The 69,840-nt window shown below is 39.6% G+C and overlaps 7 protein-coding genes across 8 annotated transcripts; 2 read left to right on the forward strand and 5 right to left on the reverse strand.

Moving 5' to 3' along the window:
• Positions 1-4,476: 4,476 nt before the first annotated feature.
• On the forward strand, positions 4,477-6,982 carry LOC140945813 (uncharacterized). Its single transcript, XM_073394864.1, has 3 exons — positions 4,477-4,830; positions 5,510-5,621; positions 6,351-6,982. The coding sequence occupies exons 1-3, from the start codon at positions 4,504-4,506 to the stop codon at positions 6,746-6,748; spliced, it is 837 nt and encodes a 278-aa protein (XP_073250965.1). The 5' UTR covers positions 4,477-4,503; the 3' UTR covers positions 6,749-6,982.
• Positions 6,983-7,170: 188 nt separating this feature from the next.
• On the reverse strand, positions 7,171-15,630 carry LOC140945814 (dnaJ homolog subfamily C member 27-like). The gene is made up of 7 exons (XM_073394866.1): positions 15,295-15,630; positions 13,397-13,479; positions 12,575-12,644; positions 12,066-12,230; positions 10,039-10,158; positions 9,220-9,386; positions 7,171-8,379 (listed from the first exon to the last, which is right to left on the reverse strand). The coding sequence occupies exons 1-7, from the start codon at positions 15,367-15,369 to the stop codon at positions 8,247-8,249; spliced, it is 813 nt and encodes a 270-aa protein (XP_073250967.1). The 5' UTR covers positions 15,370-15,630; the 3' UTR covers positions 7,171-8,246.
• Positions 15,631-16,582: 952 nt separating this feature from the next.
• On the reverse strand, positions 16,583-18,583 carry LOC140945808 (uncharacterized). The gene has a single exon (XM_073394859.1). The coding sequence runs from the start codon at positions 17,963-17,965 to the stop codon at positions 16,994-16,996; it is 972 nt and encodes a 323-aa protein (XP_073250960.1). The 5' UTR covers positions 17,966-18,583; the 3' UTR covers positions 16,583-16,993.
• An 11-nt stretch (positions 18,584-18,594) lies between these two features.
• Positions 18,595-24,676, reverse strand: LOC140945799 (neuroligin-4, X-linked-like). Its single transcript, XM_073394849.1, has 7 exons — positions 24,066-24,676; positions 22,784-22,963; positions 21,913-22,070; positions 21,178-21,279; positions 20,250-20,706; positions 19,486-19,718; positions 18,595-18,785 (listed from the first exon to the last, which is right to left on the reverse strand). Exons 1-7 carry the CDS (start codon positions 24,659-24,661, stop codon positions 18,637-18,639), a joined length of 1,875 nt encoding a protein of 624 aa, XP_073250950.1. The 5' UTR covers positions 24,662-24,676; the 3' UTR covers positions 18,595-18,636.
• A 1,101-nt stretch (positions 24,677-25,777) lies between these two features.
• On the forward strand, positions 25,778-31,730 carry LOC140945817 (ribitol 5-phosphate transferase FKRP-like). Its single transcript, XM_073394868.1, has 2 exons — positions 25,778-26,035; positions 30,464-31,730. Exons 1-2 carry the CDS (start codon positions 25,783-25,785, stop codon positions 30,940-30,942), a joined length of 732 nt encoding a protein of 243 aa, XP_073250969.1. The 5' UTR covers positions 25,778-25,782; the 3' UTR covers positions 30,943-31,730.
• A 602-nt stretch (positions 31,731-32,332) lies between these two features.
• Positions 32,333-54,009, reverse strand: LOC140945829 (uncharacterized). The gene is made up of 17 exons (XM_073394882.1): positions 53,798-54,009; positions 52,039-52,080; positions 50,838-51,027; positions 49,702-49,810; positions 49,196-49,293; positions 48,286-48,365; positions 46,722-46,830; positions 45,295-45,392; positions 44,467-44,500; positions 42,694-42,734; positions 41,657-41,757; positions 40,789-40,916; positions 39,695-39,850; positions 38,934-39,083; positions 37,490-37,567; positions 35,773-35,865; positions 32,333-33,844 (listed from the first exon to the last, which is right to left on the reverse strand). The coding sequence occupies exons 1-17, from the start codon at positions 53,929-53,931 to the stop codon at positions 33,779-33,781; spliced, it is 1,707 nt and encodes a 568-aa protein (XP_073250983.1). The 5' UTR covers positions 53,932-54,009; the 3' UTR covers positions 32,333-33,778.
• Positions 54,010-58,248: 4,239 nt separating this feature from the next.
• On the reverse strand, positions 58,249-65,811 carry LOC140945804 (hypoxia-inducible factor 1-alpha inhibitor-like). 2 transcript variants are annotated; one of them, XM_073394855.1, is made up of 9 exons: positions 65,660-65,811; positions 64,968-65,149; positions 64,242-64,357; positions 63,779-63,929; positions 62,748-62,921; positions 61,817-61,912; positions 61,042-61,178; positions 59,850-60,267; positions 58,249-59,342 (listed from the first exon to the last, which is right to left on the reverse strand). In XM_073394855.1, exons 1-9 carry the CDS (start codon positions 65,760-65,762, stop codon positions 59,280-59,282), a joined length of 1,440 nt encoding a protein of 479 aa, XP_073250956.1. In that variant the 5' UTR covers positions 65,763-65,811; the 3' UTR covers positions 58,249-59,279. The 2 variants fall into 2 exon arrangements, with proteins under 2 accessions (XP_073250956.1, XP_073250954.1); XM_073394853.1 differs by having other exon boundaries at positions 62,748-62,939; positions 65,660-65,810.
• Between the last annotated feature and the right edge of the window lie 4,029 nt (positions 65,812-69,840).

The raw sequence follows: 69,840 nt of genomic DNA on the forward strand, positions 1-69,840 counted from the left end.
GAAAAGGGGGAAAACTAGTACAAACCGGGTAAGTTAACGCTCGTAGTCATGTAGGAACGCAGGTTCAACGGATTTTAATTTTTCACGCCAATCGGAACTGTTTTGGCGGTTTTAGTTGCCGATAGTTACCCTCAGACGTACAAGCAGCTGCAAGCCATCCGCTCCCTTGTTCGTTTCCTTTGTTCTCTACATTTTAGAATATTTTAGAGCACAACTCCAGTCATTCCTCTGTTTTACACTGCGCAACTCTAATGCGCATCATTCTCTACGATGGCGGCGAACTTTTTAACCTGATGATAACTGTGACGATCCTGGAGCAGAGTGACGTCATTATTACGTCCATCCTTGTCGCTATCTTAAGTTTGGTAAAACTTCAGTTTTATATGCAAGCAGTGCAATATTTTAAAATGAAAAAACATTTCCCGGGTTTTGGTTTCGTTTTACTGACACAAAAAAGTAAAAACACAGTCGCAATTTTGATCCTGCATGCTTTGAGCTCATGAACCCTAACATGACCTTGACATGAAATTGTCAGACCTTGGTATTTGCATGATTTGTACGACAGACTATAGTATGAATTTCAAAGACATCAATAAACAACTATTAAAGGGAAGTGGCATTGGCTAAACATTATATATTGTCAGAAATGAAAGATATTTGCCTGCGGCTTGTTTTAAGATCTAAGAAAACACTCCTACTCATGTATTATACAATGCTGTCATTACAACTGCGCTGAACAACAAAACATTTGTTCTTCTTTTTAGAGTTCAATGCAACATTTACTTGTGGCAATTCAATGGAAATCTTTGGTGATGGTCAAAGCCTCGGAAAGGACAGTAACTGGGGAGACCCCACCACCTACTTAGTACCACGAAACACACGAGTTCTTTCGGTAGCTGGGAAAGACGTGGGAAGAAATTTTGGAATACTCGGCGCCATGAGCAACGGGCTGGTAACTGATGAATCCTGGAAATGCAGCAGCGTTCTGTATCCCGGATGGAATTCCCCGGATTTTGATGACCAGGGCTGGCATTCTGCAAACGTTATTGTAAACCATGGCGACAATCCTTGGAATACAATAAATGGTATCGCAACGGCAGCCAAGTGGATATGGGCTAACAACAAAAGCGACACTGCCTATTGCAGACTGAATCTAAATTAACTTTTAGCCCGTCTTTGTCAGTACACCATGTGCAAACTCGTTCTTCAAAAAATGCATTTAGGCCCCGCCCGTGAGCAAAAAATATCAGTTCTCGAATTCGTTCACGCATCAAAATCACAACGTCAACAACAAACACACCGTTTTCGATTGTTCACAATAACCTGGAACACTAAGGTATCGTGTAGGCAATACATTTTCGTTCCCAGCTATTTTTTAATGTAGCTATTTATTAACGGTGGCGAATACTTTAAATACAAATGCAACCAATACAAAGCGCATGTAATGTAACAACTTCTAATTACGAAAACGAAATGCAAAATATTAAGAATAAAAAATGTTTTAAAAGACAGTTTTACAAGTTGTAAACTTTATACGTAACAAAAGTATCCACATTATGTACAGTTAAAATACATCTATAAAGAAAGATATAGAATCAAAATCATAATAACTACTTCACGAAGCCTAGGCTACTTTCATGTCAAGCCCGTTCCCAAGGCTTTCTGCTACCCGTCCCCGGAGCGACGAGGAGAGACTGAGAGCGAGGTCGCCTCCAGGTCTACTTGTGTTTGGTTCATTTGATTACCTGCGTCTACTTTAATTGGGCAAAGTAATTCACTTTTACACCCAATTAGAAGAAAAACCAAAACAAATTGTAACTTGTTCACAGGTATCTTCCCACGCTTGATCCAGCTTGCGTTTACACCCCTTGTAGCTGCAGATGGTTAAGGTAAGGTATTCACACTGGTGTTGGTTTGGTTTTTTGAAAGTCAGTTAAAATCTGCTTTACACCTCACTCATCCACACCCCTTCTCCTACTCATCGTCTCGTTAAAATACTAACGTGGGTAGCGCGTATACAATGTATGAAAGTAGGGGATGCTCTTTCTCTTCTTCCCTCTCGTCGGTCTCTTCGTTGAGCTACTGTGCTGGTCTTCTCCAAGTATAGGGAGCTTTAGACTCTTTAGACGAGGGCTAAGATGACGAAATTGTCTCAATACTTCGCGGCGCGCGCGAGAACCATGGCCAGTTTGGCGGGGAAAACCGATAGCAGTCGACATTCTATGAATACGGTTTTGATGGCGTAGCGGCCGAAACAAGTTATCAGATGTTAGACGCTTTATCATTTTGCCATCTGGAGAGGGCTAACTTTCTAGAGAAAAAGCTACAACTAAGCTTTACTGTCTGTTTTTTTTTTTTTTTTTGAGAAGACGCGGAAACACTAAGTCAAATCACGTCCTCCTCGTCTTAAAAGACTCCAATATAGAAATCTTAGGAGAAAACTGAGGATGAGTCGGGTGCGACAGTAAAATAAATACATATATGTTCTCAGACACTGCTGGTGTTATCTGTGGGTCTGTAAAAGGGCTGCGCGAGCATTCACCAGTGCTTTGAACCCTTCTTCTGTGCCGGGTGCCAGACTTTTATCAGGGTGTATTAACACAGCTAACCTACGATAAGCACGGTTAATGTCCTCCCTGAAAAGCAAATATAAACCCGCGCTCAGTGCTCTAAAATGTGACCGCACTGTTTATTTGTGGCTGCGTTTAATAGCCTTGCCTGTTCCAATCGTCCCATGCACCATTGCCTATTGTTCGATTATTGCTATTTTACTAGGGATACCCTGCGGGAGACTCTCCAGCGGAGAGAGATGGGAACATAAAGATCAGACCATGGTAAAGTGTCCCTAACAAGAGGTTAAGAAGAATAGAAAATTACTACACCATCACCCCAGAAAGTGGTGGTGTTGGTTGTGTACCAGGATTTGAGTACGCGCCATGTCTGGCCTGTTAAAAAAGGTATGGTCAATTTGCCAATCAGATTCAAGGGAAATACCAAACGAATTCCAGTAACTCGTTGAATCCGGTGGAGACCCAGAACAAGGATACGGGAGCTGAATTTTGTATAAAGATCTCTTACGACAGGAGGTAGCCAAGGAGGTTCGACTGTATCTTATCAATGCAAAGTAATCATGAAATTTGCTCATAAACATCTTTAAAATATTTTTCAAGGGTTTGATGTTAAGGATGCTCGAGGTCTTTCAACTCTACTGTTTTGGCTAATCGTGCAAGCAAGTACATGTACTTGCCTGAAATACATGTAATATTAGTAGTTTTTCCTTACCTGCTCGCCCCAGAAGGTTATCTAAAAAGGGGCTTCTTTCAATTCTACACCTTCCCAATCCTTGCTACACACCTTCACCATGCAAATATTTCGAGATTATTAAACCTTTTTTAAAACCATTGTCTGACTAACGATGTTGTCCGATACTGATCAGTACAGTTTCTAAGGAATCTTTATACAAGCAGGTGCTCTGATCGAAGCTGTTATCACTTATCCAACTTTTATTTACAAAGACTTACGTCAACGTGTTTATTTTACACTGTAAATCACAATTATACTATTATATATAAAGCAATCAATTTCGTACCGTTGATATTACTACACATACTATCGGGGTACTAAATACCAGCCATAATTTATTTGTGCATTATTCAAGCAATTTATGTTAAATAGCTTTCGGCTGTTTTGTTTTGTTTTTGTTTTTTTTTCAAACTGAGATTTTAAGCCTTTTCTCACAAAGGAAGCGTGATCTAAGAATATTTTAAGGCTGTAGCAAAGCTTGTGTCCTGTATCACGACACATCAAGAAGTTGTACTGCTTTAATACTGATTGTGTTTAAATAAAGGATATTCTTTCATTCACGCCAGTAGGTAGTACATATCAACTTTTTTTAAACGCCGAATTTTTACTAGATTCTTGTGTTTTGATAGAGCAAGATTTTCAAAAAATAAGATGCCATATTTATTACCGCTAAAAATCAGTTCCCTTTATCCGGCCTCGGCGTTCGAAACGAAATAATCTCATTATCTTTTCTCCGAGGTTATCAGTTTGGTATTTTGTGAAAAGGTCACAATTCTGACGAAGATTTTTCTCCTTTTTGTTTGTTTTGAAAAATCGAAGTTTACTTTGCCTTACCATAGATTTAATTTGATTAAAAACATTTCGCTCGTTGTTATTTTATTTCATGATAATTATTATTTCGGTTTTGGAGATGGTCGATTTGTATAGGAAAGATCGAAGCAACTCTGCTAGCAGGAAAGTCGACTTGGGGCTGGGGGAGACTAATTAAACTGTATTCTATACAAGCTCACATAAGGTAATACAGCAAGATAAGCGTCTCTGTTTATTTATTAGCACCACTAGGCAAGGAGCGGCGCTAAAGATTGGAGAAATTATAACTTGCCTATCAAGATCTACCAGTTTAATTTATTCGGCAAGTGTCCAAATCGTTCAGAATATTCGTCAGACGAATGTCACGCTAAAAGCTAGAACTATACAAAGATGATTTCATGGTCAATTGGTCTGTGTTGCGTACTAGGTACTGTCGCTTTCGCAGCCGAAGCGGGAAACAATAGATCTGCCTACTTCATAAGTAGGAACAATAAGCGCTTAGAAGGCAAATCAGTCAGGACAATTGATTCGCCCAGCCTCTTGTCATGTAGTCAGACATGTTTGAAGCACTTATGGTGTACCTCTACAAACTTTCAAGAGTCCTCTGGAAAGACTAGTAAAGGAAATTGTGAATTGAACATGCACGAATTCTCTCCATTAAATGACGAGACCCAGCTCACTGATAAAGCAGGCAATACTTTTGCACTGGTGCTCAAGGTAAAACAGAGAAGTTCTCTTAGAAATAGTAGGTAGAATTAATGACCCCGTTTAAATCTCTTTTAATACTGATTTACCGTTTTAAATAGCAAATTCAATTCAAATCAGTAAAGATTTAACAATGTTAACTTTTCTTTTTTGCCTTCTTCCTTTTGCCGTAACGGGCACAATCGTGAAGTGAAATAACTCAAAAGAAAGACAGAATTTTTTCGTCTGAGAACCTTAATATTCAAATAGGAATCTCTCTGGGTGCTTGTCCAGAAAAGACCCAACCAATCAACATCGCCTTTTCTTGAACGACGTTGTCGACAATTTTCTCATTGTGTATTGAATTTGCTGCACAAAAAGGGAACAATATGTGACTCAATTACAGAAGTAGCAGCAACAGACTAGAGTTACGGCAAACGGAAAAACAGAGCAATCAGTCTGTCCGAGTGCTTATTTCAATGTGGCTGTCGACGGCTAACAATCGTGACTTGACGTGATACAACTCACTTTGACTCTGAAGATGACTACCGCAAAGGTTGTCGAAACGTCAGTCACTGTCAACAACAACAGTCCTATTCAGGACTACGTTCACCCGGACGATCACACTCAACCTACTTTTGAAATGACTCCTGGGTTCAAACCTTTCACAGTTTTAATCGTGAAGAGGTAACGTGTTGCTGACATTTTTCAGGGCTGCTTGATGACCAGATGCTATAATGGAGCTTCCTGCTGTTTTGAACAAGGAAGAGAAGCTTTACCTCGCCCCACTAAACTACCGATCAACGGGGAAAACTACCAACCGGGTAAGTTAAAGCTCGTAGTCATGTAGGAATCACAGGTTCAACGGATTTTAATTTTTCACGCCAATCGCAACTGTTTTTGGCTGTTTTAGTTGCCAATAGTTACCCTCAGACGTACAAGCAGCTGCAAGTCATACGCTCCCTTGTTTGTTGCCTTTGTTCTTTATATTTTAGAGCACAACTCCGGTCATTCCTCTGTTTTTCACTGCGCAACTCTAATGCACCTCATTCTCTAAGATGGCGGCGAACTTTTTAACCTGATGATGACTGTGACGTCATCTTGGAGTAGAGTGACGACATTATTACCTCAATCCTTGTTGCTATCTTAAGTTTGGTAAAACTTCAGTTTTATGCAAACAGTGCAATGTTTTAACATGAAAAAAACCTTTCGCGGGTTTTGGTTTCGTTTTACTGACACAACAAAGTAAAAAAAGCAGTCGCAATTTGATCCTGCATGGTTTGAGCTCACGAACCCTAACATGACCTTGACATGAAATTGTCAGACCTTGGTATTTGCATGATTTGTACGACAGACTATAGTATGAATTTCACAGACATCAATAAAGAACTATTGAAGGGAAGTGGCATTGGCTAAACATTATATTAAGTCAGAAATGAAAGATATTTGCCTGCAGCTTGTTTTAAGATAGAAAAAAACACTCCTGCTCATGTATTATACAATGCTGTCATTACAACTGCGCTGAACAACAAAACATTTGTTCTTCTTTTTAGAGTTCAATGCAACATTCACTTGTGACAATTCAATGGAAACGTTTGCTGATGGTCAAAGCCTCGGAACGAACAGTAATTGGGGAAACCCCACCACCTACCTAGTACCAGGAAACACACGAGTTCTTTCGGTAGCCGGGAAAGACGTGGGAAGAAATTTTGGAATACTCGGCACCATGAGCAACGGGCTGGTAACTGATGAATCCTGGAAATGCAGCAGCTTTCTGTATCCCGGATGGAATTCCCCGGATTTTGATGACCAGGGCTGGCATTCTGCAAACGTTATTGTAAACCATGGCTACAATCCTTGGAATACAATAAATGGTATCGCAACGGCAGCCAAGTGGATATGGGCTAACAACAAAAGCAAGACTGCCTATTGCAGACTGAATCTTCAGTAACTTTTAGCCTGTCTTACTCAGTACACCATGAAACTCATTCTTCAAAAATTGCATTTCGGCCCCGCCAATGAGCAAAAAAATCACTTTTCGAATTCGTTCACGCATCAAAATCACAACATCCACAGCAAACACACCGTTTTCGATTGTTCACACTAACCCGGAACACTAAGGCATCGTGCAGGCAATACATTTTCGTTCCCAGCTATTTTTGAATGTAGCTATTTATTAACGGTGGCGAATACTTTAAATACAAATGTAGCCACTGCAAAGCCCATTTAATATAACAACTTATAATTATGAAAACGAAATGCAAAATATAAAGAATAAAAAATGTTTTAAAAGACAGTTTTACAAGTTGTAAACTTTATACGTAACAAAAGTATCCACATAATGTAGCTATTTATTAACGGTGGCGAATACTTTAAATACAAATGCAGCCACTGCAAAGCCCATTTAATATAACAACTTATAATTATGAAAACGAAATGCAAAATATAAAGAATAAAAAATCTTTTAAAATACAGTTTTACAAGTTGTAAACTTTATACGTAACAAAAGTATCCACATTATGTACAGTTAAAATACATCCATAAAGGAAGATGTAGAATCAAAATTATAATAACTACTTTACGAAGGCTACTTTCATTTCAAGCTCGTTCCCAAGGCTCTCTCATACCCGTCCCCGAAACGACGAGGAGAGACTAGGAGCAAGGTCGCCCCCTGGTCTACTTGTGTTTGGTTAATTTGATTACCTGCGTCTACTTTGATTGGGCAAAGTAATTCACTTTTACACCCAATTAGAGGAAAATCAAAACAAATTGTATCTTATTCACAGGTATCTTCCCACGCTTGATCCAGCTTGCGTTTATACCCCTTGTAGCTGCAGATTGTTAACGTAAGGTATTCACACTGGTTTTGGTTTGGTTTTTTGAAAGTCAGTTAAAATCTGCTTTACAGCTCACTCATCCACACCCCTTCTCCTACTCATCGTCTCGTTAAAATACTAACGTGGGTAGCGCGTATACAATGTATGAAAGCAGGGGATGCCCTTTCTCTGCTTCCCTCTCGTCGGTCTCTCCGTTGAGCTACTGTGCAGGTCTTCTCCAAGTATAGGGAGCTTTAGACTCTTTAGACGAGGGCTAAGATGACGAAATTGACTCAATACTTCGTGGCGCGCGTGAGAACCCGGGCCAGTTTGGCGAGGAAAAGCGATAGCAGTCGACATTCTATGAATACGGTTTTGATGTTGTAGCGGCCGAAACAGCTTATCAGATGTTAGACGCTTTATCATTTTGCCATCTGGAGAGGGCTAACTTTCTAGAGAAAAAGCTACAACTAAGCTTTACTGTCTGTTTTTTTGAGAAGACGCGAAAACACTAAGTCAAATCACGTCCTCCTCGTCTTAAAGACTCCAATATAGAAATCTTAGGAGAAAACTGAGGATGAGTCGGGTGCGACAGCAAAATAAATACATATATGTTCTCAGACACTGCTGGTGTTATCTGTGAGTCTGTAAAAGGGCTGCGCGAGCATTCACCAGTGCTTTGAACGCTTCTTCTGTGCCGGGTGCCAGACTTTTATCAGGGTGTATCAACACAGCTAACCTGCGATAAGCACGGTTAATGTCCTCCCTGAAAAGGCAAATGTAAACTCGCGCTCAGTGCTCTAAAATGTGACCGCACTGTTTATTTGTGGCTGTCTTTAATAGCCTTTCCTGTTCCCATCGTCCCCCGCACGATTGCCTATTTTTCGATTATTACTATTTTTACTGGGATACCCTGCGGGGGCTTCTGCAGCGGAGAGTGATGGGAACATAGAGATCAGACCATGGTAAAGTGTCCCTAACAAGAGGTTAAGAAGAATAGAAAATTATTACACCATCACCCTGGAAGGTGGTGGTGTTGGTTGTGTACCAGGATTTGGGTACCCGCCATGGTCAACTTGCCTGTTAAAAAAGGTATGGTCAATTTGCCAATCAGGTTCAGTTCAAGGGAAATACCCAACGAATTCCAGTAACTCGTTGAATCCGTTGGAGACCCAGAACAAGGATACGTGAGCTGAGTTTTGTATAGGAGATCTCTTACGAGAGGAGGTAGCCAAGGAGGTTCGACTGTATCGTATCAATGCAAACTGTTGCGAAGAACCTTAATGGTCCTGTGGCACTTTTTGTGCATGCGCATTTTCGCCCAAGAGCACGAGGTTTTTGTATTTTGTGTCAGTTCAGCACAATTTTGTACACAAGCGAGATGAGATTACATAAATTGTTGATGTTCTTGTGAATCTTCTGGACTAATAACCGATGAATAATCCTGGCGAACACAAACTGATCATGAAATTTGCTCATAAATATCTTTAAAATATTGTTTAAGGGTTTGATGTTAAGGATATTCCAGGCTTTTGAAGTCTACTGTTTTTGCTAATCGTGGAGGTACTTGCCTGAAATACATGTAATATTAGTAGTTTTTCCTTACCTGCTCGCCCCAGTCGGTAGCCCCAGTCTCTCATAATTATCTTTAGCTGTTTTCAGTCTCTGAATGGCCTCAGCTTGTTCCTTAGTATAACCCACATTAGTTGAAGCATTTAGCTGTACTGGTTTACCTCCATTCTCTATTGCTGTCAGCACTGCTTTGAACAAGGTCTATGGAACAGAAGCAAAAGAGATGTATAATTGTACAATAGCCACAGATTTTCTTTTGTTTTGTTTTGTTTTATTATTATTATTACTATTATTATTATTATTATTATTATTATTATTATTATTATTATTATTATTATTATTATTATTATTATTATTATTATTATTTAACATTCCCTGGATTTTAAACAAGTTTCTTTTCCTTTATTCAAAACACATACCAACTAAGTCCCCCGTTAAAACGAATGATCGGGACATTTTTGAAACTGCATATTAATTTTTTTTTTACTCAGATCCTCGAGTGTAAAATTATATTAACCATGTACATTGACATAAGCATAATAAAGATTATTGATTATTATTGATTACAGATTTTAATTCTTGAACTCTGTTGACCTATCAGTCAGCTACAGGTGAGATGCTATTTATATCACAGTTGGTCTAGAAAGTACAACTGGCTGGGATAGTAGGTGGTAAGGGGATGGGATGAATACGAGTAGAAGCAAGAGAATTTTGGATGAGTTGCAAAAGAGACAGAAAAATTATCACATGCTTCAGACAGTTATTTTGTTATTTTGGAAACGTGATACAAATCTGGTAGATTTTACAAACAATAATTAAATAAATATAAAAGCTGTATTTACTCAGAACTTACTTGAAACATATCATTAATTCCCTCCCCTGTCTGGGCAGATGTCTCAAAATAATAAAATCCATGGCTGTTTGCCCAAAGCTGCCCCTCCGCCTCCTCCACTACTCTTTTGCGGCTGTCCACCTACAGGTTGCAGTACAAAGTGTGCGTTAGATTGTGAACAGCTCAGATAACAAGGAAGAGTTTCAAAGAAGAAAGACAAGACAGACAGAAAACAAGAAATTAAATTGCCATCATAATGTTAAGTAACCTACCAACAATTCAGCCATTTCAGTTTGTTACATTCATGATCACAGTAGTCCCCATTTTCCCTCAGGGATAGTAGAGTGAGCAAAACGCCACCCCAACCAAGAAAGGCCAGATGCAGCTGGGAGAGAGAAAAATGAAGGACTACAGACAAAGCCCAAGCTTTGGACCTAATGCTTTGCTTTAACAGTGTATAACTCTCTCTCCCCACCGCGTCTCGCCCTTCTCACGCAGGGTAATTTTCACATGCTCTCGCATTTCATTCACTCTACTATCTCTGAGGGAAAATGGGGACTACTTGAAGTCTAATTACATGCAATTTGAAATTGCCAGTTTGGAACGAGAGGAAACTGTGTCGAGTAAACTTTAGCAAAGATTTCTCGGACTGTTTAACACTAGGGACAGGGAAGAAATATTTAACAATTCATTCCTTGAGCCTGAATGGGCTCTGAGTCAATAGCCCATGAGGCCGAAGGCTATTGACTCAGAGGCCATGAGGGCGAGAGGAATAATAATTGTTTTAGTAAAATCCAACTAGTTGGTCAAAAAATATCGAGAATAAAAAACTTTTAGCTAGTTAAAGCTAGACTTTAATCCTTTTTTGCCACCAAAAAGCCCACACTTTTCACTACTAGTGGGCTATAACACATAGCCTAGTAGTAGCTCAACCAATCAGAACACAGCATTGATAATAGACCACTAGTTGGATTTTACCAATAGTCAATAGCTGACCGGTACACCTTCCCAGTAACAATCCCAAAAACAATTAGAAGACATGCATATTATGGCTCCAGTTTCCTTCTGAGGTTAAAAAAAATGCACTTTATTTGAGTGTCAATGTATTTAGCATACAAGTACTAACTGGGGACACCATTTTTACGTCTCCTACTGGAGACGGGACCGCTACTTTACGTGGTCATCTGAGCCATGCAAAGGTCCAGCTGCTTGCAGCGCAAAGGCGGTACCTCCATTGCTCAGTTACTTTAAGACCCTGAGTATTGGTTTCGGGCCTGGGAATCAAACCCGCGACCTACTGCTCTACAGTCAAGCGCTCTACCAACTGAGCTTATCCTGCTGCTTGTTCCTGTTCTTGTTCCTAAAGTGGCATATTGCCTATGTTTCTGTCCTTTGCTATTTGTTCATATCTAATCTGTGCACCAAACATCATAGAAGCACGCTAGAGAACCAGTGAAAGTAAGTCCACTTTATTGATAGAGCAATTTACATGTTCAGTCTCCAAATCAACATGGTTTGATGGTTATGCATGCCAACCCAAACTGCAAAAATCAAATCTTTCCTTAACCACTCTTGATTCTGGATGCGAAAGGTGAAACCTCAGTGCCACTCAGTTGACTGTAAGCCCTTGCAGTTTAAAAAGTTACTGTAACAGCGAAGCTCCACAAGCGGAGCCCCATAGCTAGGAAAATTTGGTTATCTAAAAAAGTATCTATCCAAGAAATTTTGGTAGTCACATGACCATACATCAGTCCTACCATCCACCCGCACCTCAGGGAAACCGACGTAAAATCCAACACTTTCTAGCTAGTGTGGGATCCAGAAACCTGAACTAATTGACAGATGTCAAAACAAGGTATCCGCTGATCAGTATTGCATGACCATATCGTAGGCTCAGGTGTCCACCCATCAAGGTTATGTGTTTTTTGAAGTTATCCCTTGATAAGTTTCAAGTCTTTAACTTATTGCAAGCTCGACTCTAAGACTAATTAATTTCGTTGCAATTGTTACAAGTGACAGTATTAAATTGTTTCTCTCCTGCTTCTTACCTTGTTGGCACAGACAGCAAAAACTACCCCTTCTAGGTCAGCTGCACTACCGATATCTTTCTTGATTTCTTCCAGCCAGCTGTCCAGTGCTTCAAAGCTTTCACGGTTTCCAACATCATAAACCAACATGGCTCCTTGAGTGTCCTTGTAGAATTCATTGCGTACCTTAGTTATAAATAAGAAAACATTAAATAATGTTGCACGTAAAATGTCAGCTCCTCTCTTTGGTAGTTACCTCACTTCCTCAATTGTTTTAATTCATAATTTATATGAAATGAATTATATTTTGAACTGAGGATAAAGATATGAAAGTGAACATGATCCTCCCAGGAAGTCAATTAGAATAGTGGCTACCCAATAACTCAGGATTCATGCACCTCTAGAGGCCACTTTTGCAGCCATTTTCGAAATAAACTTAAGTTATTATGTGTATTTAAAACAGGGATGGACAGGAAAAAGTACCTTTATTTTTCAGAACATTTTCTTAAAATAGAGCATTAGTACTGTACCTCATAAAATACTGGATGACCAGCCATGTCAAATATATTTACTTTAACTTCTTTGCCATTTACTGAAACCCTAAAGGGAACAATTTATTTAAATACTTTAAAGTCATTGTGTTCAGGAACTATTTATATACTAAAAAAAGGGTAACTGATTCCAGACGTAGAAAATTTGAGGTGGTATTACAAATAAAATAAGCAAATTCACCCCCCCCCCCCCCCCCCCCCATCTTGTCCACACACAGCTTTAGTAAACTTCACCAATTTGGGCAGGTAATGCTGTAACACAACTCTTGAATGGAATCAACAAGATTTAAGTATAATGTAATTACTTATGAGTATTTTTAGATGCACATGTGCAATCTGTACATTATGCATGTGTGCCTAGTTTTAAATTAGCCTACAAATACAATGGACAAACAGTTAATGTGGCAGCTACATTTTTTATTTCTTTTTCTAGTACTTTTGAAGGGGCATCACTTTGAAAATAAAACCTTGAAACTATAGTTCAGGAAAGAAAATTTACAGATTCACTAGAGTTTTTCCTTTTGACAAACTTCTGAATAAGAACGCTTTACTTTTTTTAAAAAAAAAATCGCGGAACATTACTGAGAAAAAGGTTGTTTTGCGTGAATTAAATGTATTTTAGACGGTATGTCATTTGATTTCTGGCAAATGCATACCACTTTATGAAATGACCATTAGATGAAAAGTACATCAGTAATATGAATGCTGAATTGAAGTGTTGTTCAGCTTAGTTCATGTACACAAACAAAACTCAAAAGTAATATTATGTTGCACTCCAGCTATATAATGTTTTTAACTTACTTTGTAACTCCATAGTCAATCCCTATAGTTGTCATATACTTGCTCACAAATCGCTTTTCACAATATCGCTTAATGATACAACTCTGTGAAAACAGAATTAGACAAACGTAGACTAAATAAAACATTGACCTGTGAGAGCAAAAAAATTGGACTGTCACACTTGGTTGGCTCAGAGAGCAAGCAAGACGAAATAGACCCTTTGTTCTGATTGAACACCTGTGTGGGACAGACGGGCCTTTCTTGTCTCCTCCGGATTGCCCACTTGGTCCTGTGTTCATTCTCCACATTGAATTGTGTAGTCTCGCACCAAACGACTTGATGTTTAAAGTAAAATTTAAAGGAAAACAAAACTACTATTAAAACAAATCAATCAAAGAACAAAATGAGCAGAAATGTAACAAACAATTGCCTGAGATGTATTTCTTGTGGTTCAATTTTAACTAGCCTGCGTGGCAGACACAAAAAGGGGAGAGGAAGGGGAGAGGGAGAAAAGCGCAAAAGAGAAGAAAAGGGAAGGGAGCGCCTGCTATAAGAGCCAGTGTTTTTGTATTCCACCCACCATTTTCTGAATTAATCCGATAAAGTCAACTGTCAAAACGTGACCAATCATGAGTAGGGCGCTTCTCAGCATGGTCCGAACTTTTAAGTTCGGGGTAATTAAAATTACTTTGTTTACCGAAAATTGTCAAGTCGAGACGCTTTTTTCAAGTGATATCATAATCGAGCGAAATAAGACATCTTTACTGTTAGTTCTACTGTTCTTGCTCTCGAAGCAAACACGATAAACATTATAGACTAAGAGCAGTCTCTCTCTTTTTTTACTGCTTGCACTCTACGATAAACAATGATCAGTTTCGTGTGAATACACAAGACCTTTGGTCTTACCTCATCAAACATAATGGTCACAAAGAACAGAACAGTCACTGGTAGCGTGAGATGCGAATAATGAAACGAGAATTATAAACAATTGTCAAAAAAGCTCAACGGATGGTTTTTTAACAAAGCTTCAGCGCTCTCTTTACAAACCACTTTGAAGTTCATTCAAGACGGTTTATGTTTTTGCGGAAAAGGTGGTCTTGTGAATATCGGCATTGCAGATGTCAGGCAAGAATTGCAATCGCTTTGAATCACTGCTCAGTGTTTGGACAAATCCAGTATACAAAACCTCCTGAGCATCTCTGCCTGCTAAAATAAGCTATTACAGTTGGTTCCAGTTTGAGTTTTAACGTTAAGTTGCTACATGATTGGAGTAATTTTGATCTTCCAAAGTTGATGCCAGTAGAACACATTTCCTTGATGCCTTCACCATGTTTGTCTCTCACTAATGCACGCCAGGATACACGCCAATAAGTTACTCATCAGAGCTTAGCCAATCAGGAATTTGAACAAAAGGGGGTTCTTATAGCAGGCGTCCTTTACCCTCTCTCCCCAACCCCCCTTCCTTTTTCCTTTCCTCCCTATCCCCTACCCCTTTCGACAACTGCTACGCAGGCTAAAATTATTTTAATCTTGGTTTAAATTTTATTTCCTTTTGTTTATTGGAATGGTAATATAATATGATAATTAGTTTGAAACAAAAGAAAAATTTCAGATGTAAACCAAGGATAAAATTGAACCACAACATATTCACAAAAACAGCGGTTTGTTTCCAAGAGGCAGATGACTGCAGTACATGTGCGGGATGATTGAAATGTACAATGTAGTTGTCACATTTATTCAAAGTGACCTTAACACAATACGCTCTATCTTAAGTCCCAACATTTAAATGTTTTCGGGGAGAAATTGGAAACAAGAGCTCCCGGTGTGCAGTATTCAAAAATTTGAAAATCAAAGTTAACTTATGCAGGCAAGGTTCATAAAATTGACAAATTACGAAAGAAATCATGTTTGTACTCTACCTTTCCTGTTTCAGCATTGCCCATGCTGATGACTTTTATCCGAATTGCCGTTTTGTTGCGGTGAAATTTATCCATGACCCAGAGATATCAAGAATTTTTTACAGATCTGTTAGCATTGAAGACAATCTTAGAACATCGTCTTGGAAAAAATTATTCCGAGGTTTCACAGCTAGAAAAACTCTTTTCAAAAACCCCATCCGTAAGAGTAGCCTTCTAAAAAATTGAAAACGATGAAAGCAATTAAGAAATTGCTTGTGAACCGGAGAATAACGAATCATTGGCTGTAAACAAAGTTCAAAAGCTCATAGAAACCACGCCGACGCCATCTTGCTTGCTTTGTTTATTACCAGTCCAACTCATCCAGCACAACCGAAAGGGAGTAGGGACTGGGATGGACAAATGCATTTTACACAAAAAGTACTTCGCCCTTTGTACACCTCTTGGATGGAGTGGTATTAGTGTCAAAAGTAAGGTCTCATTTTATTATAATACACCTTGTTTGCGCTCCAAAACTGTTGCATAACCTTTGTTTGTTTCTTGTTTGTTTTTAAATCAATCTGGATATATTACAGCTGATATTACAGTCTTCCGAACCTGGAAGAGGATGTTTGAGGGGCAAACAATTATGGGAGATAGAGCTCGAGAAGTAGCGCATAAAATATTGTGAATTCTTAGATTGCCATGACAAAAACGATTAGTGAACTTTCTGTCATGCTACCGTTGAAGCCACGGTTCCATTGCGACCTTTAAGTTAATTATAGCCTGCGAATTCAGCCGCGAGGGGAAATAGAGGTAGCCTGTTCCAGGCGTTCAGATAGTGATCTTTACTTCGCACCGCTCTCCACTATCTGAACGCTTGGAACAGGCTAAAATAGAGGATATTACATGGCCGAGTTGGAGATACGAGATTACTCTTCTCGTGTTGAAAAAATATTTTATAAAAATTAAATATTTTTTCAACGCGAGAAGAGAAATTTCATATCTCCAACGCGGGCATATAATATCTTCTATGTATTCGCAGGTTAAGTAAATTAGCATCGGCAGGTAGGAAAGCCAATTCATTCAAAACCTGCGGGTGAAAATTAAACAGAGGCCTCAATAACCACCCGGATATTTTTTGTCGATTTGATATCAGTGAATAGAATATCCTAACTAAGGCTGAACCAAGTTAATTTGATTTTCACATTTAATTTTAATGGCTGGGTTCAACAAAAGAGTTGCTAATCAGATAAAGTTAAAAAATAATCATCTTAATAACAAAAAGTGAGAACCTTTATGATGTTTTTATTTTTTAAAAAAATTGAAAATCGGTACCTTAGCATTACAAAGTTTCTTTCTGATCCTTAAAAACTGAAGCATATACTTGAAAGACACTGCAACTTAGCCGTTTAGTTAAAATTAAAAAGGATATGCCCTGCCAAAATGTAAATACAATTAATATTGTTCACTGAGACTTAAAATGCGTGCAAGACTGTGATACAAGTGCAATCCAAATAGATTCAGAAAATTATTGTGTGCGATATCTTCGAAAATAAGACAAACCTTTCTCAGGTACTCATCCGAAAGGTTTGGAAAACAAACCAATCAACCTTTGGGCGAAAACGTTAGGTTGCTGTTCAATGAAAGCCAGTCCATTGTTCATTTCAAACCGTCGCCGGAAAAGAAAATGAGAAAAATTTACCATAAATTATCGTGATTATCAAATTATTAGGAAGTCGTCCTCGCGAAGTTCACTGTTCTCTTTGTTAGACATGGAGAATAACCGTTTTGTTTTCCTGCAAGCAATCGCACAACCAACAAGAGAAAAAGAGCACATTGGAACAATCGAAATCAGCGCAGGATACGGGCGGTCGTCCTCTACTTGACTCAACATCGCAATAGCTATCGCATAACTGGCTACCACTCCAAGTAGGCATCTAGCCGACTTGAAGAACGACATGGCGAAATTAGCCACGATAGATCCTATTATAATGTCACCTGTTCCCAGAAAAACATGAGTTTGATTTTCACCGAAGCGAACGGTGAACACAGAGGGCAGTTCCCATGAGCTGTTCATTTCGAATAACTGGCACAGTAGATTGCCACATTCACCAACGCTCAAGACCTGAGGAGAATCGTTCATCCGAGCGAGAAGGCAGACATCATACACCAGCGCTGTCCAAAGAAAGATTTGCAAAAAGGCGAAATTCCGGAATTGAACGTGACTAGCCAGAAATGCAAACATAGCAATGATCAAGTTGTTGAAAATCCAGCGGAATTCAGTTTGTACTGAAAGTAGCCAAAGGACGCCGAAAATAGTTCCGACCAGGTATCCCATCTTTAAAGGGAGCCACTGGGCGAAGGCGATTATTATAAAGCTGAATACGGCGAAGTGTTGCAAAATGATCATAACCGAAGGGTAATATTGTAGAACGACAACAGTCAGCCCCATGGAAGCAAAATAAGAAAAGTTAAGCAGTAAGTACAGAGGCAATCTCAGTTCTGTTGCTTTTTTCTTCGGATTTCCCAGCGATGAAATTCCTTCACTTTCTGTTGATGTATCTTCCATGATCTTTGAAGCGTTCGCCGACTGAACATGTCCATTTCTTCGCATTCTTTCGCCGTAAATTGCGCTAAAAAGTACCAACACACTGACACATGCGTCCATAATCCAGAAATTATACAGGACCATTTTAAAAAGCGTGACATGTAACCGTTACAGTCTACTTTCCTTTTCTTTTTGCCCTAAAGGATTTTTTTTTTATTTGAAACGATTTATTTTCAAAAGCTGTATTACCTGCTATGACGTCACAGCATGAAACAATGATCAACAAGCCGTTTTAAATGATAGATCAGAAATAGAATGGTCTTTTATGGTGATTTGCCGGTAGAACAACAGGTAATAAGCTGTAATTAATTATTTTACATAACCTTAGATTTAAAAACACAACACGAGATCGCACTCTGTGTTTGTATTTTTTGTTACACCAGAAAAGGAGGCTCTGGTAGAATATGGCGTCAAGCCTTTGAAGTCGCCACAGCCTGAATTTCTGCTCTAGTCAATCTTGTTTTCTCTCTTCAAACTGGTTTTTCAAGTGCGAAAATCCGAATTAATCAATCAATAAATTGTCATAACCAAAATCGCTGCACCAGGCGGACAATTAGTAGGCCTGGGTTCGAAACTGTATCCCAGCAACATTCAGCGCATGCTCAACAAACATCTTACTCGATTCAAGCAGAGTCTTTCTCGAGTACTCCAAAATCATATCTAGCAAGCGAGAGAAAGGCTTTGCTGGCAGAGGGTGGTTTTCACAGATACAGATGTCTTTAATGAGAGGTCCATAAAAGCAGTGTCAGTTCAGTTTACATATTTGTAGTCATGATGATTGTGTCTGTATAGTTTACTCTTTGCCTCCTCCACACACACCATGTTACGACAAATAACACTAGGAAGACAACTGCTAGAACGAAGAACAGTACTGTCAAGATGATCAGGACTGTCCGCCAATTATCTGTGGAAAAAATGATAATTAAGTACTAAGGAAAAATGGTATTTGATTAGGCAATCTAAAGGTAAATCACAGTCGGACCCGTATTAAGCGGCACCGTATTGACAGGGGCACCCAACGAGGATATAGTTCAAAACCACTTAACATAGCATTGTTGAGCGTATTTTAGTATTGAAACGCTAGATATAGGCATATTTTTATCCCCTAAAAACTTTTCATCTGTTCCGATTTCCTAGCTGAAAGTCTAGTGATCCGGAAATCTTAGGGATCAAAACTTACCTTTTCGAAAATTTCAGCCGGGAAAAGGCTCCCGAAAATTCTAGGTGGCCTTTTTTAGGGTAAAAATCTGCTGCACGCACAAGGGGACGTGATCGAGCTCACGCAACGACGACGGCAACGAGAACGGCAATAAACCAATAGGTTTAGATTCACAAAATTTCGACTTTGTACTGCATCACGCTTTTTTGCACATTTCTTTGCCGTCGTTGCACCACTACAACTCTTTTTCTTTCCCTGAACTTTGATACAGTCTTTTCAGTAGAATTCAACTCGAAAAAGATTGGCCAACATTTGACGAATTAAACGAGATGGAATAACCGCGATAAAGTTTGAGGCAGCGCGTATTATCTTTTTAAGTGACGTTTTCATGGCCGTTGCCGTCGTCGTTGCTTACAAAGCTCCCTACTATTAAAACTGCACTTACCTGGACCACACATATTAACTGTACAGGGTTGCGGGGGCAAGGAAGTTGTTTCTGAAGGTAATTGTTCCACTACTGTCTGATTGATATTCGGAAGATAAGTGTTCCAAAGAGCCATCTTCTCTGGACGCATTTTGATCTTGACGGTTATATTGGGCCTAAGTGCAAGGTATTGCCCCTGATCAGCGGTGTACTTTGGCCAAGAGTGACGAAGTGGTATCGGGTTATTTGGATTTCTAGATAAAAATGAAGATAAAACATTGACATATCAGGAGATTATTGAAAGTTTGGTCCTAACCTCTTCAGCCACATCGACAAAAAGCGTCCGCTCGTTTCCATATCGCCCTCTCTTCCGTGAAAGCGGGTCGGTCGATCGGTCGGTCATGACTACCATGACTTAATGGGCAAAGGATGCCAAAAACTTCTGACTCAAGGAAGCTCAAAAAATTCAAATATTTTGACTGAACCTTTCTTCATACGGTAAGGTAGCCTCAAGACGATTAATATTTTCACTGTACAGAAATTACAGGAAAATGTTATCAAGGGAAAACAGGGGGCGTGGGCAAGCGTCTCAATATGGTAGTTAAAGGGTACACACTTTTTGGATGGTCTCTCGTCAAGAGTGGTTTTACACTAAATGTTAGCGCTATAGTGCAGTAGGGTTACGTCATCGGGCCCAAATAAATTTGTGAAGCCCGAAGCAAGTTTGCCCCCGAGACTTCGCTTACAAAACTGTGGTGGGTGGGGTAGAGGGGCGCTCAACTTACCCTGTTTTAGCAAAATTTGTCCACATCTTCATCATACTCTTGCTAAGTTCTATTTCAGCAGCAGTTGTAAGGTTCGCGGCCATAATGAGCGGACTTCCAAATACGTACAAAAGATCTGCCCTATGATAAACCCCAAACCAGGAAGGCAATGGAAATGGAATAGCGGGAAAAACCTCGGGTGCTTTTTCTAGCTGATAAAAATACGTTGGAACCTCCTCCTTCACGAACGCATCCGCTGACAGTATCGCGGGAGCCTTGAAGACGGAGTCTGAGTGTAGGTCCATAAACTGCTGTCGTAGCAAGTAAGGATCACTGGCGTTGGACCAATCAGTGTACTGGTAGATAAGCAGTTCTGGGATTTGTGTGGTCTGATTCCGAATCCAAATCCGCTTGGAGATCTCCTCTGTGAAAAGCTCTCTTGGCATGCCGTTTGGAACACTAACCCCTTTCATAACACCTGCAAGGCAACGCAGAGGTCATCTACATAGATAACAAAAACAGACAAAAAGAGTTCGCGATGAAAAAAATAGTTGTTTTTGTTTTATCGCTTCGCCTTGCCCCTTGCCTATCTCCTGCCGCTAAAATAATCGGGCCGGGTTTGTAGCGGCTTCTCTGCCTTGTTGCTACGCAGCGGACGTACTACTGATAGAAAAAGAGAGAAATATACAAGGTCACACGTCGATTAGCGATCCTCGTGGGAGTCACACGCGTAAAATTTCTAAATCTCGGTTCGCGCGGAAGGCCTTCCGCCGTCGCTTCGCGAGGAATAACTTTGCAAATGTAGTTGAATTTTTTCCGACATTTTCCAGCAATTGTTTAGTCACGATAAAGCACTTACTATAGCAGGCGGCCATCTTGGTTTCAAAATGTAAAATGATGGGTGTTGAGGTGAATAGTATCGGGAGTGAGATTAGCGCTTTATCCTCACCTGGAACACCAGACATGAAAATTGAACCGTCGTCACGTGCCACTCCTATAATAACACTTGTTTTGTTAAACTTCCCAGCTCCGAGGAGTTTTCCTGGAGAATCTTTTGAGAGACCATAGTAAAATTCAGCTTAAAAAGTGTTAATGAGCAAATTATTTACGTTCAAACGCCTCAAGTTCTCCTATCAAAGTACCGTAAATCCACAATTAAGCCCCTCCCTCCTCAGGAGTAGATAGTTAATAAGCCCCCTCTCTTTTAAGCTCTCCTTACCCCCTCCCCCTTAGTTATTATTCTTTGCTAGTTAATAAACGATAGACTGTGTTACTCAATCACGACTGTAAATCTTCATGTGCACTGATCCAGATAGTTTAATCACCAGCTGGAAGTTCAAATTTGTTTTTTGATCCTCGGCTGCATGACCTCTAACTTCTTGTACTTGAGCTTTTCCACCTTGCATTCTAGTTCTTTTTGAAGACCAGACACTATCTTCTTTGCTAATTGAATAGCGCCCCCCCCCCCCCCTCCCACGTCTCTATTAACCCCCCTCAAATGTGTTGGAAATAAATAAGCCCCCAGGGCTTAATAGAGGATTTACGGTATTAGCTTAGACCCTCAAATTCCCCTCCTCGTCTCTTTCCCCACTAACACGATCTTGGAACATATCCCCCCTCCAACACATCCAGAGTTACCACAAAAAATGCCGAACCAGCAACAAACCGTGAAAACGGAACGTACCTGGTAAAACGTAGCCATCTACCACCGGTCCAAAAGGTAACAGAGTTGGTACTGAAGTTGCTTTTAGCTGGGCATCCAAAATCTCTCGAAGGGACTTCATTTTAGCACAGGCTTTGAGGTTACCCATCACGTCACACCCAATTTCGTCAGCGAAACTCCTGGGGAATATGAAGAACGAGCCGATTCAAAAAGGGCGCGGCCAAAAGTAAGTGGAAAAAACCTAACTTTGATAAATAAACAAAAAAAGCTTGCTCGAACTATATATTTATAATTATAAACTTACTAACTAACTACCTACCTAACTACTAACTACCGTAAATCCTCTATTAACCCCCCGGGGGCTTATTTATTTTAAACACCTTTGAGGGAGGGGCTTAGCAGAAACGGGGGGCTTATTAAACTGGGGTGGTGGGGGGGGGGGGCTTATTTAAATTAGCGAAGATAGTGGCATCACAGTTCTCCATAAGGAACTAGAATGCAAAGTCGAAAAGCTCAAATCAAGACGCTAGAGGTCATGCAGCCTGAGGATCAAAACCAAATCCGAACTTCATACAAGTGAATACACAACCCCGGATTAGTCCAAATAAAGTTTTACAGTTGTGGTTGATTTATGAAAACTATCATTTATTACTAAAGAATAATAAGGGGAGTGGAGGGGGGTGGGCTTATTAACTTTCTTTTTCTGCAAAGAAGGTGGGGCTTATTAGAGAGGGGTCTTATTTGAGAGAGGGCGCTTAATAGGGAATTTACGGTAACTAACTAACTAACACAATCACAGCGTTCCAAGAGCTGACATGATAAGTTTTGTACCTAATTACCACGGGGAACAATAACCAGCTATATCTAGATTGATCGGTTGTAGTTATTTTACCTCGCTCGCGAATGAGCTTCGTTCATTTCCATGGCCGAAGATAAAGCCGCAGCTGTTCCACTCTGCATTATAACGTTCTTGTAAAGACCGCTGGCAAGCGGGGATAGCATTAACAGGGCAACGCACATACCTCCAGACGATCCACCAAATATTGTAACTTTATTGGGATCTCCTCCAAACCTAATCAGCACAAAAAATATCACTAAATGATCTCTCTCTTGTTTTGATATAAAATTATTCCACACTATAGCAAAAACAAACAAACAGACAAACCAGGTAAGAATCAAACGGATGCAACATCGAATGTCAGTTAAACATAGTTGGACGATGTTTGACAGTGTTAAACACGGCCATTTAAATGTTACGATCATTGATTTTCACTACATATTACTATATTTTTACTGTACTCTAGCTTGAGATCGTTACAATGTTCTCCCCGCATGGTAATTCTCCCAACACACGCTCCAAAAACAGACTCTTTCCCCTCATTGAATAAAAAACTGTATAAAAGGTTCAAATGATTGTTCCGAGCTTGCCTTACTAAAACCTGAACAGTAAACTGGCGCGGCTCGGTTTGATCAATTTGTAGGTGCAGGTGAAGGTGCGACCGAAGATTGGGTTACCTGTGGTGCGGCTGTCACCATCTAGGGATTCACACCTGCACAACTGCAAAGTACTCCTTCCAAACTCAAGCATCAACCCACGCCACCAACACAAAGAGCCAGTTTATATTAGTTTCTGCCTTACTTTTACCCGTAGTATATCTGTAAACTAGCAGTATGGCTAAGCATATTTACCAAGAAAAAATAAAGTGTCTATGCCTATTTGTCTAAGTCTAATGTTGGACAATGTGGCAAATTGCAAATTAAACGAAGGCAACATTTTTGTTCACACCTGACAAACAAAAGAGGTGTTCACGATTTTGAGGACAATTTTTTTTATGTAAATTAAACTCCGTTTTTTTTACGCAACAGTGACCGAACAAGTTCAATTATGACCGATATATTGACCGATATTAATGCATCAAACATGCAAATTAATCGGAAAAAGAGCAAAGCTAATTCAAGGGGTTATTTTTCAGGCTTTTAGATTTTTAAGCTGATAAATCGTTCTTTTAATAAAGGACACAGTGCTTACGTCATGTTATGATCTGTTATGGTGGTGCATCCTTACTCAACGCTGCCCACCGAAGCAACTGCTGCCTTGTTCCCAGGCTCTCCAGGAAGAAAGAAAGGCCCTACAAGATTAGTCTCAGTAGAAACCATCAAAGAGATTACTGTACCTGGCGATGTTTTTATTCACCCATTTCATAGCTTCAATTTGATCCATCAAGCCATAGTTTCCTCGCAGATCACCCGTATTGGCGCTCAAGAAACCCAAGACTCCGAGTCGATATGCCGCCGTGACGACAATCACGCCCCCCTCGGTCGCCAGCACGCTTCCATCATAACCTAAAGTATCTCCTAATATGAACGCTCCTCCGTGAAACCATAGCATAACTGCAAGTGCAGAAGCATTTGTGACATTCCCAGGGACGTACACATTAAGTTGTAAACATTCTTCGCTCATGAGTGGAAGTTTAGCTGGAGCAAGATTTGGCTGGGGACAGATGCTGTTCGTCTCGTTCGCGTGCAGTGTTGAGGTCCATTTGTCCGGTGGTACGGGGTATTCGAAGCGTTGTGCTTGAGCAAAAGGGATTCCCAAGTAGTTCACCACCGTTTTGTTCGTTAGAAGCGTTTTAAGCAATCCACTGACAGGGCCATAAGTCGTGTTTACCGATGTCGCAACAGCTAAGATCATAGCCGAAAGCTGAATTACTACAAGTAGCGCCAGCCTGTTGCAAGCTACACAAAAGACGATTACTTTGGTCGGCGTCATCTCAAAACATGGGAAACTGCTCTTCGTATTAAAAAGAAAAAATCAATAGCTAGGCGTGGGATATATTACTTCTTCAAGCTTGATAAACGCGGTGGTAGTAATATATTCCGCTTCTCTTCTTGTGTTACTCCACAAGCTAAGATAAATATTCACCTACAATACACGGTCCAATGCGCACTTCACTGAGTAGCGTGAGGAGCCCATTCAAACAGCGGTCAACACCTGTTGAAAAAGGAATCAGGGTAGAAACTATCAATAAAGAATGTATAAACGATAATGAATAAAGACGTGAAACTAGGATTCGGTGGGCTTTTTGGGCAATAGCTTGTTCTAAGAAACAAGAAGACGCGTGGAATAATTTATTACTTAGTGTTCCGGTAAAAATTGCCCGAAATTGCATGGAACGCAAGTTTAACAATGTCCAAACCTTTTGTAAACCCTTTGAAATCACTCAAAAGGAGATATTTTGGCAACATCAAATATTCAATCGCTTATTTTTACCTTCTCACTCGTAATAGCTGCCATTGTAAAACAAAACATTCAAAAGTCAAAATTTCTTTTTGTGAATTTCTGTAACATTTTTAAAATAGTCCTGGTGCTATTGGTATTTAAAGTTGTCAGATGTTTCCGCATTTGAGTAGTAACAGGTTAAAAAATTACAGCAAAGTCGTCTAGGAGTGAAAAGGTTAATTTGCAACCGGTCAGTATAAAACGCAGACTGCGGACTATTGTTTTCACCATGCAAATGAGAACTTGATAACAACAGTCCCATTTCTTTCTAACCTTAAAAACAATAGACCGCAGTCAGTCCGCAGTCTTCATTTTACACTGCCTCCGTAACAGTGGAACATTGGACAGGAACTCCAGACTCTGGTCTTTTCGCATTCCAGATTCCCGATTTTCTATTTTTGAGATACTTCCTTGTTCACAGGCTGATCACGGCAACATGTTTTTCCTGTTCAGCCCGGTATAGAGAGTCAAAGTGTTTCCATTCAAGAAAGCTGCTTTCTAATTTCCTTGCTCAATCGCTGTAGGATGAAAGGCTGCAGACGTGAATTGTGAATAAGCCTATGAACGCTTTCAGCATATTAATGAGTTTCCGCGAAGTCGGATGATCAAAAATGGCGCCTTTGTGTAACTGTTGTTTTCCATCAAGAAGAATCATCCTGAAAAGTAACAGACTTTTAAAATTCATGCTTCTTATTTCGATGGCTCTTATCGCTTGTCTTCACCTCGTTATCTTACCATCCGCTAGTGGAGGTTACAACGACGAATGCTTCATGCCTGATGATAAACGCCGAATTTTGCGGATTATGGTTCAGAATATTTCGAAGGCATTCAACAAACATGGCGTTCAGTATTGGCTTGATTATGGTGAGTTTCTTGCTCCTTGTAGCTTTAAGCCAAGTTTAGCAGTTCCAAGGAACTTATTAATAAGGGTTTGAACAGAATGAAGTGTCGTAAGAGCTAGAAAGTGAAATTTTATATTTAATAGCAGCTGAATGTCACTGAGTTTAACTGTTTAAGCTTACATTGCGATCACAGAACCTCACGATCTACCAAACTGAGCTATCAGATTAAAAAATCTCGTCTTTCTAACATAACTTGGGTCAATGTAGAATTAATAACCATTCGTGTTACAACTAAGAACTAAAATCGCAGAATTTTTCGAATCTCAGTTTTTACTTCGCTCGAAGTTACCGACAGCGATTTCGTGACTTTAATAGTTGCGAGTCACGCAAGACTTGCAGATCGATTGAGAAGGTCTTTCTACTAAAAATCGTTAAAAACAAAACTTGGTCTGGATCAACTCATATATATTTTGAAGAACAAGGCATAATCAACAGGAAATTGTCATTAAATGAATTAAATTAAGGCTTGCAATACACCGTATTCACAAATGGCGGACACGCGGGAAAAAACTGGTGCCTAGTCATGAAAGCGAGGCGTTGGAGGATAAACAAAAATTTCAAATGAAGACTTTCAGTGAACTTCCAGAGTGTTTAGCACGGATTCCACCTAAAATAACTTTGTACGGACTTCTTTTTAAATACAGTTACGTGGGATGTCTTCTGCTTTTAATGTTTAGTAATGACTTGCTGTTTGCAATCAAAAGGGACGCGTATATCTGCAAGGAAACAGGATGATTTTGTAGGTTTTCGAGTCGGTTTCCGAAGCATCAGAAGCTCGACAGGTGGACGATGACTGGAGAAAAGCGGCAAACATGTTGGCCCAAACTTCACATTGAAACCGAGTACGAAAGCCAGCTCACTGTAATTCGGTGAAACAGAAATATAAACAAATCTTGGTGGCAAGAAAAAAGAAATAAGCGACAGATACATGGCCTACTTGTTAACGCAAGAGACGTCTGCCGTTGAACAAAACAGTTCAAGTCGAGATGGAAAAAAGGAAGACAGGAAAGAAGAGGTGACTGAGGTTTCGATGAAGTTATGTTTGATTTTTGTTTGCCAGGACGTTATTCTCTGGTCTTTATCAACGAAGGACATCAATTATAACTATTTTTTTTATTATAAATGCAGGAGCGATCGAGTGGAGTACGCTCAAAATTTCAACTTGTTACTCGGCAGACTCGGTAAGCCAGACACATCATTTCAGCGAGTAATTTCGTATTTCTTATCGTTGGCTGTTAAGAGTTTTAACTTTATGTTCCATTATATTTTAAAGTTGAAGAATACATAAATAAATAAAATGATGGTCTTCTTAAACGGATCCAGACTCGAATTTAATTATTCGAAACAGAAGCTTGCCATGTTCAGTCCTGACACAAACATTGCCTTAAAAGTTTAACCTAGTAAAATGTAAGCTTTATACCACTTTTTTTTACCAAGAGCTCTCTGAGATAATGCCCTAAAGGAGACCAGGCAAATAGCAAGCCATAAGATTCACACACTACAGCTTCTAATTTTGATAAAATTATTTTTAATTATTTCGCAATGACAACGAAATCATGAGATTTTTGCTAAGCTCTGCCAACGTACCTCTAACAATTCGCTCCAAAGCGACGGAATTGATATGATCCAAAGGAAGTTGTAAATACAGACATACATATATACATAGATATGTATAAGATGTCACTAACATGAATGAATGAGCCTCGTGAATGAATCTTTCACCCGCTCTCAGCTTGACCTGTTTTCAGTGGCCATATATCCGTCGCTTATTTCTCTTTTTCTCGCCACCAATATCTGTTTTTATTTCTGTTTTACAGAATTGTAGTGATCTGGCTTTCGTATTCGGTTACAGTGTGAAGCTGGGCCAACATGTTTGCCGCTTTTCTCAAGCCATCGCCCACTTGTCGTGTCCTGCTTCTGATGCTTCGGAAACCTACAAAATCATCCTGTTTCCTTGCAGATATACTCGTCCCTTTTGATTGCAAACAGCAAATCATTACTAAACATTAAAAGCAGAAGACATCCCACGTAACTGTATTTAAAAAGAAGTCCGTACAAAGTTATTTTAGGTGGAATCCGTGCTAAACACTCTGGAAGTTCACTGAAAGTCTTCATTTGAAATTTTTGTTTATCCTCCAACGCCTCGCTTTCATGACTAGGCACCAGTTTTTTCCCGCGTGTCCGCCATTTGTGAATACGGTGTATAAGTTTACTTGAAATATAACATCAGGAATCTGGAATCCTGGAATTGAGAATCCGGAATACAACATGTTTTAACCTTCTATTGAAATTAAAATATGCTTCAAAAGGCAAGAACTAGTTCTGGGTAAGCCAGGGACGAAAGTGTAAAATAAATTTTGTTTTTAATTAGGTCTAGGTTTGTACTTAACTAAGATTCATTAATAAGAGCAGAATTTTAAACGATTTTATATTTGGCGCTGATCTTTTTTTTTTTGCGTGCGTTCATAAAATGATACTATCTTTTACAGTGGAACCACTGCAAAACCTTCGTTAATACGACCTTGAATCCGTTCTTAGAAGACGAAGACGACTACGCGGACGACTGAGATTTCATTTGCATTTTTTTTTTTGCATATTCTAGGAAAATTGTCATTTCGGAAAGCTTCATTTTACATTGTTTTTTCCACAAAAAAACATTTGCACGGTTGTTTTTTGAAGGAGGTTAAGCCATCTCCTAATCGAGAAATGATAAACGAATCTAACGATCAAAACCTTGCTTCCGCCAATACGACGTTTTCGCTAAAACTTGTAGTAGAAAATGATGACCTGACGCGGCTAACGCGTTTTCCCAAACAAAGATGATTCACAGATGCGCACTGCTTAGAATTAAGAAAATATCGCAAAAAAGAGACCTTTAGATCCGAGGACGAGAACCCTGGACAGGGGCGGATCCAGGATTTTTTTAAGGAGGGGGTCCACTCGTCTCTTGCTCGACTTCAACACCAATAAACCACATAGTTTTTTTTTTTTAATTTTTTTTTTTATACAGAATACCACTTGTATTAGAAAACCGCAGGTCATCTCAGGCGGGGGGGGGGGGGGGGGGGGTGCGCACCCCCTGCACCCTCCCCCCAGATCCGCCCCTGCTGGAGAACGACTACGAGTACGAAATTTGGCCGAGAGTTGTTTACGCGTATTCTCAAAAAAACTGACTTTCTGGAAAGCTTCATTGTACTCTTGATTCACCAGAGACCGTTAGCGCCGTTATTTTTATTGAAGGAGGTTAAGCCCTCTCCCGATGGCAAAATGATCAAACTTCAAACATCCACCACTACGGTATTCATGCTAAAACTCGTTGTAGACTAAGACGATGACTTTCACGTTCTCCTGCTTTAAGATCCAACGACGCGACGGCGACGAGAACGTCGCTTAAAAAGTGAATTTGCGTTCCTTCAGTCTAAGTAGCGATTATTCCTACCCGCTTACTTTGCCAAATGTAGGCGAACACTCCTGAAGCTGAATTTCAAGGGACCATAGCCAAGTTTAGAAAGAGAAATAAAATTTCGTCGTTGCTTGTTTATGTCCTCCATTAAACGAAAATTAGGCATTTTCACGTCGTAGTCGTGCAAAAACAGGAAGGAAATCAGTCTAAGAAATTTACAAAAGAGCGTGATGCATGTGCAAAGTTGTTGTTTTGCGTATTAAACCAATTGCTTTTTGTTCTCGTTGCCGTCCGCGTCGTTGGATCTTAAAGTCCCTAATGACTTTGGTTCGCGCGCGCGGACTACTTAGTATTGGGAAAACCTCGTACTCGTAGTCGTTAGAATCTAAAGCCCTCTAATAAGGTCTCCATTACGACACACAGCTACCTTTTAAGTCCCCTGTTATCATGTTTACAATTCTATGTCGTTTGCGCACCCTGTTTTCGACGCATCACTGTTACTAAGGCCACTGGGGATCCTCGACGTGTTCAGGAACAAGTTTCGCCCTCCTGTTCAGCACTTGTTTCCGAACTTTGTGAGGCTTTTAGAAATAAATTCTTGCCTGAAGATCTCAAGTGCGGACAGGAAAGAACCACAGTGACAAACGCCGGGTTAGGGATCGCGCGGAGACATTGCAAAATTTGATAAACTATTCCAACATTGACGAGGGATTGTATCCATGTTTGCCGTCCGAAATAGGGCCAGGGGCTCGTTTGTCGATAGTTCCGATAATTACCAGGTCGTAAAACTTACAGGGAGATACGAGGAACCGGCTTCAGGATTGGAGAACTTTGCGGTGGATCCCTATGAAGAACACTCAGGATTAACTACCCACCCCACCCACCTGGTGATTATAAGGTCAAAATATTTGGCTTTGCAAAGCCTCTTTGATGCGAGTCGTATTTACATGAATTTTTTACTTATTTATTTTTATATTGTTATTGTAGGGACACTTCTTGGTGCTCACCGCACGGGTGATATTCTCCGTCATGATCACGATGCGGATATTTCACTTTTACTAAACTCAGACCCAGGAGAGGCGTTCCGCGATTTAGCAAAGATAGGTATCGTTGCAAATGGCTTAGTGGCGAAACTCGGATCGGTGTCTCTTGACTTTGTGAGATGGAAACCTGTAAACACAACGATTCACGGGAAAACCGAGGTCATGTTGCACAAATTTTATCCGTCATGGGTGAAGGATAATATGGTGGTTAGGTATCATCATAAGTTAGAGACTTTTCCTCAATCATGGGTGATACCTTCACAGAAAATTAAATTCCAAGGAGTTGATGTAGCTGTTCCTAATCCCCCAGAACGGTTATTGTCCTTCAGGTATCCTTACACCTTTGGAACGTTTGGAGTCCAGTTTCCTTATAAGTGGAAGTGCTGGGTTCCCTGTTTGTTAAGAAAGAGCGTTGGATGTTAAAAATGTTGGTTCTCTGTGCTTTTAATTATGGTAGGAAGTTTACCATCAGAGAAACAGAATGATATGCGGGGCTGATATGTATGCAGTTTGCGATCAGTCCTAGAGACAATGAAGACTCTTGCCTGCGAGCAAGCTACCCTCCCAACAAGGGTCGTTTGCTTCGAGAGTGTACGAGGACAATGAACGTGTAAATCTAACACCCTTACTAGGATCCCATGGCTCCTGCCCTAGCGTAAAAGTATAAAATGTCAAAACGAAATCCTATGGCCAAATATGAGCATACTTTTAGAATACAGTGGAACCCCGCCATGACCACCTTGCTTCCCGGGGCCGACATCTCTATGAAAATGACTCTTAGAGGTAATAGCAGTTTTATCTCACTTGTGGTGTTCAGAATATCCTGGTTAACAGAGGTTTATATCTCGCGTGTGGCGATCGACTGCAGCAGAGATGTTTCGGCCACAGGTCGACACCTGAAGGCCGAAGACACAAACGGTGAAGAAAAAAAAACTTGCTTTTCGCTCGTGTCACTATAAAGACTTGACAGAAACCGGAAACCCGCGCATGAGAAGTCTCTGGCACCCAGGGTGTGTCCTAGTCTCTTTTGCAGCCGTTTTTGTCTCGTCACTAAATGCTCCTCTAAAAAAGTTTTGCATGACGAGACAAAAACGGCTGAGAGACTAGTTATGTTTAAGACGAAAAGCTCATATTTTAACCCATAAAGGCTATCTCTCAGGGTTTGCATAAAGAAATATCCATATAGGTAAATAAACGTCATCATACTGTGTTGGAGAATGGTCTCCTTTAGAGGTCGGTCAAATAAAGCTTGTGCCACGCCCAGTTGGTCTCCTCTGGTGTACCACAAACTCTTATTTTCCTCCGAGGTATTAATTTTATTTTCCCACGATCGAGCATCCTTATGTCTTTCACATGGTAGTCCTCCGGGCTTGCTTAGTCGCTTAGGCCACTTTGATTTGTCCCCTCGGAGAAATCCCTGAGCATTTTCTTGGGAAGGGGCGCTATTTTTCTTTCGTTCCCCGGCTTTCCATGAGTCTCCGCGCGCCTTAACCTAACCCCAACCTTCTCTCATCCCCAAAATACTGGGTACGAGTCTGTCTAAAGTGTGCGAGCGCACTATCTACGGCGGCCAAAAGGATAAAATATCAAAAGTAGCGAAAAGTAACAAAAGACAATGCGGCGTTATTCAACCACTGTATATTTTCTTCCGTTGTGTGACGTACAAAATATTGTTCGCTTTCCATAAGAAATTTTCAAGTGTATCACAATACAATTGCCTCCGCCAAGGCTCCTAATACGGTCACACCTCCCACTACACGAGACAACTACAGGCGACTCCCAATCACTCGAACCTTCCAGGGAAATCGAAAACTTCGTTTAGTTGTTTTAATATGATATAACTGACAGACGACCAATAACATCGTTACTTAATTGACCAATCAGGTCAATAACCAGAGTTAAATACCATCAACTAACGTGATACAACTCACTTTGACTCTCAAGATGACTACCCCACAGGTCCATAAAACGTCAGTCACTGTCAACAACAACAGTCCTATTGAGGACTACGTTCACCCGGACGATCATACTCAACCTATTTATGAGAGAGTTGATTGTAATCTAATGTAAGAGCTCCCTGTGAAAAAGGCTAGAATCAACTCTTGGTGTCTGTTTTTCGGAGCCACTGTAGGTCAAGCTAAGGGGATAATTCTAAAAGAAAACACCAAACTTCTATATGATATATAAAAATATAGCTTTCATTATAAAACTCATTACACTCAAATGCGAATTTTCATTCCCGTACGAAAAGAGATATCACATGATATCACATCATTACAAGGTTTTTAGTTCTCGTTTTTTAACTGGTTAAGTGCGTCATTGATTTAAGATTTCTTGAAGAAGCAAGAATGTTTTTAAAGTACAGCACTGTTCAAAGAGTTGAGCCACAGCTACAAAGGAGGCAACAGCATGCGAACAAAGTTACTGCTCGCTTTCCTTTGCCACTGATAAAATTAAAACTCACTTGTCTATGGGAAGGTCTACCAGGAAAGTCATCCTCTAAGTAAATCATTAACTACGACAAGCAAGCAGTTGTTCCGGGCAAAATGTGAGAACTGCTGTCCAAAGAAAAAGCTGGAATTCAAGGATCTTTTTATAGCACTTCAGTCCCATAAAGCAATTCGATCTGATCCGTCTAGACATTCTCCTCCACTCCCTCGCAGGAAACGGAAGTGAGTGACCAGAGGTAGTCTAGGAAAGAGGCTTCTGAAATGTTTACTTAAGCCCCGTCCACACTAATGAGTCTTAGTTTTAAAAGGCATACATCAGGATGCCTTTAGGTTTTCCGTCCACAATAATACGATGAGCTTTTTCATCGAAAACGCATCGATTTGAAAACGCTCTTGAAAGTGGATCAAAAAGAAAACAAATACATATCATATTAGTGTGGACGTTCAAAACCGATCAAAATGAAAACGATGACCGAAAATATCCCATGCGCGTGTTTGAAGCATGCGCATATAGTTCAACTTACGTCACAACGGGCAATTCTATCGTTTTCGAACGTTTTTGTGTGGACAGTCGAAAATCCGTCAAAAATGGTAGCATAGACGCGAATCGACCGATGCATTATCGATGACAACGAGAACGCATACTTTTTAAAACGTATTAGTGTGGTCAGGGCCTTAGAAAAACCTTTGGTCATTGGATGACGAAGTATATATAACGGGACTCGAAGGCAAACGGACCACTCACACGCAATTCAAAATATTCGACGTATAACTGAAAGATTTACGTAGAAACACAACTTTTCCACTCTTCATGAATGAACTTCCTGCTCGAGGTTGTCTGTTCTGAGGCCAATCTTGGCTAGACGGTCATGTTCCTAAGGAGTGTTTGTAATGAAAGTTTTGATAAATACTTATTGAAAATTAACAGATTGTAGCTTTATAAATATGAAATACATCCCGTAGTACCAAGTTATAGTAAGAGGCGCTCTTTCCCGATATTTGGAGTATTTTATTTTGCGCGTATATTGCGTGAAAAGGAGGTGCAGGGGCGGATCCAGGATTTTTTTTAGGAGGGGGTGCACTCGTCTCTTGCTCTACTTCAACACCAATAAACCACATAGTTTTGTTTGTTTGTTTGTTTGTTTGTTTTTTTGCAGAATACCAGTTGTATTAGAAAACCGCAGGTCATCTCAGGGGGTGGGGGGGGGGGGATGAGCACCCCCTGCACCCTCCCCCTAGATCCGCCCCTGAGGTGGATGGACCTACAAAGCGAGTCAAACTAAAAACATTATTTCTTATTCAATAGGCCTCTTTGACTCGATTGAATCCGCAAAAATCAAAAAACCCTTTACCTTGAAAAGAGACATTGCACGCGTGCAATGCAAAAATTTTTATGTGCACGTTAACGCGTGTTTTGTCGGCAAAACCAGCCGAGGTATCCCCACAAGTGTGGAGATAAGTGCAAGTGTGCACGAGTACTTATTTTCTAACAGATCTTCCCACCTATTCCTGCACGTTCAGAGACAATAGTCTTGCTCAACATCTCAGGTTCATGGGATTGTTTGAAGATCATGGACTCTGCGGCTACTAAGCTTCAGTTGGTTATACTTAAAGAAAGTAAACCGACCTTATTCACCAGGTGAAACACATAAATCTGACTCTCTCCCTGTAAGTCCCTCCTTGTCATAAATTTAATAACCTACGAATACAGCCACCTCCCCTCCATCCTCGCTAGCGAGGAGGAAGGAGAGACGGCTGTATTCAAAGGATATATATTTAAAACTTTGTGGTGCCTTGTATATAACTGCTGCAAAGGATTAAGTACTGTTTAAAACACGAACAGGAGTGTATTATCAGGTTTAAAAACTCGAGGCGAAGCCGAGAGTTTTTAAACTTGATACTACACTCCTGCGTGTTTTTTGAACGGCTTCATAATCTCTGGTATAGATCAACTCAACTCATTCTTGCACTAATATTTAGATTTAGGGTTGTTTTGGTCTAAAAAATTGGACGTAAAGTTTAGCCGTGTCTTTATGAGATACAAAGACACTCATTAAACAGTTTTTTTTTTCCTTATAATTTATTTATGAGTTTTTGAACGGTGGAGGAGGAGATAAACGTGGAGCACAAATGACGAGTGACGAAGTGGTTCATTCAACATAATATTAAGAAACGCACTGGTCCCAGTTCTTCAACCGGTGGATAGCGCTATCCACCGGATAAATTCTCTATCCACTGAATAATGCAATTGGTCTCCCTAATATTTATTTACTGGATAGTGAATTAACCGCTGGATAGCGCCATCCAGCTTTGGAACAACTAAGACCAGATGTTTAAAAAAACCCTTTAGTGTTGACTTGACTCAAATTGCCCACATTTTCCACGTCCCGTCCCCATTTCAAGCGTTCCACTTTTTCTCCCACTAGAGCGATTTTCGTATGACCTTGAGATGAAAACGCGCGAACAAAACAGAAACAAGAAACGAACGGAAATAGAGTGATTTGATTGCTTTATCGGACGGATATAAACGCGCGTGACTTTTGGTTGGTTAACCTAACGCTCGGGTGAAAAAACGTCATGTCCGAGAACTTTCTAGAAATCAATCAATACTTCGCTTTGACGTCATACAGCAACACGATTGACCAATCGAACAATGCCTTCTCCATGTTAAGGTTTTCTTTGGCGGGAAAACGAAGAGTTTTCACTCAAGACAAATAACGAACACTTACCAAACTGTTTTTCAAGGTCATACGAAAGTCGCTCTATCTACCACTTGTTCAGTTTACAAAACCCAGTAACTTACCCTTTCCCCCTCGCTGAGCAGGTATTTCTCGTCGTTCAGTCTCGCTCTGTGTTGATATAACCTCTGAATACTTTCCTCGCGTTGATTATGTGCCTAATTAGTAACAAAGTAAAATAAAATGAAATAGAAAACATTTACAAAAAAATCGATAAGCAAACAGCAAAATAAACTGCGACCAGTCTCTTATTTTATCCTCTCTTGCCCCTGGGTAACCCATGCACGCGAGCGGCGAGCCGAGTCTTTTCCCGTCTCGTCCTATTAAATCACTTATTGTAATGTCACTGTTGGCAATCGCGCTGGTTGATTTTCAGAGAAAAGGCGGACTGCAAGCATTCTAACGGCAACAAGGCAAATAAGCGTTAAACAGTTTTCTTTCTAAACATGGGCGGACTGATTATCAATGGGTCAGGGTCGAAGCCTCTGGATTGCAAGTTTAACGCTCTAAATGCTCGGCCTCGCTGCCATATATATGGTTCAGAGAGCCTTTAGCAGATGGCAGAGGAAAGATCTAGGAGATCTAGGGGCTTAGTGGGAACACGATGAACTGACTAACAGGCTTACCTGATTGACTGATCGATGGCTGACTGACTGACTGGCTGACTGGCTGGTTCGCTGCCTGACTGACTGATTGACCTGTCTGACTGGTTTACAAAATGACATCACTGGTTTTGGCTGATCGGCTCACATAATGGCTGGCTAATTAACTGACCTCCTTTTCAACTAATTGTAAAATTATCCTAAAACACAAGAAGACCATCTGACTGACTAAATGCCTGACTCACCTAAAATCTGACTAAGTTACTCACTGGCCAATAATTAGCCTCGAGGACTGCTTAACTGATGGGATTATGGCTTTTTTAAGTTATTGACTGATTTATCTGTGAAACATAGAACAAAAGAACTGCCTTAAAAAACACCAACAAAATCTGGGCGGAGTTGTTCAAAGCCGCGGTTAAGTTAACCCAGGGTTTGTGCAAAATTTGAATTCAGACATGAAAGCTTAAAAGCAATTTCAGTTTAATTCTTATTGTCTACAATTTGATAATTTTATGCTCTAAAAATAGTAGGGAAATTTTTCGAGGTGTTTTTGAACAGAAGAAAAAGAAACCCGCATTAAAATTTAACCCCGGGTTGGCACTCATTGGCCTTCGAACAACTGGACCCTGAAGTACAGAGTGATATAAAAAGCAAAGAATGGTCAGCAAAGGCACATTCATTTTTGCATAGAGTATTGTTTTTAACTGCTCCTGGAGGAGTGCATATTCCAAAAAAAAGACAAAACAAACAAAGAAAATCAACCACGGTGGAACAAATATCTTTGGGTAGTTCGACTCGATAAGAGCAAGACAACAAAGCATTAAGGATTTGGCAGCGTCAAGATATAATAAAAGGGAGCACGCCTCAGTTCCGGTTGACGTGAGTCACTCCAAAACGCCTATGCTTACCCCTTTAAACCATATAACATCAAAATTCAAATTGTCATTTGTTATCCCTATACGTTTTGAATAGAAGTAGTGGGGAGAATTTGTTGAAGTATCAATTAGATTCATCTTGTGTGATCATGTCCTTAATTCTCAAGACCACGCTGTTTTATTAAGCTGTGATATTGCAAGGAGAAATTTGACGCCCATCACTCTAAGGGCTTGGTCCTCCAACGGGAGCCGTACGTTATGGCTGCATGAAAAAGAGAAAAGAGTAAGTTCCGGACGCAGAATACCTTTGCCAGTTCAGCCTTCTCTCGCAAGAGCTTTTGCGCTAATTCCACCTTCTTGCGGTCATATTGTTCTTGAATTTCCTAAAATCAACAAGTATAAAACGCATAAGAACAGTTTGAAATAGTAAGCAGTGAGTGCTAATACGCGATAGTGTTTTAAGGACTGGCCCCAGTTGTTCAAAAGGTGGATAACGTTTCTACTAGATGAATCTTTATCCAGTTAACGACGAAATAGCGCTTTCTACTATTACTAAGAATAGGTTTTGTCACCTTAGACCCCCGCGTGACTCAGACAAACTTTGCATTCTACTCCAAGGCTTTGTACGGGAAACATACGTTTCCGACATGAAAATTGTTCATAAAATTCCCAGTGAGCGTTTTTAAAATGTTCTTTGAGCAAAATTTTAAAATATAAAAGGTGCTACTGCTATTGGGAGCAAAACCTGTTCCAGTAACTCAAATAAATGGTTAAAATCAGAAAATAAAGCGAGCAAAAACATTCGCGCACCCGATGAAAACGCCTGCACTACAGGCTATGGATAACGCTAATGGATAAATAACTGTCCACTGAATAGCGCAACTGGTTTCCCTAATACTTATCCGCTGGATAGTGATTTTTTCCGCCGGGATAGCACTATCCAACGTTTGAACAACGCGGGTCTAGTGTTTAGAGACTATAAGTTCTTAGGAAGAAGAGAGGGGCACCAATCGAGAATATAGTTCAAAACCACTTAAACATAGCATTGTTCAACGTATTTTAGTATTTAAACTGTAGATATAGGCATATTTTTATCCCCTAGATTTTTTCATCATTTGTTCGGATTTCCTAGCTGAAAGTCTAGTGATCCGAAAATTATAGGGATCAAAACTTATCTCAGTTCGAACATTTCAGCCGGAAAAAAAGGCTCCCGAAAATTCTAGGTGACCTTTTTCGGGTAAAAATCCGTTAAAAATGGGCAATTATAACATTTTTAGATGTTCGAAAATCCTAGGAGAGGCAGGCAAGCAAAGAAAATTTACAACAAATGTTCCGAAAATTCTAGATCCCAAATCGTCTTCCGAACAGACATTTTCCGAAAATTGACGTTGGGTGCCCCTGAAGACGACAACTGAATAGTTCCACAAGTTGGTAAGTTAGTTTGGTTCCACGTGTCTGTAATCGGCACGGCCATAAAGCTTATATGAAGTCATATAACCAAAAACCAGCTTGACTAGATCAAACAAGATTTCTCTTTTCTGACTCCGCAATACTTGGTTGCTTCGAGTTGTACTTGTTTAAGCTGGTTAGTGTGTAGGCTGAGGTTTGTAACTTCACTAGAACAGAACAGTTAATTAGTTGAGCTTTGAAATGGAATTTGACTTTCTTTCGACCAATTCAAGGAAAATTTGTTCTAGTAGTACAGGTTCCTTTTTAAAAAGAGTAACTGAAAACAGCTCTACGAGATACCTTCATTCGTTTCTCATTTTCTTTCGTTAGCGATTCCATTTCACCGATGAGCCTTTGGACATCTTGCTCCTGTTTTCTACGCTGCATTTCAGCCGCACGCACACGGTTGTATAGCGCATGCTCGGTCTCTTCCATCTTGTTGACAACTTTCTAATGAATAAGGGCAAAAAATAAACATAGCTACTCATAACTCATCAACAGCGCATGCCCGTGAAGTCACATGGGTATGCAACTTAAGCAAACACCATAGAGAGGAAGCTGTGATTTAAGACAGACAAAATTGAACCAGTCATAACATAACACAACAAAACATGACATAACATGACATACAACATAGAGTAATCTTACTTGACCCGTGAAACAGATGCTAACAACTAGAGCAAAATAGCTACAAGTACACAAAAGAAGACAATGGGATTATTGCATTAAAAACATAATAACATAACATTTTGCAAGTGAACTTGAAGTTAGCAGGTACACTGCAATGAAAATCTGAGTGATGTTATTGGTTAGGTACATTCTGGCAAGAAAGTGAGTTAAAGTTCTCAAAAAACATCAGAGGAGCCGCATTAGGACAGTGCAGGCGGACCAGGGAATTTGTCTCGTAACAAATTTGCAGCTCATCATCATCATTATCATCACCACCATCAACACCACTGTCATCATCATCATCATTATCGTCGTCGTCGTCGTCAACATCATCACCCTCATCATCATCATCATCACCATCAACCACCAATGACAACTCCTGCCAAACTAACCTGCAAATGTTTCACATTGTCCTCGTGCACTCGTCGAGTTGCTTCATTCTGTTTTTCAATGAATCTTTTCTTCCATTCGACCATTTGGTAGTAGTGTTGTTGTTTCCTATCTTTAGTCAACTGCTCGATCTGCTGGTGTCGTCGAGCCTCGGCAAACTGTAGCAAAAAGTCAAGAGTGTATTAATGGACTATGCACATAGAGTTGTATTTTAGAGTGATTTTATTTAACCGGTGAAATAGAGAATAGATTACTACGCATTAGTATACACTGATTCCATTGTACTTGATTGGGTAATTTGCGTAGCGTTTTGGCATCAAATGTCCCTATATATATTTAAGGGGTTAAGTAAACTCAATCTACCTCCTCAATAGCCACTGTCGCTAATGGAGTAGCGTAAGCTCCTAGCAATTGACTTTGAAAATGACGTCAAGCTAAGACTAAGGGGCTGTCACAAGGATTCTGCTGTTTTAGAGAGACTGCTCGTTGTTTAGGATGCAGAGGCGGATCCAGGATTTTTCTTAGGAGGGGGTGCACCACTAACCGACTGATGACATAAACAAATTTTAAAAGCGAATACAAAAAAGAGGGCTTTCGACTAGGCAATAACATAATGTGAACTGGTAAGATTACATATCAAACGATACAGCAGGTTTTGTATAATTGTGAAGCGAATGCACAGTGTTAATTAGAAAGCCGCAGGTCATCCCGGGGGGTGCACCTTCCTGCACCCTCCCCCCAGATCCACCCCTGGGGAGAGGAAGACTTCACCATATCATCAATCTCATTTCCCTGTAGGTCAAGTTCAAACGCTCCATGGTTCGCTTTTGAGGAGGGGAGGGTGAGGGCTATATTAGGTAAGGAGTTATATAGGAGGCAAGGCAAAAGAGGCGCCTGGGTTAGAACCAGGATATACTGACGGGCTCATCCTAACCTGCCAGCCATCTCTCCTTCATCCCTATTTTACCCTGTCGGGCAAGGAAAAGACTCCTTATATGAGAGGGAAGGAGCTGCATTAGTTAAGGGGTTATGTAGGAAGCAAGACAAAGAAAGTCCGTTGCTTAAGCCCAGTATATAATGGTAGAATCATCCTTACCTGCCCTCTCTCCTCGATCTCTTTACCCTGCCGGTCAAGTTCAAGGTATTCGGCGGCCTGCTTAGCTTGCTTCTGACTGGTTGAATTGTATTGTAGCCGTCGATTAATATCTGTCATTTTTCGTCCCTCTGCGAGTAAGACACGATACTAGAGGTTACAAATGGTAAGTATAATGCTGCGAGCAGATGCTGGGCAGTCAAACATCGTCTGAAAAACGATGAACTGACATATACATTTTGCCAATTACAGACCGTTCTATTGGGTAAACTAACCCTTTCACTGCCAGGGTGAATGTTGGAGTCCCTTAAGGTATAGTCCTAACTTTTGAGTCTGTGGACGAAATCCTATGATGTGACCATTCAAATGAAACCTCTCTGCCTGTACTTTCAAATGGTGCTATTTGTTTTCAAACTTTTGCAAAACAAAATTTGGGAATTTTTGTTGAATTTTGTCCTTGGCCACACTTGGCACCCAAAGCGTTAATAGTTGTGGAGTAAAGGACTAAAAGGGAGTCTTACTATCACGAGTTCTTCGTGATTTGGGTCTTAATTGGCAAGTTTACAGTTTTACGAAAATAACTTGCAACTGTTTGCAAGTAAAACTTAGCGCAATTAGAAGACGCAGCAAGACTGTTACCATTTGAAATTGAGATATGATGACACCGCTAGCCATTTCTGTTAAAAATCAACCCGACAAACATAAATCCAGACTGAAACGCCTAAATAGGAGGGAGGCTCGTGGAAACAAGAAGTTACTGACAGCGTCAAAAGCTCACCAACAAGGAGTTTGGGGAGAATTATGTATGATTCTCGCGATAAATTCTAGTCGCCACGCCCATGAGAAGAAAAAGCCTTAAATAATAACAAACCTTCTCGCGACTTTAATGACAACATATCCTTGGAGGTTATCAAATCCCTACTCATACGACGCTTGTTATATTCGTGTTTTAATCCTTGGTTTGAAATACCCCTACGGAAATAAACAAGCACTAGTAACCTTAAATACGTAACAGACAACAGCTCATTCTGAATACACATTTAATCACTTCCCAGTCTAATATGAAAAATACTGGAGTTTGTGCCCTTCGCTGGGTACAAACAAAAAAAACACGACAAAAGGTTACTTTCACCACAAAGAAGACCAAAAGAGAAAACTACTGAGCATTTAAGAAAGAGCAGTATTGAGCTTACCAAGGACACAAATTATATAGATGTGCTCATATTAATTTGAACTGTATTTACGTCGTTAAAAGGTTCGCAGGACTCTATTCAAATCGTATTTTCATTTGCTGAAGGTGCCAACTGACACGAGTGTCAAAGATGGAGGGAAGGGTCCAGACGAGATTCTACGCTCTTTACTTCTATCTTATAGATAGGGGAGTGTAAACCGGTTAAACATTACTAAAGGATACCGTATTTACTCAATCAAATGCCACAGACTGAACCAAAATTAGAGAAGCAATAATTAGAGACACAACCTCGAATAAACTCCGCACCCAAGTCAGAAAAATGAGGCGTTTATTGGAGGATTATAGGGGAAAATCTCGGTACAAGTTTGCAATTTGCACCATCCAGACAACTGCGATTTATCTCAGCATTAAGTGAGACATTCGAACTTTAAACATCTTTCCGTTTTACATAATATTTACAAATGATTTTTCATAACCGTTCTTGTCTGTGATTTACAATCACGTAAGAAAAGTGATTTTTGAAATAAACGTGGAACTCGAATTAAACACCGCCCTTGATTAAACGCCGTATCGGGAACGCAAAAATTTACCGCGGCGTTTAATGGAATAAATACGGTGTTCTGCGAGCAATCTCTCGGGGGACCGATATCCCAGAGTTTGTTTGCTGGGCTCTTGGGAAACAGTTACATGTGTTCAAACTTATCACAGTCACTTACTTGAGTTTCTCCGTCAAAGCCTGGTTGCGTCGCCTGTCATCCTGTACAGAGTAGAGGACAAACGGTCACTTCAAGTTATAGTGTCTACATGTACGTGCCCGGCAAATGGCTAAAGTAATGAGTGCGCATGTTCTGGTACTGTGCAGACGTGTGTTATTGAGCTCCGCACTAGTAGTGAAATTTTGAGTACAACTTAATATATTTATATAAGCTAAAATAACTTTTGTTGACCTGTTAATTTAATACAATACCATTTGGAGTGCGTATTTTGTTTTATATAGACACTGCCCACCTAGACTAGCCTTTGCTATTTGTGGGCAGTTAGAAAATAAAATTGTAAATATCTGCATAAACTAATACAAGAGAGTGAAAATGAAAATGAAATAATGATAATTATGATTATAATGATACTGATACTGAAAACGATACCGATTGTGATAACGATAATGATAATAATAAAACTTTTACTTGTAATGATAACGATACTGATAATGTGAATGTTAATGTTAACGATAATGAGAATGATTATGATAATACTGATACTGAAAACGATAATAACAACGATAACGATACTGATAAAAAATGTGAATATAAATGTAAATGTTAATGTTTTTAATGTTGATTTTGATGTTAATGTTAAATGATAATGATACTGATACGATAAAGATACTGATAATGTAACTGATACTGGTTTATACAATGATGTGAATTTTACGTGCGCTGTAACTGGTCGTTGCCCATGATCTATTTGAGTACAGCTACATGGATGACGTCACAGGAAACTTGTTTTCTTTGTTTTGTTCAACATGGCGCGCGGTTTTGAAAATGTTTGTGAGATTATTTCGGATTGACCAAGTAAAAGCTTCGAATAACGTTTAGCAGGAGCTATTTACAAACAAGAAAAGTGGAGAAACGGAGACAAAAGAGTTCACATCTGAATTCTACGTAATAATGAAGGGTTCACAACTGAATTCTACGCAATAATCAAATGAAGAAAGGAAATGACTGGAATAACTTTGCTAAATGAAAGAAAAAATAATAATTACAATTTCAACATTAGCAACTCGCAGTTACCAATCGATTGGCCACTAAATAGCAGTTTATTGGCTCGTTTTAGCTGGGCCAGAGAAACACAGGAGACGCGCGAGACAACAGCAAGAGGAGCAAACAGATGGAATCTTTTTGCTCCTTCACACCGTGCTCTCGGGCATCTAAAAACGGAAACTGCTGTTATTCGTGTTAAATTGCCAAAAAAAATCTTGATTTTTTAGCGTGTACAGTAAAGGAACACCGAACAGAGCCTCAACCCGTAGAGAACACACTACATTTCGGCATATATCTTGGGGCGCTTTCCATTTGTCAGAACTAACAGGCCAGACTATTCCCATCGCACTGATAATTTCCCTTGTAATCAAAACTCTCTGGCCAGATCTTTCAAATCCTGAATAGTATGCACGAAGGAGATGGTTTTTCAGTTAAAGCTCTTGGAAAAAGCCTATTTCACTTTCAAACTGACTGGTCGGGCAATGGTCCGGCCGGCCAGTTCTGACAAATGGAAAGCACCCTTAGACTGCTACCCTATACGAGCAGAGGTTTTTCTCTTGTATGGCTTTTAGTGTTTACGAAGTCGTTCGCGTGGCTTGTCTGTCGCGAAGTTGGTTAAAATCCATGCAAGGGAGAAACCTATGCTCGCAAGGGAAAAGACTGTAGGATAGCACATCGTGCGTATAAGAAAGAAACCTTGAAAATGTCAGAATTTTAATCGTAGCTAACCTGAATGTCCTTGATGCTTGTGTCTTGGACATACCTACAAAGAAAACCAGTAAAAATAAACGCTACATAAAGAAATGCAAAGAAACAAGTTTAAGTTCTGCTTACAGCAGTAGCGTAAAATAACTGTAAGGCTAGAAATATGGGCCAACGTGTTCCAAAGGTGAAAACGCTTGACACTGTCTTTAGGCAAAGCGGTTTTCTCGGAGAAGTATATAATCAAACTACAGTAGACTTACAGGCAAAATGAATTGACTTGGGCCATAGTTTTTCAAAAGGTGGATAGTGCTATCCACCAGATAAATTACCATCCTGTGGATAATGCAATTGGTTTCCCTGATAGAGTGGCTTTCGTTTGAGTGTCGTAAAACCAAAACCAAAGTAATTACTCTGGCCAATCACATAGGACACAGACAATACATTGAACCAATCAAAACTCGAAGTAATTACATGTGGCTGACGCAAAGCGCGGGAAAATGCATGCGGGTGCGTCACAATTGGCTTTGGTTTTACTTCTGATTGGATGAAAAGGTGGCGCGAATCTTTTAAGCCAATCGCATCGTGTAGAAAGTGCAAAACCAATTACTTTTCGACACTCAAATGAAAACTGCTCTACAGTAAAACGTCCACTAACGGCCACCTCTCTACAACGGCCACTTTTTTTCGTCCCGGCGGAAAAAAAAAATCCATACATTGACTCTTGCTTTAAACCTCTCTACAACGGCCACCTTCTTCTGTCCCCAAGGCGGCCGTTGTAGAGAGGTTCAGCCGTGTTTATCCTCATCAAAATCATTTGTTTGATTTCAAGTGAGCGTGTTGAAGAATACTTACCGCCCATCGTCCACTTCTTGTGTTCTCTTCTTTAACGCAAGCTGATTAGCAGCAATAGCCAATTCCGCAAGACTTTTCTTCAACGCATGTCCTTTCTCCTGTAAAATAACCATACGAATTATGGAGACGGTATATAATGCTAAAGACGTTTTGTATAAACTTCCATAACTACCAGATAAAGAAAGTTAAATTCATCGCCAAAAGATTAGCTTGGGAACTGATGCCTTAAAAGGTAGTGGGGTAGAGTCTTAAATAACCCAGGCATAAATGGGAGGTATCCATAGCAACCACACAAGCGGGAACCACACCAGCAGCGGCCACTAACAGGCACCGTCACACTGGAACCTGATTCAGTGGAAAAGACTAACCTGAACCGAGAAATAAGAGGGTGGGGCAAAAGGAATCCCCAAAAATTCGCACAAAAATGACATAAACTGGATCCACAATGATCCGCCACCATGTTGGCAAAACTAAGGCAATATGTAAAATAAGTCCTGTAATCTAAAGGGGCGCCAACACAGAACACGTGCTTGAGATAGCAAAGACGCTGGTCACATTGGCTCAAGTTTAACCCTACCTAAAATAAATTTAGCTACATTTGAAATGGTTACAGCTGTTGGGATAAATTTGTATTTGTGGCTCTTTCTTACACACGCAAAATAACAATCGTACGCAGATGAAACTACATTTGCTTAGTCAACACCCCCCACTCCACATACAATGTGAAGGGCGTAAACCCACGATTACCTCGTGAGCTTCAACACTCTACTGGGAGGCGGAGGGAACGGCAGCAATAACCAAAGATTTCCAAGATATAGGCTTAACTTACAAACAAACGCATCACCGAACTAAGTACTTTTGTTCAGCAGATGATTGTTAAAAACCAAGTTCTCTATTCAAACGCAAAAGCTTCACATCTGTCTGCCGGGAAGTCTCCAGGGAATACAGGGCGTAGATTATGCGGCAGGGACTCTGATATAAAAGGTATGCACTTTTACAAGCCTATTTAAGCCTAAGAAACCCAATTTCCTACATATCCCAAACTAACTATGAATTCCTCACATATTCTGGACCAAAATAAATATTCCGATTTCTAAACACTACCCCCAAAACTAGGCCGCTTGAAGACCCTAACCCTTCACAGCGTACCTATATACAGTAAACTCTCGCTTGTAAGTCCCGGGTTTATGGGTTTTAGGAAGGCCTTTAAACGGAAGAGCGGGAGGGCTTGCATCCGTCGGGCTTATTAGTGAAAAAAAGAATTTCAAAACAAGCTACATCTGGATACAAGTACATCTTCACGTACGTAGCAGTACACCCCCTCCTCCCTGGCGGGCAGACTCGCACGTACATTGAAAACAATTTTCCAAATTAAAAAATTATTTTAATTCTAAGCATCCTTTGAATTAAAGGGGTGACAATCTGACCTCGATCCGTTTCAAGTTAGCTTCAAACTGCTGCGTCAGTGCAAAGACCTCTGTTCTTGTCAGCTCTAATTGCTTGGCCGCTTTACAATACTGAAACTCAGCCTCAGTCCTAAAATGAAAAAGGATATCCTTATGAAAGGCTGGGCTACAAATATTATCGTTATTTTAGTAAGGAACCAACGTCCAATTAGGGAACCGTTTCTCGAAAGTAACATTAACTTTTCGATCCAAAAGCCAAATAAAGCGATTTTCGTATGGCCTTGACAAATGGTTTCGGTAAGTGTTCGTTATTTGTTTTATCAGCCAATGGATGAAAAGATCCAAACATGGACTCTTCGTTTTCCCGCCAAAGAAAACCCTAATATGGAGAAGGCATTGTTCGACTGGCTAAAAGTGTTGCAGTATGACGTCAAAGTAAAGTATTGATTGATTTCGAGAAAGTTCTTCGGGCACGAAGTTTTTCAGCCGAGTGTTCGCTTAACCAACCAAAAGCCACGCGTTTGAATCCGTTCGATAGCCCAATCAAATCGCTCTATTTTCGTTCGTTTGTTATTTCTGTTTTGTTCGCGCGTTTTCATATCAAGGTCATACGAAAATCGCTCTAATAGAATCAAAGGCTACGTTCACCCGGTACCGGACGAATTCTCGACCGGCTGAAAAATTTGGCCGGTCACTTCGTTTGCACGCGAAACCGTTCAGTGGTTTTCGCTCTGTTCACACGAACTTTAAACGGCTAGCGTCTAAATTTCTGTATGGTTAAGGTGGTTCCGTGTGAACGAACGAAGCTTTGTCCGATGCCGTGTGAACATAGCCAAAATCTAATTCAGTCCAATCCAGCACATTTTGTTTTGTTGACTGAGAATTTTATCACATCATCTGCACAACTATTGATCTTTAATGTATAAGCACAACAAAAGTAAAACAGCTTTCCGGGGTCGGATCATGTCACTGGGACTTTCAGACAAACCAGAAAAGTGGCTGGGCAAACATTATGATTTTGCATTTGAATTTCTTAAAGCATTATACAAACCTTCAACTACAAATGACAGTTATTGGTATTTGACCTGTCCGGGCGGTCATCATGTCCAACCCCGGAAAGGATTTCGTTGCACATCGGCAAGTTCCAGTCAACACTGTCCGAAGCCGACTGTTAATTGTGTCCATGGGGGAGGGGAAAGGACTGGTGATTTAGAGGAGGGGGGAGGGGAGCCTGTACCCAGTGTGGGTTAGTAAAAAGGCCCATATGTATAACCTGTACCTGCAAGTCAGAGTAACGAAGGTTCACACGGAAAGGGCGAGTAAAGCGCGGAAAGTGCGCAGGGAAAGGATTGAGTAACGCCACCCTTCAGCGTTGGAAAATTTGGGACATATCTCATTTGAAGTTGGAAGAGATGACAATGTAGAATATTCGAAACTATATGATAATGACCCTTACAGGGAGACCCCGCCATTTTAAATTCAATATGAAAAACGTATCCTGTAAAAAGGGAATCTGCTTGAGATATCAGCCTTCTCACAGCCTAAAATCAAGAACCCAAAGCTCTAGGCAGGACCTGACACTTACATTTCAGAAGCAACTTTTCGGTCTTTGTCCCTGAACTTCAAGCGAGCAGACATATTTCTTTCAATCCTAGACTTGTTTACCTGGTAAATATTTAAAAGTTTAAAAATTCAGTCACCATCAAGGAATACTAATTATCAAAAATCACACATCTGTCAAAAAAAAAATCAACCGAGATACAATGAAATTAGATCTGGGCAAGATGATAAATAAAATATTTTTGATAAGAAGGAAAAGTGCAAAAAATTGATGACATTTCTGAGGCTGCAAGAAAGTGTTCAATAACACATACAGGGTATGTTGGAAAAATTCACAGAATACACCTTTCCGCATTTGTTTGTTTGTTTGCTGTTTTTGAAACCTTTGACTGGGACCAGTTAGCAAAAATTTGCAGCTAGAAAGAACAGCTGGAAAGAATGCCTTAAGTAGAATCAATAAAATATTTGCCAAGTTTGAAAGTGATTTCTCGAAAACTAAAGAGGGTATAGCTCCGAAGAGTCGCGAAATTTTACAGACGTTTGTTTTGTGGGGGATGGGTAAGTTCCCTGCCCTCCACCATACAAAAGTCTGTAAAATTTCACGACTTTGCAAAACTATAGTCTTTGCTTTAATACTTTGGACGTGTCACCTTTAAACTGTGTCTTGGTTAGTTTCCTAATTTTAAGGTGCTTTCTTCAGCAGTGTTGATCTATATTTGCTTACTGCTCTTTATAAAAGTATATATAAAAAAGTAATGGACCTAATGACGTACTATTACCAAACACACGTCATAATATTCTTCTTTTTCACTCTCACTCTCTTTAGGATTTGAGGGACATGCTCTTTAAAGATACAAAACTGCATTAAGGGCATTCCTGATAATTCAAGAACAAATTAAAAACTTTGTTTCTGAAAGAAAAAAAAAAGATCAAACCTTGTCCTCTTGGATATAATGTTGTTGTTTGACTTTTTCAATGTCCTGGCTGTTCTCGCTGAGCCGTGCTTCTTCGCCTCTCATTTTCTTATATACACCTGACGAAAGAAAAGCAACATCTTGTTAACCTTTACAATTTTTATCATATTTTACTGTTTTAGTTCTTCATCATCAGAGTATAAATAATTATAATGTTGCTACATAAGAATACCATTTTGAAAGAATCGATTTGAGAATGGAATACATGACCCTCCGAGTTCTAATTCACTGCTCTAACTACTGAGCTACTGGAACTAGGCTCTATGCATGGTGAGCAGGGGTGAAATTTAATTATAAGAACCCCAGTCATAGAGGATTGTATCAGGAACTTGCTCGAAATCAGCTGTTCACCAGCGTACCAGACCAAAAATAATGGCAGTCAAGCCAGGTCAAGCATACCATACTTGACCAGGCTTGACTGTTTGAGAACTGCAATGATGTGTAACTGCCAAGGTTTCAGAACTTACTATTTTGTAAACCGTCCATGGTTCTTCTTAGCTGATGTTGTTTTTTGATGATGTCACCTTCATATCTCTTCAATTCTCTTTCTTCCTGCTTATGCTGAAGCATGTGGTCCTATGTAAAATAAAATTTCAAACACAATTTAGGTGTTTTATTTATTCAAAATACATGTACAGTGTAGTTAGAATTATTTGGTTCTGCATGCAGTATTTTGCTCTTAGGGAAACCTACAGCTGTTTGGTATACCAGTTTCCCCTCAACCACCCCTCCCCCCTCCCACCCCCAAGTTCCCTGGGGTGTGCAAAGCCCAACTCTATGTAGTGTATCACTCTCATCATTCCCTTGCGTTTCTGCATGCTATGTTTTGCTACTAACATACATTGGTCATGTAACCTGTAGTACACCCCTAATGCCTCCCTCTGCCCACTTTCTCCCCTCTCCCCTTTCCCTGGGGTGTGTTCTCATCATTTCCTCAGCTTCTGCATATGCTATGTTTTGTTGTTTTAAGCATAACCTGCAAAACACCACTAATCCTGCCCCCACCTCCTTCCCCCCCCCCCCCCCAATTCCCTGGGGTGTGTTCACCTCTATCACTCTCATCATTTCCTTGTGTTTCTGCAAGCTGTGTTATGCTGTTAATGTAACCTGTAATACGACACTTCCCCTACCTCCTCCATCCCACCCCCATTCCCTGGGATATGCTCACTTCTATCATTCTTTTATGCTGTTAGTGTAACCCATAATATGACAATTCCCCCTCCCTCCACCTCCCTTCCATTTCCCTGACCTTTGCTCACCTCTATCACCCTCATTGTTTCCTAGCGTTTCTGCAAGGCATGTTATGCTGTTAATGTAAACCTGTTAATGCACCACTTCCCCTCCCTTCCATTCCCTGGGGTATGCTCACCTCTATTACTCTTATCATTTCCTTGTGCTTCAATGCAAGCTGTGTTATGCTGTTAGTGTAACCTGTAATAGTACACTACTTCCCCCTCCCTCCTCCTTCCTCCCATTTCCATGGGGTGTGATCACCTCATCATTTCTTTGCACGTCTGCAAGCTGTCTTATGCTGTTAGTGAAACCTGTAATACATCACTTCCCCACCCTCAACCTCCCTCCCATTTTCATGGGGTGTGCTCACCTCTATCACCCTCATCATTTCCTTGTGCTTTTGCATGCTACGTTTTGCTGTTAATGTAACCTGTAGAACACCATTATTACTTCCCTGTGGTGACAACACTGGTCCAGTTAACTTCAGCTTAGCTTGTTTAGAATCTCTTGTCGCTGGAGATGTGTGGCTTTGTGGATGCACCTTTGCAACTGGCTTTGGTCTTCAAATATATAATATTAAATATTTAATATTTAGCAAGTAAAAGTTTAGAAAGATTGGAGATCAGAAAAAAATGTGCAGAGAGATTGGACCCAATGCAAAAAATAGCTGCTGGATAAATGTACTTTTATTTTACACTTAAATTAGCCTGATTACATTGTAGCCTCAATTGAGATAATTTTATTTTTTTAATTTTTTTTTTTTAATTTTTTTTGGAAGAACAAGGCTAGTCAGGCTAAGCCATTTTTGCATTGGGTCTATTGAGCTGTAAACTACCTCGTCCTTAATGCATGTACATGACTGTGTCACCTAGCAAATCATCATATAAGATGTACATGTATGATCAATTATGCAGTATGCAATGTTAATAAGCACAAAATGGACAGAACCAATTGTGCCCAAATTTCACTGTGCACTGTAGGGATTATTATTAATATTATCATTATATGAATAATTTTATTACATTATACTGTATGCTCTACTGGGGAAATTCTTTTTGGTATATTTGTAAACTCTGGGGATAAATATTAATGATGATCGATCAGTCTCCAGCATAGATCCCACAGTTATATGGAAAAGAATTTATCTGCCTTCCTAGGGCCTTGAATTACCATAATGTAACATGTAAATACTGCAAAACAATCTTTTATGTAATATTACAACACTTAATGGCTGGTCCTGAGGGAAATAGTTAATTTTGTTTCCAGAGAATCTCAATTATTTCCCGAGGTACCAGTCTTTATTAGTGATTTGTTACATAACTGGAAATTTTGAAGCTGGAAATTTATTAAACTTTGCGGTAATGGCGCTCGTTAGCCGATATTCGCAGGTAAGAGTGCAAGTGTTAACCTCTGACGTCATAGATTTTGCAATGTTGCCCACTCAAGGATTTTGGCGGGAAATACTTTCATTATTGGATGTCACGTGATCTCAATGTAACCAATGAGAGTGCACGCTGTTGGGAAAAATTTCCAGCTATATAAAAATTAATAATATTAAGTTTTACCCTCACCTTGTTACTCCCAAATCTTGTCTTTCCCCACTTGCCAATGACCTAATAATAAATTTAATAAAAATAAAACTCACAAATAGATTTCTTGCTTTGTGCTCAACAAACCCTAAATAACGATATTGTGTGTGTTACTGTATAAGATTTTAGTCAACCTGAGCATGTGCTGCTTGTTGCTTGGATACAATTTGAACCCAGGCCTAATAGCTGTTGTCTTGGTTCAGGGAGTTCAGTTATACATGCCCATCGATTTATAAACAAACAGATACTCACTCTTCGAGAACCAGTTTGGAGACAGAGAACAAGATTAACCACTCCAGAAGTTATGGCTTCCTTGACTCCTAAGACCTAACATGATTTAAGCAGCCCCTCCTTTTCTCCTCCTCACTCAATTCCCAAGGGGGGGGGGGGGGTACTCCAGAGCTCAAGTGACAGGGATGATAAGGATTTTGGGGGGGTTTGAAATTTTCGATGGCATTTTTTTAGGTAGGAAAATTTTGGCAAGTATCTTTTTGGGAAGCTTGATTTAAGTAGGGATTTTTATGGGAATTCAAAACAATCTGAAGATTCATGATAGTTGATAGTTCCTGCATATCCCAGCCACAAAGTTCCTCTGGAAATTTTTATGGCTCAGGAATCCGGCATGGGATTTTTTTGGGTTAAATTTTGGTCCTGGGATTTTTTGGGGTTTTGTTTGAAGCCCTACCATTTTTTTTGGATTTTGATTTTTGCCCCCATTTGATCATCCCTGTCACTTGAAATCCAAAGTACCCACCCTGGGACTCAAGTATAGACAAAAGGAGGATCTGTTCACTGGAAATAGGTCCAAGTAAGACAAATCTTGGCTTCAAATATAAACACGTAATTAAAGAAAAATACTTCTCTTTTTTCTTTTCATTTAACCTGTATTCAATGGGACACCCATGAACCTTTCTTGACTCCATGCACTTTATAAAGGCGTCCGTTTATTGGGGTTGATCACTATAACCTGTGAGCAGCAGTTTCTCAATCCCCTCATAAGACCGAAACAAAGTTCCCCACAAAGTGGATTGACTTCATGAAAAACTTATTTTATTCCAACAATTTTTTTATGCGTGTTTCTTTCTTTCTTTTTCTCCAAAAAATAACTCATCCCATTTGGACTATTTGCATGTGGCTAAAGGAAAATTTTAAATTTATACTTTTCCTACTTTAAATTTACAAAATCTTATTGATAAAATGTATTAAATATTTTCTTTTCACGCTCTTTCACAAATTTCTTGCCAATAAAATTTATAGTATTTGAGATTTAAATTTTTCATGTTTTCTGTATCATTAGTAAACCACAGGATATTCAATCTATAAATTTTACATGCCTGTCAGCTTTGTTCAGTTTCTCTGAATTTAATGTTATTGTTTTAGAAAATCTAGGTTCTTGGCAACCCGCACAATTTAGATTCTTCATTAATTTAATGACCAGAAAGCTATATTATCATGATAACATCATTGTTTGTATTTTTAGAATAACACAATGTTTGTACTTCATCGTAAAGTGGGTTCAATATCCATTCTAATTATTATGAAAGGTGAAACTGCCCCGACATTTCATTCTTAAGTGCGAACATCACGGGCGCTAAATCTCAATTAAACTGATCTGCTATTTTACAATGTAACCTACATAAGACATGGAAAATGGCAACGTAAGATCACGCAGCACGTATTAGTTTTAAATTATAAATCAACTTCGCAAAATTAGACTCGTAAACAAAAGAAGGTCGCTCACTTAAGAAAAGCCGCATACTCATCTCCCCGCGCCGAGTCCTCATTTTCCTCCGAAAACGACCTCGAAAGGTCGGGAGAAGATAGTGTGGCGTATCTCTTGTGCAAGAGAGGCTGTCGTTCGAATGGAAGAACCATTTTACCTCATCAGAGGAACAGTTTTTTTGCGCTTAAATATCAACCATCCTTGCCTGACTTTCTCTCCCCCGCAGTTCTCAAGTCTGAAACTTGGTTACCATAGAGACCATTGTAGTCCGCTGATATAGTTCACCGTGTGCTCAGAGAAAACACGAAAAATGCATTCACGTAACTCAATCACGAGACTTTTCACGCGTTTCGAATAACTCTAAAAATTTCTACGTAAAAATCAAGTAGTTCACGTTTCACCGAAAATTAAAGAATAAATTCGCACATTAATTTTTCCTTTCGACTGACCTGTTTACACCCTAAATGTGGCTCGTTTTCCTTGAAATCTCAATCAAATGTTAGGGTATGGCAGGGTATAGGACCGGAAATAATTCAAATGACCCATACCAGTATAAAGGCAAGTTTATACGCTATAATTTGTCTACCCAAAGATATGGCAGTTAACATGCTACGACTAAACCGTTGAGCCAACCTCATCACCTGAAAATTCGGCCTAAATTTAAAGAAATCAGTTCTGTTCACCAATAAAATAAGCTAAAATATTTGCCAACGTGTCACGCTTAATTTCAAAACCGCCTTTACGTACACGTTAAAATTGTCTTGTGATGGGCAATCACGAAAGAATCAAAAGTCTAATCACGTTTCACGAAAAAAAAATAGCACCAATATCACGCTTCTTCTCGGCTGGCAGAGGCCTCTGCCAGCAGAGAAATTTCAGTACCGTTCAATTGGGTCAATACTGCGAAATTTAAAACTCTAAAATCACGTATTACTTGCGTTTTTTTATATCAGCGCCTGTTCTGCGAGCTAAAAACCACGAGGTTCATGAAGCCTTCACTCTTAGAACTCGGTTGTAGACTTGGATTTTTTTCTTTGAAACTAGTGAAGGAGAAGGAGTTTCGGGAGGACTGTTAGATGGTACGAAATTCTAGTTCGGAAAAGTTCAGCTGAAAGCCCTGAAAGCCTGCTGCAGTTTGGGAAACTGTTCGACATCTGGTTTTAGTTTGCACACATATAGCTCTTGGGCAGGGCTAATTATAATCTCTAGCTTTATGAGAACCACAAAAAATGAAAAAAGTCTGGCCTGCGAATACTGAACCGTCCCTCCTCGCTCTTCGCCCCCGAGGCGTGTGATCTCAGGCTAGAAAAATTCTCAGTTGACGCTCGCTGTTCATTTTCAATTGAAAGATCGCTGGCAAGTGTTGAAGGCGGCTGAAATAAAGCGGAATACTGACACTGAAATTAAATTTGGATATAATATGTTGTATTAATTTCTTATCTCAGCTAATTTTTGTTTTTCTTCTGTTTTTGGGTATGGTTATGTATGCTAAGGAAGTTGAAACAAAAAAAAAGAAAAAAGAAAAATTACCTGAGATAGAAACAACAACATCATGTACTTTTTTGAATTTCTTATTCTTATTCTCTCCCTCTCTCTTTTTTATTTATTTTTTATTTTTTTTATTTTTTACGGAAAAGGATAATGCTCAAAGTTAAAATGGCAAAACTACGAAGATGGTCGAGATATGAAATTTGAAGGGACAATATAGAGGATATGAAGCTTCGTTTTAGTGCTGTTAGAGCGGTTTTCATTTGAGTGTCAAAAAGTAATTGGTTTTGCACTTTCTACACGATGCAATTGGCTTAAAAGATTCGCGCCACCTTTTCATCCAATCAGAAGTAAAACCAAAGCCAATTGTGACGCGCTCGCACGATTTTCCCGCGCTTTGCGTCAGCCACATGTAATTACTTCGAGTTTTGATTGGTTCAATGTATTGTCTGTGTCCTATGTGATTGGCCAGAGTAATTACTTTGGTTTTGGTTTTACGACACTCAAACGAAAACCACTCTAAAGAACCAATCATTCATCACCAATGGAGGTTTCTAGAGGCGTCACTTTATTATATTTAATGTCTTTATCATTAGCTCACTGATTCACATTGCTGATTCACTATGCTTCGTCTAAGTCAAGTGCTTACTTATAAATTGTTCTTGATTAACGGCTTTTGCTTTAAAACTGCGTCTCCAAACTTGTTGCCTGTTTAAATGCTTTTTCGTTCTTCAGTTGGAACTTGTGACCCTTAATACTTTATCCGGGCTTCTAACACTGCCCGAATTATCGCTTATTCCTCTAAGTCTAAAAAGCGTTGATTGATTTTCCGCTTATATTATTCTTTACAAAAGATCATAGCTTTAAAATGAAGAAATTGGAGTTTTAATTACTATCCATAAAAGCTAAAATGAAGGGATGACCCCAAGCAGAAATTTGCCAAAGAATGAATCGAGACCCATGCAAGAACTTCGGGCAGTTTATTCGATCCTTGCATTGATTCTTGAAATCAGCTTATCGTCCTGGGCGATCTCTGTTCCTACGTTCGGATGTACTAGCGCCACCAGGATACCCAGCGCCGGGTGGTTCTAATTCCGCAGAGCTGTCTTTTACAGGAACTTTTAATTCCCTCAGGTGCTCGATCTGGTCTTCCGGTTCTTTGATGTGCGTCTTCTGATAAGGGATGTATCCTAAAAAAGGAAAGATAAGCCACTTTATCTACTTAATTCCTAATTTCTCAGGGCGGTTACCAAAGTATCAAAGCGTATTAATAAATCGCCTCCCCCCCCTTCCCTTCACACCTTCTCCCTCTCTCTCTCTCTCCCTTCCAAAAAAGACTTCCTGAAATCTAAAGTAGGGCCTAAAGTCTTTACTGGCGGAAAAATAATAATTATAACAATGACTACTGAAGTCTAGGTCTTTCTCGGGGTGTTTTTCATTTTCTAAAAGAAGGTACATTTAGGAATTAACTGAACAAATGCAAAGACAGGAGATCGTCTAAAGCAAAAGCATTCGTTAAGTGACTACTAATCAGAACAGAAACGTTTCCACGGCCAGCAAAAAAATATATACTTTTTTTAAGGCTAACTGACTCGTAAAGAAAAAAAAGCACTTTTCAAAAGTGCATCTATGCTTGTCGAGTACTAGTGAGAAAAGGCTTTCAGAAACAACATTTGTATTCGTTTTATATGCACAGAATTTGAAGCTAGTTTGCAGAATAGCCTCCGGCGATCATTAAAGTGGTTACGAGACGGACGCAGTTACGGTTTTCAGAGAATTTTGCATCGGAACATGCACGCCATTTTGACGGAAGTAGTGCAAATAAACATCTTCGTATCTTTCACAACAAAAACGTAATGCATGTTACACGAGCCAAAAACAAAATGGAACTATTGCCATCGCATTATTTGATATTTTTATTCATTGCTGTCTTTCGATCTCTTTCGCTAACTTGATTAGTACTGGTTTCTATGCATGCAGTTTAATTGATACATGTGGCCTCCAAGGCATTTTAGTTTTTCGTTGCCTCGGTGCAAAATAGTTCTCATCTCCTTCTCAGCAGTGTGTGTTTTTAGCATTTTCAAAGACGTTAAATACCTAAAATATCTGAAAATAAATCACTGGATCAGTATCAAGGTTAGTTATGATAAGTTTCCATTGATATAATCAAAACAATGACTGTTCGAGTGTAATGAATGCTAAAACCTTACCTCCGTGCACCGTGGAAAACATCAGGATATAGAACATCAAAAATAATTTCACGGCTTCCATCTCTTGTCTCACCGTAACAACTGTAGATTTAGTCCGATAAGCTCTTGGCCGATAACTACTAAGTGTTGGACCTTTCTGAAGCGCGCTAAACTTAAGTTTTAGTTGAAACTTCCTTCAGCGCAAATGATTGATTCCCGTTTTTACGCGTTGTAAGTGCAGTCACATGTAGTAATTGATCATTGACCGTGGCCAGAACATCTTTTCTTTTTTTAGCCAGTTTATGATCCATGAAAAATGTTTAAAAGAAAGTTCCCGCACTAATGTAGTCGACGTGAAATGGTTATTTTAAATTTTACCAAAATTGTATGTCCAAATTTCATTATTATTTATTACCAGTAAAAAAGCTGCAGCCTTTCTTAGCGTTCCTTTGGAAGTGATATTAATTTTTGAACCGAGGCATCAGACCATAAAGCGGCAGTCGAGCTAACCTACAGACGAGTATTTTACATAATAAATGAAAAGACTTCCGTCTTTGCAGTCCTAAAATCAATTTTCACTTTTGACGCGGAAATTGCGACAGTCACAGCGAAGTTCTAGAATAATGTTTTTTGCTTAGTCTACCTTGAAAAATAAACATCAAAATCACCCAGCCAGTAATTATCAATAAAGGAATCTATGTAAAGCCTGTGTAATACTAGTGCAAATGGCATACAAACTTAATCGTTAATGACTCCTGTCCTTCGACCACACACGCAAGCAATAAAAACGTATTGTTGCCTATGCATCTTTACTCTTCTCTTTTATTCTTATTTCTAATTTCATGAATGTATTGGACAAGCCAGGATCACGTAATAATAGTAAAACAAAAAACTGTCGAAGCCTGCAAGAAGCTTCCCCGACGATCTCTCTCTGGTGTCAGGTGGGGAAAGTAGAAACCCCACCTCACCTCCGCCTAAGCAAAGCCGAAAAAGCTTCTTTGGAAGCTACAAGTCTGTCAAGAATTATCACTGTTTCCCATGTTCTCTCATCCTTTCCTCGGTGTGTTATATATACATATATAAATTGGACTGAGGTATCGCTGTTATTACTCCCCGCTGATAGCCTGCGATCAAGCTCTCCGGGGCGCTCTGGTGGCAGGGCGCCCCGCCGCCAGACAGAGCGCCCCGGAGAGCTTGCACGCAGCCTACCCGATAATAAATCCGCTGGTTGATAATTACATGTTTCAGCAATAAAAAAACAACTCATTGTTTCACTGAACGCTAAGTGATACTCTTCACAGCATCACTAGCACTTAAGTAACTTGATTGTGTCAAGGGATAACGAAAAATGATGAACCTTTCCCATTGGTTCCAGCTCAAGGTTGTTTTATATAGTTTATTCTTATTTATTATATAGACACGAGTGTTTTACTGGAAAATATACCACTCGTAACATTCATAAAAACTACATCTGGGACCCGAGTGGTTTATTTTCCATAATCTCACGCGTGAGTTTATCGATGACGTAATTTCGATAATTTCCCTCTATTATTTTATCGATGTCCTTTTGTCTATATAATAAAAAGATCATTACACGGCGGCTTGAAGATATGAATTTTATTTTCTCGTGGCAAAAACAATATTTCACTCACTCGCTGCGCTCGTTCGTAAAATATTGTTTTGCCACTCGAAAATAAAATTCATATCTTCGTGCAACCGTGTAATATCCTCTATTTATGTTAACGTTCTTTAGTTTATTTTTTTTTATTTTTTTTCAAACTAACGATTTCTTTGATTTACTTCTTGAACATTAGATGTCTATTTTAGTAGAGCTCCTTGATATAATCGAATCGTCTTGAAAGCAGATCTTCCAAAATTTGCTTAACCTAAAAAGAAAAGACGGCAAAACTGTGTAAGTATAAGTAAGTAATAAGTAAGTATAAGTATCAGTTAAAAAGCCATTCGTCCTACCATTATTAAAATTATTTATGGCAACTAAAAGTTTTAAAAAGCGTAATCTGGTTCAGTTTGACGTTCTTCTTTGCGCGCAAATTGTTTGACTGCAAGTAATAAGTGGCAATTATGCTTTTCCTTCTCAACGTAAAGCTGGAAGAAATGTGCCATATTAGCCGAATTGCACTATACGCCACTCGCACGTCTCCCATAATGCACCTTTATTTGCCCCCCTCCCCGCCCCCCCCCCCTCCCCCCCGTTAGTCAAGGCAAAAATCCCTTTGATTTTCTTCGCTGATCATGATATTTATTTTATCGCGAAGCCGGATCAGAATAAGCAAATATAAATTTTTTTTTGGCAACATCAGATATTTTCCTTTTCCTCCAATTCATGTATATCACTTTAAAAAACTGTTAAAAAGTGCTCTGAACGAGACTACCTTCTTGTGGCTGAAAGTAGCTTTGAAGAGTGATGTCTCCGTTTCCCTCAGAAGTGCTATATATTGACTTGCAGATAACTCGATCTCTTTTTCATCTTCCTCGACTGCTTCCTTTTTTTCTGCTCCAGGTTCTGTGGTTGTTTCTTCAGAACTAACTTTCGTTCGATCGTCGATCTTAACTTGGCCTTCGGGATGTGTATCTTTATTCCGTTCGGATTCACTTAGCGCATACGCACCTTCGCCGTTTGACTGCGTTTCCTTTGCATCATCTCCATCAGTTTTAAGACTACCACCTTCTTGCTGGTTTTCGCCAGTTTCCAGTTGAACACTTGAGGTATCCACCTTCTCAGTGGCGTTATCGCTTTTTGTCTTGGTATCGTTCTTTGGATCAAACCAGAAATTCATTGATATGGTTTTACTAGAAAGAAGAACAAGATTGTTAACATCAGGTAGGCCATGAGGAACAGTCTCAGCAATACATAATAGGTCCTATGGTCTCTTTACAGTTCACAATATATGCAAAACAAAACCTTAAGATTCTATGACTAGCACGACTGCGAGAACGAGATTTCCTCAATACAAAATAGTGAGTGCGCGTGAACCAGCGACATTTTGGAGGAAAAACGTGATGGCTGTCGTCATTCTACTACGAGTTTTTGCGAGAATGTCGTAGTGGAGGAAACAACTAAGTAAACAAATGTTAGAAGTTTTATCATTTTGTGATTGGGAGAGGGCTTAACCTCGATCGAACGGTAAAAATAGCAGTGCAACCTTTTTTGGTGGAAAAAATAAAGTACACAAAGAAACTTTCCAGGGTGTCTATCTAGTTTCTAAGAAACTGCGACGAAAAATTATCAAATCTCTTCCACGAATCCAAAGTTTTAATATTTTTTTGAAGAGCCACAAGAAAATTTTGGACAAGTGAAACGGCCAGGTTTTAGGGGAATCGAATGGGCGAATACCCACAATAAAATCATGAGCGATATTTTGCCACATGCTTCCGATTTTTATTCTTGAAATTTCAAAGACCATAATGTCTCTTGGTGTGATTAGAGCATGTACCAGTTTTCATGATGATTAACCCTGGAAGGCAGGAGCACCGAGAATGAACTCTACACCCTCTCACCCCACCCTATAACAGAGAGCTGCAGTTGCGATAACTGATAATGAGCTAACGCCGCGGAAGAGTTACCTGTGACTTTCGCTTTCGATGTAATGCCACCAGTAGTTTGGAATGTAAAGTACTTCATCTGGTTCAAGGGATACCTCCATGCCCCTGATCTCGCTAAATCGAGGAAACTTGCTCAAGTCCGGGTTTTCAAAGTCCACCTGCATAGAGAAAGAGGTGAATTTCGTAGGCGAACAGAACAAATATTTTTGAGAGCATATCAACATCCAAACCCTCATACTTAGCGATTATCGGGTTGAATTACATGTAAACATGGCATTTGTTGAATCCATATCGACAGATCTAAATTTGCCCAACAAGCTTTAAACAATAAGCCTTTCCTTCTAGCTAACATACTGACCAAATCAAGCCGACTCATTACGGGAGCGCGATGGTCGTAAAACGAAAAATCTTCTGCGAGACAGCTTTGGGGGGTCGGTAGGGAGAACTTTGCACTGGAATTAGACCATTAGACTAGGCGCTCCTCATGCTCCATTTTCCGCACGAAGTCTGGGAAAGGGTGCTCGAATCTCTCTTGATGACGTTACAGCTCACGGTAGAGTGCAGGATTGACCGAACCGTGAACGCTATGGGCTTAAGCTGAAATTAGACCATTTTACCAAGGACGAAACACGTTTGACAAAAAATGTTTACATCGTGTTTGCGGATATGATGCCTAATTTCAGACCATGTGTAACTTTTACACAATTTTGTCCTTCGCGCCGGTTCCTTTATTTCCAATCAACACCACCGAAAGATTAGAGCATAAAAGGCTGATGAATATTTAAAATATTCTCACCTGAGTTTGTCGATCGTGAGGATGTCCCACAGGATAAGGGTAAAGAGAACCAAAATAATCTGGACTGAACAGAATAACTCTTTTCCTTCCAAAGATCTGCAGGTAAAGATATTTTTATTATTACTTAACACTCAGTTTTATAGTTAAATAAGTAATAGGCGTGACCATTCGAAACGGTATTACTTGACCAACTTCTGTCATTTAGGGATACGTCCATAGGTCCGTTTTCAGTTTTGTCGTTATTTCAACCCCAGAACATTTCGTTGAAAAGCCGTTTTCTGGCTTTTCAACAAAAACATAAGACAAAGCTTTGTTTACAAGTCGAGAACTAGGCTCGCTGTCATTCCTGACGTATTTGCAGAAGGCAATTTTTTTTTTCGCTTTACTTTCTTTCCATTTGTCGTTCCTCTTTCTTTCATTTCTTTTCTTTAGTTTCTCTCTTTTTTTCTTTGTTTCTTTACCTTTTGATGGGCTATGACTAAACTCCATTCCAATCAATTGAAACCCGAGGTACACTATTTTCGCTGGTATTTTCTGTCAAAGTTGCATGATTTTGGTTGCATCACCAGCCCGTTCGACATTTGAAAAAAGAGTCTTCACCCTGCAGACATTGAACATCAAGGGATATTCAAACCTTAATCAGATGACGTACATCTCGTGTGTGGTACAAGGGACTTGGTTCTAAACGTTCTCCCCTTAAAATTTTAAATACGTTAATAGCCCCTTTTGTTTTTAGAGTTGTAAACATTTTTTATCTTCTCGCTGGGATTTGTCAATATATCCACTTCAAATGCGGGCTAACCCTGTCAAAGTGCCCCCTCAGTTCTTTCACTCAGCGGTCATGGCGAATTAAAAATTCAGCTCGTTCCCAGGGTTTCCTTTGGAAAATGGGAGGGACCACAAGGTTCCTCGAAACTGAATTATTACCCACCTGGACATAAAGATTTTCCAAGATGTCAAAGTGCGCAGGCGTCACTACATCCGGCATTCCAACCAATAGCAAGTTAGAAACATCCTCGCCCCAGTTCAAGCGCGTTACAAGGTCAAGCAAAAAACTATAGTTGAAAGAATTGACATCCTTCCACAAAGAGTCACTCACACCATCCTGAAGGTACACTAATGACTATATTAATGCAAAAACATAGAGTTAAAGTACGTCCGTCATAGAAGATATGGTGATCGATATGCAGCCTACTGATCAGACTTCTCTGTTACATGTCGTCCGATATAAGGGAATCCAAGATTCTGGATTCCCCGCCACGGATTCCAGATTCCAGGTACTCGATTCCAGTCTTTGTCAATGGAACTTGGATTCTGGATTCCAATCGTTAGTGGGATTCCGGAATCTTTGAGCTGTATCCCGGATTCCAAATTCCAGGATTCCATAATTCGGACTCCCTTAATTATGTGGGGTGATATATGTTTTGTTAGCTTTTTAGTACTTAACGTGCATGTGTTCAGTAGCATTCCTATCATTTTATACTAAGTGACTAATAGAAGCGTACCATTAATGCCTTGTCTCACAATTTGTGAACAAAAAAGAAAACAGTGAGCTCCCAATGGCGGACTCTTGAACTGGACTACCACATTGAAAAAGGCGACTGCCAGTGGTCAAGTATTAATACGACTGCAATTTTAAACAGTGCTGGAAAGGGCATATTCAGATTAAATCTATAAAATTGACGAGGTCGCTTTTCAGGCACACGCCAGTGTTATAATAAATTTATGTTGTGGTTAAATCAAATTTTATATTTACTTCAGTTCTGGGTATGCATATATGGTAAAGTAAGTTAATGAGTTAGAAAAGGAAAAGAAAGTTTGAGCCGAAGATGTAAACTGAGCCCACAAAAGTATATTTGAACCATTTGCAATCCTTGATGTCCTTAATCTTATTGTCGCCAACATACGACCAAGAGAACACTCTTTATCAACCAAGGTCTAATTTAGATGCATTTGCCATACCTGGAAATAAGCGCGGCTCCCATTGTTAGCTGTTTCAAGCTCATCCATTAATTCTGAAAAATTCGTAAAGTACATCAACATCCTTTTCGTAGGTGGGTGCCACTCCTTGAACGCTCCCTTGATTCGGTCATCGTCATAGTAAAGGAATATTCTGATGTTGAAGAAAGAGAATAGATTATCTCAGATTATTCAATAATCTCCTCCTCCTTGTACAAAGCTGGCTGATCATGCAGCTGCCTGCGTTAAATGTAGGATTCTCTTCATTAACTATATAAGCTTCAGCTTATTTCTGTAAAAACGTATAATCTCTGTCGTATCCTACTGTAGTCTCTTGACATATGAACTCTTCATAAGGAAGGGTATCAAGCTGTTTAAAGTTTCTGCTTATTAGCTTTACAATCAACCTTTTCTTAACTGGGCTCATTTTCCCGAACAGCGGCTGGTAATCGAGCCTACAGTTTACCTGTCTTTCGAAAAATATGCTGTGTGATCCTTGTCTTTCAAGTTTTCCTTGAGATAATTTATGGTCCATTTCATGGCTGGTTTGTGAAACGTGCAGTTTTCAAGAACCACCGGATACTGCAAAAAAAAAAAATACTTCGAGCTATTTAAGGTGGAACAGGGGGGATCCAGGATTTTTCTTAGGAGGGGGTGCACCACTAACGAAAGGCGTAACTGACTGGTGATGTGACGTGCTAAACTACCATGTTTACGGCGTTTAACATATAAATTCTTCAATCTCGTCTCATGTTTTACTTCAACACCAATAAACCACATAGTTTTTTGCAGGATACCAGTTGCAGGTCATCTCAGGGGGGGGGGGGGGGGGGGAGGGGAACAGCCTGCACCCTCCCCTTAGATCCGCCCCTGGTGGAATGACTGGGTATCAATGTCTAAGCAATTTTTGCAAGTGCATGTCAAGCAAGAGTTAAGTTTTTGTTATATGAACAGCCTTGAGCACAAGCAGACAAATTCACGTCTAACTTGAAAACAATCAGGCATTTCCTAAAAAAAAGCTTCTTCATATAAGTCGAGTCGACTTAAATCTAGCGTGAGTGACCAATGAATAAGAAATATTAGTGTTACGCATTGTTGCAAATATTCACCGATCCTTCCTCGAGGGCACACCTCAAATTTATCCTGCGCCTGATACACAAGCTGGGCTGGGATTAGGTTTTATTTTGCTTACCCCATCCTGAAGAAATTGCATTGCCTCCTCGTCAAAACAATTTTTTCGTGGAATTGGGTCCACCGGAAAGGTATAAACTCCACGGAATATTGGAATCTCAGTTTCTTTATTCCTGCCGCAACTATAAGATCTGTGATCCTCATTTGGTACAATGTGATGTTCACAATGGTTACTGCAATCCCCTGTGCCAAGCGAAAAAAGCTTAGATGAGTTTCGAGATAGATATATAATTTTTGAGATAGTAAAAATTCTCTATTTCTGTAATCATACATTTCTAAGTCTTTCCATTCCCCATAAGATTTTTATTATCTAATTTTTATAACATATTTCTTTGATTTAGGGCATGCATTTTACTGAAAAATTAAACTTTAACTTAACATGCAACTTATTAACATTCTCGAGTAAATATTAAAATATTCCTGCAAGTGAAAAATTATAATTTTGATCATTATATTTATTTTTTAGATATTTAATTTATATAATATATACGGGATTAAGCCAGGCCTAAAAGCGGAGCTTCCCTTAAGAAAAATTAAATTAAAAAACTTTAAGCAATGTCAAAGATATCGACATCTAGGAACCGTCCTTTCTATATCTTTTTAGGGAAGGTTCGGGTGATTTAAGGAAAAAAGATATCCTGGAAACACATTATTTAAAAAAATCAAGCTAAATATAGTGACCTTGTAGTCTACCTGGGTTGGCATGCGTAACCCCGCCTTGATTTTTGCATGACGAATCACCAGTGACGATATGGCAGCAGAAAAAGCTGATCAGCCATAAGAGTGAATTTGACATGCTTCTCGGGATTTATTTATTTCTTGCCTCTTTCTCTCTTCACAGGACAGCTAAAAGAAATAAATCAATAATTAAAAATCACTTTTCATTACCTTCATTGCAATGATAAAACGTATAAATTACTTGACAAAGAATCACCCGACAATATCTGCAAAAACCTACTCGGTTAAAAATTGTTCACACTCCGAATCTAATATTTGATAATTTTTATGATTTAATTACTTTGAATCAGAATACATTTATACATTAAGAACCAAAGGTTACTAGCTTTTGGAGAACAAAACATTCGATAAATGTGAGGGATATCTAAATGAACGGAATAACTTCAAAAAGGGAAAAGGAAAAAGATTGCATTTATATTATAACTTTTTAATTTTTTGATGACAGGTGTCCACTTTTTAAGCTTTTGACTAGGTCTCCAATAATGACTAAGATGTTGACTGTATCAAATAAACAAGAAGCTGTAAGGTACAGAAAAAGATGGGGAAACAAACAAAAAACAACAACAAGAAGCCTAGCCTTTCATTTGAAACTTCAGGCGAATTGATTCAGAATTTCAGAAGCTAACTAAAAGCATAACACGAGAAAACCGTATCAAATTTCGATTTTTCTTTACATAATTATTTAAAAATTTAATTTCAATAACATAAATTGGAAATACAGTCGAACCCCGCTATTTCGAACTCGGTTAATTCGAAGTCTTCGTGGGAAGATCGAATTCTCTTGGATTTACCCTTCCCCTTTACGCTTCCGCGGTTATTTCGAAACCCCGCCTGTGGGACTTCGAAATAGCGGGGTTCGACTGTAACTTTTTTTTTCGAGGTTCGAATACTAAAGCAATCATCTTACTGGTTACTGGGTCCCGTGAACATGTCTTTCAGCTCATGACGTCCGAGAACTTATGACTTTTAGGGCCGGTTATTTAAACGAAGTCTAACTTAGACCGCGGTTAAGAGATGTTTGGACCCCTAGAGGGTTATTTTTAGAAGAAAAATCCTTTTTTAGTCTACGCCATATACTTTTATGAAACTGTCCACGATAAATGGTATTTACATAAAAGCGTTCGGCAAACTGAAAATGGCTTAGAACGTGGTTTTGTTAAACACTGGCTATAAACTCCGTTTAAGTAACTGGCCCTTGGTCTTTTTTCTTGCCTTGTACGGGTCCTGAGTGAAACACACTTAGTTAGTTCTGAAATTTTCTTTTTACCTCGTTCTTGCTTTTTAGAGACATTTTTTTAACTTTAAGTTTTTTAAAAACTTACTTTTTTCAAAACAAACTACCGGTCATCGAAATGGATAAGACAGTTAGTATACCCTTCCTGATCCAGTGACAAACACCGTTTACAATGACTGAGGAAAGATAAACACTTAACTTCTGCATCGGGTTTAGGTTTCGGTGGTCTTTAATCTGACAAAACGATTCCACGCCAATATGGAAATGTTACAGACTGTATTAAGGAATAAGATATTGGTCATTTTCGTCAAGTGTTATGGTCGATCACGCAAGCACTCACGTAGCACTTGCTTTAAAAGATTTTAATCTTAACAGAACTGAGTTTACGAATAATAATAAGGTAGTTTTGTGTGTTTGTGGGAGGCCGACTTGCTTGGTATCCAAGACGCTTATTTTTATCAGAGGAGTTCAATCAGTGGTAAATATAATTCTTGACTTTGAAGTCTAACACACATTGGTTGTAAGTCACGTGATGAACTTTAAAATAGAGCAAAAAAAATTTCCGGACTGCCTAAACTTTTAAATAAAGAGACTAGGAAAATCTTAACTTGACTCTAACTTCTCATTTCATCAGTTACAATGTAAGAATAGCCAGAAAAAGAAAAAAAATTTTCTTACTGACTTTTTCAAAAAAATTCCCTTTTTCCTTTTTGCTTGCGGTTAGTGGTATTAAAAACCACCTCTTTTTCGTCGTCTTTGAATTTCAACTGTTTCAGCTGCCTTTCCTGATTATTTGACATGTAAGATGAAACGGATCCGGCATTTCTTAGTTTAATCACTGAGATACTCAAAAGTGTACGATTTTTTATACGTTGGCCGTTCAAACAGCCTGGTACTCGACAGTTTTTAAAGCATTGCTTGGTTAAGAAGTATATTAACTCCCTGTATAGCTATTTGAGTTATGCTTAGTAAGATATATCTGTTATATCCTTGGTTTTTAACGATTTTAAAGCAATTCAGCTTGTTGTACTGATGTAAATAAAATATTTTTTATTTTAATACATTAATTGCGTCAGGACGACTGGCCAAACTGGAACTAGTAATTTACATTAGACAATAAAAATGGAATTATAATTTGCCGAAAGAAAACCGTGAACTTGTTTAGGAAAACAAAAATTGCTAGAAGTTCACTGCGAAACTGAGAAAAAACAAGCGAGATACGGATGAACATGGCCATTGTCGTTTGACGAATATAACAGTAAGTAAATGGAGAAGAAGGCGCCCAAAATTCATTAAAAAGACAGAGAAAGAATTAAAGTCTCTTAAAGGCATCTTCACACTTTATGGGCAAAGAAGGGCTCCTTTTGCAGTTGATTGTATCGTGCGTTGTATCTGAGTCTCCGTATGTAAATGTGCGAGAACATCTGTCAAACCTGTTCATTTGCCCGTAGGTATATTTTAAAAGTTTTGCTATCACATGGCACTCGTGCTATTAGAGGATGGGCAACGGGAAAAGTCATCTGTGGGATGATACATGATTTCAAAGCCCGCCCTCCCCCAGACCTAAACCAGTGCTAAATCACTCCCCTCCCCTAACCCCCCCCCCCCCCCTAAATTTGCAAATTCCTCCTTCGCGCCATCCTAACTGTGGTAAATAACACTTAAATTTAGGGACGGACCATTAGAAAAGTTATGGGGGGGAGGGGAATTTTCGAGCCGGAGGAATTTTTTTTCGTTATCAGATTCCTTGTGTGCATTTTTTTAGGCCATAGCATGAATACTTTTTAGGGTTAATTGGGGTGCAAGAATTTTTTTTCATTTAATTTTCCCTTGCGCGAATTTTTTTTTGTTCTTCACCCGCCCCACCCCCCCATAAGTTTTCTAATGGGCCGTCCTTTAATAGAGTTAACAGAGCAGTCTGGCTTCACTTGCACTAAGGACGATCGAATTAGAACACAGCTGATATCTGTTATCACTTACGTTCCGGAAGTTGCGGCAAGACTACGAGGTGTGAGAACGTAGGAATAGTTCTGTCCGTAGAGACCGTCAGTGGTGTCAGAAGTCAGAGTTTTCACTAATTAGGACCTTCAGATCCGAGGAAGGCGACATCAGGGAAAAAGATCGCCTAAAAAGTGAAGTCGCGTTCATTCAATCTTCATCGCGACAGTTTCAATTAACTTACTTTGTTAAATTTAGGCGAACTCTCCTGGAATTGAATTCCTAAGAACCATATCCAAGTTCAGAAAGAGAAAGAAAATGTCGTAGTAGCTTGTTTACGTCCTCCATAAAGCGTGAAATTAGGCATTTTCACGTCGTGGTCGTGCTGTGACGGCAAAGAAATGTACAAAAGGGCGTGATGCACGTGCAAAGTTGTTGCTCTGCTAATCTTAACCTATTGCTTTTTTGACGTTCCCGTTGCCGTTGCCGTTGCCGTTGCCGTTGCCGTCGCATCTTAAGGTCTTTCAAGATACGTATATACCCAAACGCGACTTCGGTCAGATAACGTTTCGAACCGAACCGATTTCTACATCTTAATTCAGCAGTTGACCAGTACCGTCCCAAAGCGGCTTGATCTCTCTCCGAAACTTGAAGTAGAGTCTTGAACCCGGGAGGCGGGGGAGGGGTAATCCCGCGAATTTTGGATAGGGGTTACTGGGCTACTCTCATGCTGCGCGTACATGGCGGTATTGTTTTGACGATCGAGGGAACGGATGGCGCCGCACAACAGTTAATGAAACCGGTCAGGGTTTGAAGCTCTGAAGTTTTTAGCGTGTTAAACATATTGAAATGAAAACCGATGCCTGTTTAGCTGCACATTAATAACACTGTCTTATAACCTATACAAAGGGTGTCTGCCTTGATACGGACCATCTGTGTTCTTTCCTGTCAACCACTTCTTGAT

Source organism: Porites lutea, chromosome 8 (assembly GCF_958299795.1).
Source record: "Porites lutea chromosome 8, jaPorLute2.1, whole genome shotgun sequence".
Classification (NCBI taxonomy): Eukaryota; Metazoa; Cnidaria; class Anthozoa; order Scleractinia; family Poritidae; genus Porites; species Porites lutea.

Bases quoted from the DNA above. Each gene is read 5' to 3' on its own strand.
- LOC140945813 (XM_073394864.1), top strand. From the start codon at position 4,504: ATGATTTCATGGTCAATTGGTCTGTGTTGCGTACTAGGTACTGTCGCT. The intron at 4,831-5,509 runs GTAAAACAGAGA...GACATTTTTCAG, and splicing joins CTTTTGCACTGGTGCTCAAG to GGCTGCTTGATGACCAGATG. The intron at 5,622-6,350 runs GTAAGTTAAAGC...TCTTCTTTTTAG, and splicing joins CGGGGAAAACTACCAACCGG to AGTTCAATGCAACATTCACT.
- LOC140945814 (XM_073394866.1), bottom strand. From the start codon at position 15,369: ATGGATAAATTTCACCGCAACAAAACGGCAATTCGGATAAAAGTCATC. The intron at 12,231-12,574 runs GTACAGTACTAA...TTTATAACTAAG, and splicing joins GTCATCCAGTATTTTATGAG to GTACGCAATGAATTCTACAA. The intron at 8,380-9,219 runs GTAAGGAAAAAC...TTGCCTTTTCAG, and splicing joins CTACCGACTGGGGCGAGCAG to GGAGGACATTAACCGTGCTT.
- LOC140945808 (XM_073394859.1), bottom strand. From the start codon at position 17,965: ATGGTCCTGTATAATTTCTGGATTATGGACGCATGTGTCAGTGTGTTG.
- LOC140945799 (XM_073394849.1), bottom strand. From the start codon at position 24,661: ATGACGCCGACCAAAGTAATCGTCTTTTGTGTAGCTTGCAACAGGCTG. The intron at 22,071-22,783 runs GTAAAATAACTA...CATATTCCCCAG, and splicing joins GAAGCTCATTCGCGAGCGAG to GAGTTTCGCTGACGAAATTG. The intron at 19,719-20,249 runs GTAAGTTGAGCG...ATTTTTATCTAG, and splicing joins ACAAATTTTGCTAAAACAGG to AAATCCAAATAACCCGATAC.
- LOC140945817 (XM_073394868.1), top strand. From the start codon at position 25,783: ATGGCGCCTTTGTGTAACTGTTGTTTTCCATCAAGAAGAATCATCCTG. The intron at 26,036-30,463 runs GTGAGTTTCTTG...TTGTTATTGTAG, and splicing joins TCAGTATTGGCTTGATTATG to GGACACTTCTTGGTGCTCAC.
- LOC140945829 (XM_073394882.1), bottom strand. From the start codon at position 53,931: ATGGTTCTTCCATTCGAACGACAGCCTCTCTTGCACAAGAGATACGCC. The intron at 51,028-52,038 runs GTGAGGGTAAAA...ATATATTTGAAG, and splicing joins CAAGATTTGGGAGTAACAAG to ACCAAAGCCAGTTGCAAAGG. The intron at 37,568-38,933 runs GTATCTCGTAGA...TGTTGATTTTAG, and splicing joins AAAATGAGAAACGAATGAAG to GAAATTCAAGAACAATATGA.
- LOC140945804 (XM_073394853.1), bottom strand. From the start codon at position 65,762: ATGTCAAATTCACTCTTATGGCTGATCAGCTTTTTCTGCTGCCATATC. The intron at 65,150-65,659 runs GTAGACTACAAG...CGCTTGGCACAG, and splicing joins GGTTACGCATGCCAACCCAG to GGGATTGCAGTAACCATTGT. The intron at 63,930-64,241 runs GTAAACTGTAGG...CTTCAACATCAG, and splicing joins GCATATTTTTCGAAAGACAG to AATATTCCTTTACTATGACG.